Raw genomic sequence first — 60,948 nt, 5'->3', positions numbered from 1 at the left:
TATGCTTTAAAGTATGTCTATATACATCCGTATGTAGTCTAATAGCGAAACCTTTAAAAAGACTTATATTTAGAAAGGGAGTAGGTACTTATGATATTTTCGTTATAACCAGCCTAACATTGCCGCTCTCAAAAGTTTTCATGCATACTATCCATGTCACTTCAATGTCTATACGAATTCATTTACCTGTTTTGTCGGCCCGTAGCGTTTGTTGGGCAAGGTAGGTCGAGTTAAGAACTTGCGCGTAGGTAAAACGCGCACACACAGGAGACAACCAGACTCACCAGTTCACCTGTTCCCATGCGCACTGCACTTCCCTGCAGGGTCCACGCTGAAACTAGTCAATATGAACTCGCCAAGTCGCGTCGCCGTGTGGCTAGGCTAGCTACAATGGCGACATCGCCTTCCGGACAAGAAGGATCACGTATGTACCGCCCACAGAAACGTCAAGGCGCTTTCCAAAAAACAAAGAACGTCGCCCGAGGGTAATAATGTGCATCGGCGCACCGTGAACTTGATCGATGGACCTGTCACGTTCTGCCGTCCTCGTCCTCGCCGTCGCCGTCGCCGTCTTCCTCCTGTGCGCGTCCGCCGAGGACCAGCTGGCCGTGGGGGATAAGCTCCTGGCTGGGCAGTCCCTCGTGTCCGCAGGCGGCGCCTTCGCTTTCGGCTTCTTCTCCCCTGACGACGCCGCCGGCACGGCCACACGGTGGTACCTCGGCATATGGTACAACGGCATCCCCGGGCCTCGCACCGTCATCTGGGTGGCCAACCGGGACGCCCCGGCCGCCGGCGCCCCGACGCTCACGCTGGCCAACGACTCCCGCCTCGTCATGTCCGACGCCGACGGTCGCGTGCTCTGGAACACGACCGTCGCGAGCAGTTCGTCGTCGCAGACGCCCACGGCGGCCGTGCTGACGAACGGGGGCAACCTGGTCGTCCAGGGAGCGAACGACGCCGCGTTGTGGCAGAGCTTCGACCACCCAACGGACACGTTCGTCCCGGGCATGAAGATGCGGCTGAGCCACCGGACGGGCAAGGGCGACCGCATCGTGGCTTGGAAATCCCCCGGCGACCCGGCGCCGGGGCGCTTTTCCTACGGCCTGGACCCCAGCACCTCGCTGCAGCTGATCATGTGGAACGGGACGCGCCCCTACTGGCGCACTCCCATCTGGCAGGGGTACGCCGTCGCCGCCATGTACGTCAGCGCCGGCACGGTCATCTACACCGCGATCCTCGACACGGACTTGGAGATCTCCATGGCCATCACCGTCTCCGACGGCGCGGCGCCGACGCGGTATGTGGTGACAAGCTCCGGCAGGTTCCAGCTGCTCAGCTGGAACGGAACCCTGTCGGCGTGGGCCACGCTCCAGTCGTGGCCATCGAGCGGGTGCGGCGCATATAGTCGCTGCGGCGCATACGGGTACTGCGACGTCACATCGGCGCCCGCGGCGTGCAGGTGCCTGGACGGCTTCGAGCCGGCGAGCGCGGCGGACTGGAGCGCCGGCAGGTTGGAGCAGGGGTGCCGGCGAAAGCAGGCGCTGCCGCCATGCGGCGGCGTCGGGGTAGGTTTCGTGGCGATGCGGAGCATGAAGGTGCCGGACAAGTTCTCGATCGACTCCAGCAACCGGACCGCGGGGGAGTGCGCGGCCAGGTGCGCCGCAACCTGCTCGTGCGTGGCGTACGCGTACGCCAACGTGCAGATCAACAGCGCCAAGGACGAACTGATCCGGTGCGTGGTGTGGTCAGAGGAGCTCGTCGACGCGCAGATGATCGACGCGCGCTGGGGCGGCGAAACGCTCTACCTCCGCGTGGCCGAAATTGATGATGCCTCCACAGGTAGAGGTAGTAGAGCAGAAACACACTTGTTTCTTTTGCCCAACTTCATCTGTTGAATCTTTAGTCTCTACCGAAATCAACCCAAACAAATTTGCCAGTGCCGGTGTTAGCCCTGCCCAACACAGGTAGAAAGTCCAGCAGAAATGCGGTGAAGATAGCCCTGCCGGTGTTAGCATCCCTCCTGCTGCTCACATGCACTTTCTTTGTATCGTTCTGGAGATTCAGAGGTACAGTTGTATTTTTCTTCCTTTTTTTTTCTTTATTAACTCTGAACATGGCGTGCTCGACCATTCTTTCATACACACACACACACACAAAAAAAAAGCTCACAAGCACCAATGTCGCAGTCAAGGGAAGAAAAACCGAGAGCCAAAATAAGAACAAGTCGGGCAAAATCGGAGGAGATCACACAGAAGACCTTGAGTTCCCGTCCATACGGTTCGCCGACATTGTCATCGCCACGGACAACTTCTCCAAAACACTCATGATCGGACGCGGAGGGTTCGGGAAGGTCTACAAGGTACTACTTCTACTCAGATTTGCTAAATTTCAGTCACCTGAAATTTTCTGTTCTGTTAGCTTAGCAGTTTTTTTTTAAATCAGGGGCCTCGCCCGGCTCCATTTTCATTATCAAAGAGAGGCAAATTTTTCCATTAGTGGTTGTTAGACTGTGTATTTGTATAGCTTTCGTATATACCCCTGTATGTATACCCCTTATAGATATAAGATAGCTACACCCGTATTGGATGTCGAGCAGTTTTCATCAAACATTGTTTTACATGGTATCAGATTAGGTTAGATCGTTTTTCCACTTTCACAGTTCCACTGTCGCCGCCGCCTCACGGCTTCTCCACCGGGCGCCGCCACGATCTCCGCTCGCCCGACCGCTACACCTGCCGCCTGCCCAGCCCCTGTCGCTCAGGCCGCCCCGTCATCTCCATTTTTTGGCCTCCTGATCGCTGGCCTCTCTGTCCGGTGTCTTCATGGCCGCCCCGACGCCGCCTCTGGGTCGCTTTGACGTCGTCCCACCACCGGCATCCTATGGTGCCTCCCACCCGACGGCGCCCTACAACCCTGCTCCTGCCCCGCAGGCGTTTGGGGGTCATGCCCCGCCCGCGGCTGCACCCTAGTGGGTGTATCAGCACCCGTCGGCGGGCCACTCGCCCAAGGGTCCTCCACACCCGATGCCGCTGGGGGGTGGTTCCTACGGTGTTGCTCCTGCCACCCCATGGCCGAGTACGCCCTACGTACCCCCGACTACGTCGGCCTCTGCCTACCTGCATGTCTCAGGTGCCGCGCCTCCTTACGGTCCGACCGCCTTGTACGCGAGGCCATATGGAGGTCCATCGACCGACCTGGTTGCGTCACCTTCGTGCGGCTATGCCCCGCTACCACCATCGGATCAGGGTGTCCCTGCTTCGCTGTTCTACTTCGCGCACCTCATCCCGGTGAAGTTGACAACGGAGAACTACCTGTCGTGGGGTGCTCAGGTCTTGCCACTTCTCCGTAGTCTCTACTTGGAGGGGTTTGTTGATGGCACTCTGTCGTGTGCCCCGCCTTATCACCCGGGGCATCATGCGTGGGTGGCTCAAGATCGAGCCATCCTTTCAGCTATCCAGTCCTCTCTTATGGAGGGGGTCTCGTCACTTTCAGGCGGCCCTTCGGGTTCCTCATTGGCGCAAGGCCATCGAGCAGGAGTTTCAGGCACTACAGAGGAACGATACTTGGCGCTTGGTTCCTCCTGTGTCGGGTGTCAACATAATTGATTTCAAGTGGGTCTTAAAGGTAAAAAAGCATGTCGGTGGTTCCATTGAGCGCTTCAAGGCACGGTTGTTGGCCAAAGATTGTACACAACGGTATGGTCTTGATTATGAGGATACTTTCAGCCCAGTTGTTAAACCTACCACTATGTGTCTGCTTCTCTCCTTGGCTGTTGCCAAAGGGTAGTCTATGCGCCAGCTTGATGTTCAGAATGCTTATCTCCATGGGGTCTTGGAGGAAGAAGTTTACATGCGGCAACCTCCCGGTTTTGTTGATCCAGCTCGTCCACATCATTTAAGTCGTCTTGTTAAGGAGCTTTATGGACTCAAGGAGGCTCCTCGTGCATGGCATGCCCGGCTGGGCTCGGTTCTTCGACAGCTTGTGTTTACTCCGCCCACTGCTGACACGTCATTGTTCCTGTTTCATCGTCTTGAGGTGACTATATGTACCTGCTGGTTTATGTTGATGACATTATTCTTATAAGCTCGTCCGTCTGCTACTAATCGTCTGCTATCTGCTCTCAGTGGTCACTTTGCTGTCCAGGATCTGGGGGCTCTCTATTACTTTCTTGGCTTGGAGGTTTCACAGTCTTCTGCTGGCCCGACTCTCACTCAGCCGAAGTACTCTTTTGACCTGCTACGCCGTGGAGGTATGTTGCGCTGCAAGCATGCTACCACCCCTATGTCTGCGACAGGTCGGTTATCAGCCTTGGATGGTGACTTACTCCGTCCAGATGATGCTACTGAGTATCACAGTGTTGTTGGAGCTTTGCAGTACTTGACTATTACACGGCCTAACATTTCCTATGCGGTTAACCTTGTGTGACAGTTTCTTCATGCTCCTCGAACTTCACACTGGTCAGCTGTGAAGCGTGTCTTGCGTTATCTCTCACACTGTCTCATATGGCTTGCATCTTCGGTCTACCTCTTCGTCTGCCCTCTCGGCCTTCTCCGATGCTGATTGGGCTGGGAGCCGTGATGACCGACGATCAACGGGGGGCTATGCTGTCTTTTATGGGGATAACTTGATCGTTTAGAGTGCACGCAAGCAGGCCACAATATCTTGGAGTAGCATTGAAGCAGAGTACAAGGCGGTTGCCAATGCCACGACTGAGCTCATTTGGGTAAAGTCTTTGTTGAGAGAGTTAGGTATCTCTCAACAACAACCACCCGTTCTTTGGTGTGATAATATTGGTGCGACATATCTTTCATCTGATCCAGTTTTTTATGTTCGTACCAAGCACATCGAAGTTGACTATCACTTTGTAAGGGAACGCATTGCACGGAAGCTTCTTTATATCAAGTTCATCTCTTCAAAGGATCAATTTGCTGACATCTTCACAAAGCAACTTTCACAACCTCAGTTTGAGGGATGCAGGTGCAATCTTAACTTGCTTTGTACTTCAGGACATAGTTAAGATTGAGGAAGGATCTTAGACTATGTATTTGTATAACTTTCGTATATAGCGCTATACTCTATATACCCCTTATATATATGAGTTAGCCACATCCGTATTGGGTGTCGGGCAGTTTCCACCAAACATTGTTTTACAACTGCGTCCTCATGAGCAGTGTTTGTGTGTGCATGGAGAGAGAGAAGTCTGTGTGGAGGGGAGCATGTGGATGGGCAAGAAATGCAGGAGAGAGGAGAGAGAGACGCTGGCAGAGCGCCTGCATGCCGGCGAAATTAGCCCCCCCCCCCCCCCCCCCCTCCCCATGTGCCCAGCTTCCTGGATTTGCCTTTGGGGCCGCTAACGCATTTTTGATCAAATACAGCGAAAATTGAGAAGGTGGAGGCGCGACTCGACGATTTTATCAACGTCGAGGGTTAAAAAGTGTTTTGAGGAGGACTGTTAAGGGTGCGGCTGGAGATGCTCTAAACAAGTAGTTCCTGACACATTATTACAAAGCAAGCTAAAAAGCTCAATCCCACACACGGGAGTCTGAAACAAAACAAACAACTAGCAATAACTGCACAAAACTATCACTTAGCAACAGATTCAAAGTTAGTAACTAAAATATCAAATAGGCTCTCTACCTCTTTCAAGATTAACCTAACTACTATACACTCGTAAAACAAGTGATACACTGACTCTATCTCAGTACAATGAACACATTCAAGCTGCTTAGCCAGTTCTCTTTTCCTCTGATTGTCATAGACACTCACAGGTCATTATTTTGTTCTGAGAAAATAACCAGAGAAATCCCTCAACCCTGGGTGGTACATTGATCTTCCACACAACAGGCAAGAAGATAGGTTGGACCCCACTAAATTCACTATTGCATACAAAGATTTACTGGAATAAACACCTTTAGACTCATATTGCCAGATCAAAGAGTCATCCTCATGACAGAACTTAGTGAGTTTGATGATATTAACCAAATCAAACCACTGAATCATTAGTTCATTACAAAAAATTATCCTAAATGTACATTTAAGTTCTTGTCCGTCCCGAAGCTTTGAAATAGTTATATTTTTCTCATTGATCAAATAGTATATGTCCCAAAATTGGATGGCGAGAGGTGCATTAGAGCATCTCTAGCACACCCCATATTTTTCCGACCCGCATAAGTCGTTTACAGTTCGACGAAGCGGGATTTTGCGGGGCGAAATAGTGCGCTGTAGAATAGACCCCGTATATGAAACTGTATAATTTGAAAAAAACTTTCACGGAAGAAATTACAACCACACTGATCTTTTATAGTTCATCACATACTACATGATCATACATGCTACATTCTACTACTACTACTATAGGGGGTTGGGGATCTCGCCGGAGCTAACTATCCTACCGCACTAAGAAAAATAGAGCTTACCAGAGCTCGTGTTGTAGTTGTCCAGCAACAGCGCGGGCAAAAGGTTGTCCGCCTCCATCGGGGGAAGGAAGTCCTCCGGCCCGACGACGCCCCCGGCACGTCGCTCCGGCCCCGTCCATCTTCACCAAGGGGAGCTCCTCTAGCTCCCTCTTCACCGGGGTGAGGGAGGAGTGCGAGCTCGACGCCTTGAAGGAGTTGCTGCTGCCGGAGAAGAGGCGGCCTCGCACACGGTCGTACTCCTCTGTCTCGCGGCGGAGGAGCGACGGTGGTGGCGACCGGCCCCAGCGCGTGTATCGTAGGGCGGTGCGCTTCCGCGCCGCGTCGTATTTGACGCAACGCACCCTCTCGGGGTCATCGTTGCCATGGCGACTGAATTTGGTCATCTCGAGCGATGGATTGAAGGGGCGAGGCGACAGATTGGAGGTGCGGGCGGCGGATCTAAGGCGTCGACGGTGAGGGGTGGGGAGTTTTCGCGGTGGCGGTGGGATAGGGTTCGGACCCGTATCCAGCAGTCGAACCCGCACATATAGCGGTCGGGGGTCTCGTTTCCGAGCCACTGTAAAAAATGATCCAAACACATATAATCGCCCAAATTTTAAAGTTTCGGCAATTATACAGCTCTACTAGAGATGCTTTTACCATACCAAATGTCTCCACAAAACCGAATAAGTCTACCATTGCCCACTGCGCATTTTCTACCGCACTCTCACTGTCTGGCAGTGCCCACATGAATGTCTTCCAGAATTGAGAAGAGTTATTATCATGACAACATAGGATATTAGGCCACTTTCAATGCATTGGGTGCTAAGATGAGGTACTAAACACATTAAATTATTTAGTAACTATAGTCTTCAATGCATAGTTGCTTAGCTTATTGTAGCTAAGCTTCCTTATTTAATGCTTTCGCAACTAAAGTTGTGTATGCATTGGTGCATTTCTTTCATTTAATTCTTTGACCTAGGTTCACGCACTTAGCATTGTTTCTTCCTGGGTCACCACACTTATCTCTCTCCTATTAGTTAGCTTGGCACATTAAAAAAATTATCTACGTGACAGCCTTAGCACCTGTATAAGATGAAGCATTGGGAGTAGCCTTAGGGCTTTTGCTATTATACTTACTATCTATCAGCGTCCTCGAGAAAGAACCTTCCCCAGCTATGTATCTTTTCACTCTAGAACATATCAAACAAATGTCCTAAAATTTACAACCCCCATACCTCCAAACTCCTTCTTCATACATATAAAAGGTGAGTTAACTAAGTGTTTATTATTTTGTCCTTCGCTATCACTTCATTGACACAAGAGCCCACTTGGGAAATTTAACAAAGGACAGAAAATATTTTTTCAGATAGGGGCTCTCTATTACTTAAAAGATTTAAGCACTATACCCCACCCATGTATAGCCAAGATGCACACAACCAAACAATGTCTTCTCATACAAACGAGAATAAAAGGCGAAATACAAAGAAACATGCATAGTCCGTATAATGCATAAAGCGAAAGGGGGGTGGATCATGCTGCCACCCATTTTTGGATAAAACTACCCCTCGTCATAGCCTGTAATCATGTACACACCTTCGTAAATAGCTGTCGATTCTCCAGACGGTGTAGAGAGAACAATAAACAAAGAACCCTGATACATCTCTAGATAACCTCCATGAAAAAAGTAATTTTATTGTTAAAAAATTTATCGTTTCTACATAGTCAAACCGACCAAGTAATAGCCATAGCAACCAAGTAACTTTGACCCTAAGAAGTGTTTTAAACCTATGATCAGTCGAATGTAGCCAGTTGCAAATACATTAGTAACACTACATGAAGGATACAACTTAGATGACTGACCATATAAAATGAGCCAAATTGCATTGAAAGAATAAATGTTCTGTTGTGTCACTATGGTGACAAAAGATAAATTGCAGACTATCTTGACAATTCCTCTTAATAAGGTAATCTTTAGTAAGAATGACTCCGCGACAAAGATACCATGCAAAGATATTATTCTTAAGTGTTATCTTCATCTTTTAGATCTTCTTGTCATTATCAACTATCACATAGGTTTAGCAGAAATTTGATGTTCTGTTCAGTCATGATCTCACTAACTCCACTTGTTTATGTTTACCATTGGGAAGGGAACGTTGGAAGGCGGTCATGTGGTTGCTGTGAAAAGGCTGAGCGAGGACTCAGACCAGGGAGCAGAGGAGTTCAAGAACGAGGCAATTCTGATTGCCAAGCTGCAGCACCGGAACCTAGTCCGCCTTCTTGGCTGCTGCACCGAGGGGGCCGAGAAGCTGCTCCTACGAGTACCTTCCCAACAAGGGCCTCAATGCCATCCTCTTCGGTACATATAATGTTTAAGTCATCACAACCGAAATTACTGCATTGTTTTAGCTTAAGTTTCATATGACATGTTTGCTGCAGACAGTGTGAAGAAAGCGGTGCTGGACTGGCCGACGCGGCTGGGCATCATCAAGGGGGTGGCAAGGGGGCTGCTCTACCTGCACCAGGACTCGAGGCTGACGGTGATACACAGGGATCTCAAGGCAAGCAACGTGCTGCTGGACGCCGAGATGCGGCCCAAGATCGCCGACTTTGGCATGGCCAAGATCTTCGGTGACAACCAGGTGAAAGCCAGCACCCGGAATGTCGTCGGAACATAGTGAGTTATCTTAACACCTGTAAAGAAAAAGAAATTCTTCTTGTTTCGAATTTATTTGTTCAAGTCCTTTTTTTTTTTTTGGTTTTAAGTTGGTACGCCATTTAAGAAAATGGTGGAACCTCTTATGACGAGAAAGTAATGTGTGGACAGTGGCTACATTGCTCCTGAGTACTCGACGGGGGGCGTCTTCTCCGTCAAATCCGACGTGTACAGCTTCGGCGTACTGCTGCTTGAGATCGTGAGCGGCACCAGGATAAGCGCAATCGACGGCATTATGGAGTGTCCTAGCCTGACAGTCTATGTAAGCACCTGAACAAAAACTGATAGTGTCAAACCAAATATATACTTGCAGTTAGTTTCCTTTTGCAGTACACCCCATATCATGATCAAATCCATATTCATCTTTTTAAAAGGCATACACAGATGGTTGATTTGATTGCTTCATGTAGGCATGGAGCCTGTGGAGGGAAGGGAGGATAGGTAAGCTGGTGGATCCATCCATGGCAGAGAGCTGTTCAGAGGATGAGGCCATGCTCTGCATCCACGTCGGGCTCCTGTGCGTGGAGGACGACCCGAGCAGGAGGCCGCTCATGTCGTCTGTCGTGTCCATCTTGGAAAATGGAAGCGCGCCAGTGGTGGCATCGGCGTCTCTTCCAGCGCCGAACCAGCCAGGGTACTTTAAAATGATAGGAGAGAAGAGCCAGAGAAGCGATCTCGAGAACACCAGGAACGCCATGACCATGACAGCTCTTCATGGACGGTAGTATAGCAGTTACTGCAGCTTTCATCAGAAGGGAAGTTGCGCTAGTCCTAGTGTTCCGTTTCTTTCTTTTTTTTACCGGGGAAGACCCCTGGTTCATAGAGCATTTGTCACTGATGGAAATGAAAGGTTTATTTATAGGAGTGTCGAGTTTATCAGCCTTGAAATGAACTCTGTTGCTGAATTGAAATCTTTACCATGTTAGACTGAAAATTATTCAAGCAGGTCGCCTCAAATCTATAGCTGACGACCAAAAGTGCGTTTTACAGAGGTAAGCACTAGCTGGCATATCCCCTGAAACCAAACTCTACTAAAAAAAGTTAGTTACATTCCTAATAACCAACCCCGGATGACTATATTTGCTCCAGTCGCGGCCTTTGGACTAAAGATAAGAGCATCTCCAGCGTTCGGCCCCCTAAGGCCGTGAAATAGCGCCGCCTGAGGACGCGGCGGCGGAAAAAACAGCGTGGGAGGGGGGGGGGGGGGGCTCGGGTTCCCAGCCATCGATTTTGGTCCATTTTCGGCGTAAATTGACCCATTTTCGGTGCAAATTGGCCCACTTTCGGTGGTCTATAAAACTTAGCTCGATTACATGATCTATCTCATCTAATCCCACCATCATTCAGCAAATCTACAAAGGAATTACTCACTCCCAGTGATGAGCATCATAGCGGTGTTGATGAAGAAGGGTTGGTGATGACGACGGCGACGAATCCACCTCTCCGAACCGCTAAACGGACTCCAGATTAGCCCTCCGGGGAAAGAACAAGAGGTGGCGGCGGTTCCGTCTCGTGAAACGCGATGAAAACTTCTTTCTAATTTTTTTCTCCGAAGATGTGATTTTATAGGACTGGAATTAGGGTCGGAGGAGACACATGGGCCCCACAAGGTTTCTGGGTGCGACCTGGGGGTGGCGTGGAGGGGGGGGGACGCCCTGTTGTCTTGTGCCCCCTGGCACACCTCCTCCGGTAGGTCTTTGCTCCATAATTCCTTATAAATACCAGAAATAATTCATAAAAAATTTCGTCCGATTCCGAGAACTTCTATTTCTACACAAAAATAACATCAAGGTAGTTCTGCTGAAAACAACGTTAGTCCGGGTTAGTTTCATTTAAATCATGTAAATTAGAGGTCAAAACTAGAGCAAAAGTGTTTGTAAAAGTAGATACGTTGAAGATGTATCATCGGTCAACCGCAGACTCATCCGGCAGAGGCAGGCGAAGGCCGACACCCGCTTCGACGAGCTCGGCGCGGATATAGCGGCGAAGGAGGCCGCATCGGAGCAGTCCGAGGGGGGGGGGAGCTGTGGCTACACCCCATGTATCCGCCAATGGACACGTAGATCGTTGAAATCTTCGATGAGGAGTGGTAGTTAGTTTTCTACGTAGTAGTACGTAGGTTTCTTTGGTTGGCGAGATGTCTGGGCGCGTCCGGTCACTCCCTGCGGTTTATTTGAGACGTGCCCGATCACTCCGTGTGGACGCACCCAAACGCGGACGCAGGTGTTTGAGGGATCATTTTTTGCTATCCTTGGTTGTAGATGCTCTTATGTTGCAGATATACACGGAAGTGATACAACCGGACCAGGGTGTGGTACGATGGTGCTGGCATTGGACGCCGACATTGTTTGTGGACGTCGTGGCCGAAGTGGCCAGCCTACGAGGCTCTTTTTTTACCAAGTGTTACTTAGTACTCCCTGTGTCCCGAAATTTTTGTCTTAGATTTGTCTAGAAATAGATGTATCTGAATACTAAAACGCGGCTAGATACATTCATATTTAGACAAATGTAAGATAAGAATTTTAAGACGGAGGAGTACTTAGTACTTAGTTTACAAGGAATTAAGCCAATTACCGGTGTTTTTTACATTCGGCCTACTCCCTTTGTTTTTCTTAATCTGCATATAAAATTTAATTAAAGTCAAACAATAAAAAGTTTAACCAAATTTATATCAAAAGATATCAACATCTGCAATACTAAAACTATATGGTACGAAACTTAATATCATGATGCACCTAGTAATCTTCATTTCATATTATGAATGTTAATATCTTTTTCCTACTAGTATAAAGTTGGTCAAAGTTTATGAAGTTTAATATTATCTTCGTCCGAAAATATTTGTCTTAGAAATGAGTAAATGGATGTTTGTATAATCAAAATAAATCTAGATACATTTATCTTTAAAATAATTATTTCCGGACGAAAAGAGTATTAATCAAATCTTATATACATACTTAAAAAAAACGGAGAGAGTACGTGTCAAGCCACACGAAGACTTATGATTATCTGACTCAAGGTAGCTGCATGCGCCATGAGCCAACCCCCTCCAATCCCCCTTCTTGCTCGTCTCCCTCTTGTCTTGCTCCAGGGCGCGCTAGTAGAGTGCACTGTAGCGGCACGCCACCCCAGCTTGTGGTGGAGAGAGGTCTGTGCGTTACTTCCGTAATAATTTCCCGTAGACGACCCCTCTGGCTCAACTGTCGTTGTAGAACTAAGACGGCGCGTACGTATGACGCGCACACACCGGAGACCGGACCAGTTCACCATGGGTGCAATGCATGCCGAAGAGCACTAGTCAGTCGTATGACTTCACAAAGTCGCGCCATCGTGTGGTGTGGCTACGTCGCCTTGCATTGCAGCCAAGAGCAACAAGGTTCATGCACTGCCCTCACGAAGTGCCTGCACGCACCTTGAATTTGCTCAATGGACCTGCCGCCACGTTCCGCTGCCGTCCTCGTCCTCGCCGTCGTCGCCGCCTGCCTCCCGTGCATGTCGGCCGAGGACCAGCTGGCCGTCGGGGACAAGCTCCTCGCCCGGGATACCATCGTGTCCGACAGCGGCGACTTCGCCCTCGGCTTCTTCTCCCCGGACGACTCACCCGCCGCTCCCGCGAGACGGTGGTACCTCGGCATATGGTACCACAGCATCCCCGGGCCTCAAACCGTCGTCTGGGTGGCCAACCGGGACGCCCCAGCCGCCGGAGAGCCTACGCTCGCGCTGGCCAACGACTCCAGCCTCGTCCTGTCCGACGCCGACGGCAGCGTGCTCTGGACCACGCCCGGCGTGGGCACATCGTCCTCGCAGCCGGCGCCAGCCGAGCTCGGGAACGACGGCAACCTGCTCATCCTGCTGCCGAACGGCACGGTGGTGTGGCAGAGCTTCGACCACCCGACGGACACGTTCATGCCGGGGATGAAGGCCCGGCTGAGCCGCCGGACGGAGAGGCGTGACTGGATCGTGTCCTGGACATCCCCCCGCGACCCGGCGCCGGGCCCCTTCTCCTGCGGCCTGGACCCCGTCACGTCGCTGCAGCTGCTCATGTGGAACCGCACGCGGCTCTATTCGCGCACCCCCGTCTGGACGGGGTACGCCGCGTCCGGGACCATCGTCAGCGCCGGCATGGTCATCAACACGGCGATAGTGGTCGTGGGCACCGAGGAGGAGATCTCCATCACCTTCACAGTGTCCGGCAGCCCGACGCCCACGCGGTACGTGGTGACCAGCTCCGGCACGTTCCAGCTCCTCAGATGGAACGGCACCGCGTCGGCCTGGGACACGCTCCAGTCGTGGCCGTCCAGCGGGTGCACCACCTATGGCCGCTGCGGCGCGTACGGGTACTGCGACGCCACGGCGGCCCCGCCGTCGTGCAAGTGCCTCGATGGGTTCGAGCCGGCGATACCGGCGGACTGGAGCGCCGGCAGGTTCGAGCAGGGCTGCCGGAGAACGCAGGCGCTCCCGCCGTGCGGCGGCGGCGGGCATGGTTTCCTGGAGATGCGGAGCATGAAGGTGCCGGACAACTTCTCGCTCGACGCCGGCAACCGGAGCCCGGAGGAGTGCGCGGCGAGGTGCGCCGGCAGCTGCTCGTGCGTGGCCTACGCGTACGTCGACCTGCACAGCAGCAGCGCGCGGCAGCTGCGGTGCCTGGTGTGGGCAGGGGAACTCGTCGACGCACAGATGATCGGCGCGCCCGGCCAGACGCTCTACCTCCGCGTGCCCGTTGCTGCAACGTCCACAGGTACGGCTGAAAGAAAAAGAACATATGCTTTGTTGTCCGAAACTTTGTCAAAGTTATGATGAATGTTTACTGAATTGAAAACAAAAAAGTGGGACATGGATATCCAGTGAACGTTCAATTTTCAATGCTCGGCAAATCAAACGTTTTTCATCGCAAGTTGTGTTTCTTGAGGGTTAAAAGTTTAATTTACGAGCATGAAAAGTCCGTCTCAGTTTATTTTTATTAGAAAATTATTACAATTGCAAGCTATTTTTTTACAAGAAAGCCTTCGGGATATAGCTTTATTCAACTTCAGATAGTACTTACATAATCTGTTAAAAACTTCAAAATGAAATCAGGGGTGCGAGGCAGGAGGATTAACACGTCTCTACTTAGGCCCTGTTTGAAACCATAATAGATTATGATAATCTAGATTATGAAAATAAATTATATAATCTGGTTTATAAAAAAAATCTAGGTGGACATGTTTGCAGACCAGATTATATAAACTGTAATCTAGGTTTTACATTGCATAATAATGACCCGTCTACCCTCTGTTTTTTAAAAAGAGGTGGATGGCGGTGGTAGGAATGTAATTATGTTTAACTTTGCAAGGATAATGGGTCATTAGCAATTCATAATCCGATTTTACCTGGTGTAGAGTAGATTATAAGTTTTTAATAATCTATCCATCTAGTTTTTATAATCTACACCATAATTTGTCCTGTTTGGAGACATAATAGATTATAAAAACTAGATTGTATAATCTGGATGGTTCCAAACAAGGCCTTAGCTACCTCGTGAGCAACTATGTTTAACTCCCTAACGGTGGTGGAGCTACAACCACATCTTTGGGCGAGCTAAAACGGATCAACTTAAAAAATAATACATTAATACAGTATACATCTGAAGTTTTGCTCTTAGGCCTCTCTCAATGCTTCATTTCGTATAGGTGCTAAGGCTATCATATAGACGAAAAATCTAATGTAGTAAAAGTAATTTAGAGGAGAGAGATGAATGTGGTGACCTGGGAAAAAACAACGTCAAGCACGTAAACCTAGGCAAAACACTTAAATAAAAGAAATCCACCAACACATGAACAACTTTAGTTAATAAATCATTAAATAAGGAGGCTTAGCTACAACAATCTAAGCACCTATGCATTGAAGGCTTTAGTTGCTAAACTATTTAATGTGCTTAGCACCTAATCTTAACATCAATGCATTGAAAGTGGCCTTAGAGCAAGTACAATAGTCCTATTCAGTAGGCTACAAGGGATTCCACCTCACCAAAAATCTGAGCTGGAGGAGGGTAAAGACAGGAGAGAGAAGGGAACGGGCGTTGTCGTGGGTATAAGCCTGACAGTAGATGTGTAGGATACGAAAAGGATGGGCAGAGTCCTAGCTACGGCGAGGATGTATGAGTTCAGGCCCCTCTGCGATGGAGGTAATAGCCCTACGTCTCAGTTCTCAGGGAGCTTTGTTGTCGAGTGGAATCAGGAATACAATGAGTTGCTAACCTCTTTACCAGTGGGGGAGGGTGGCTTATATAGAGTGCGCTGCCCTCCACAACGGTTCCGATACAGGGGTGGAGTAGTGGCGATTGAATGTGTACGTTACAGGTAACCTACGCCCTAAATGCCAATAAATGCACCTGGAAACGTACGACCGTTTCCCTCCAGGGGGTTACGATGTACCGAGTGGTATACAGTCGGTTAGCCTGATATGCTCCGAATGCTAGTCTCCGACTGGACGATCGAGAGTAAATTACCGACTGGATGACAGGGATTCCTTAATTCAGTCGGAGCTGACTAGGGGTCTAGTCCTTTGCGAGGGGTGGTCCTTGGATAAGACCTACAGGGCAGGCCTATGACCCTACCCTAGTACTATAACCCCATCAGGCGCTTCACTAGTCGCCCGGCTGCAGCACAAGACCCGAGAAAGTTTAGCCCACTTGGAGCTCGAAGCCGGCGACAGGGCCACTGCTCCCAATCCCCTGCGTCTCACCATCCAATCAACTGCTTTTTTCCTTTCTTACCATGCATGCGAACATTGATTGCCCTGGCCTCAACAGCTCATATAAAGCCAACCTTATTACACCAGACTTCTTCTACGAAGGCTATTGTTGACATGGCACCGATATACAGCCGGTAGCCGGCGTTTCTATTAACCATGCTCTTAGGGTCCAAATTCAGCACCAGTCTTCATTAAATTTTCATTAAGCTGGGTGGGCCATGTCTGGTTTTGCCCAGCCATAGCTCCGCCATTGCTCCCTAATTAATACAATGCTCGTAGTAACCTTACCATGATCACGAAAACAATTTCGAAAATCCTGACAACGCTGCCGTCATCATAGAATGCTCGTCATTTGAATTTAAAGCTTGTACCACAATGGGGTTACTTAAACTCACCATTAGATTGTTACATCCACTGATGTGTGCAAGTTTGAAACCTTCTAGAAACGTCGCGGCCTCGGTTGAGACTACACCCGCTACATGTTCAAGTTTTGCGGTAGAAGCTGAGATTCCGAATGATATATAGCTCTACATGAACCAGAATAATTTTTCGTGCTTGCATACTAATTTTACATCATCAAAGAATTAGCCATGGACGGGGTGCGTGGAAGCTTGCTATTCATGTGCCAGAACCATGAGTTGGTCGCGAGATCTTATGGGTTTCACCTCTAGCCTATTTCAACGTGTTTGGGACTAAAGACTTTGTCGTCGTCGTTGTTGTTGTTGCTGCATACTAACTTTGCATCCCGGCGCCAATATAAATTGTCATAAAAATTGTTTAATTTGCCATGTTTAAAATTTGACGTAAGATTCTTAGTCTTATCGCCCTTTCATGTGCAGGTGGAAATGCAGTGAAAATAGCAGTGCCGGTGGCAGCATGTGTGCTGGTGCTCACATGCATTTTCTTTGCATGGTTCTGGAGATTCAGAGGTATAGTTATACTTTTAGCTCTAAACATGTCATACTAAATCATTCTTAGACAAAATGCTCACAGCATCAATTTTACAGGCAATTTTACAGACAAGAGGAGGAAAACCGAGAGCCAGAAGAAGCTAATGACTGGCAGCGCGAACACCCCGAGCGAAGTCGGCGAAGGAGATCACACTGGTGACCTTGAGTTCCCCTCCTTACGGTTCGCCGACATCGTCGCTGCCACGGGCAATTTCTCCAAGACATTCATGATCGGGCGCGGAGGCTTCGGCAATGTTTACAAGGTATACTAACTTTTACCTCTCTTTCAGTCCTTCGGCAAGGTTTTCAAGGTATCCTGTTTTGTGAGTTTAACACAAAATTCACTTTTTTGTTTTACAATTCGGAAGGGAACATTAGACGGTGGACATGTGGTCGCCGTGAAGAGGCTGAGCAAGGATTCAGATCAGGGAGCAGAGGAGTTCAAGAACGAGGCGATCCTCATCGCCAAGCTGCAGCACCGGAACCTGGTGCGCCTCCTCGGCTGCTGCACCGAGGGGGCGGAGAAGCTGCTCATCTACGAGTACCTGCCCAACAAGGGCCTCGACGCCATCCTCTTCGGTACATACCATATGTTCATTACAACTGAAAGTACATAATCTTTTTTACGAGTGAAATACACCGTTAGTCCATTGACTCAAAGAGTTCGTACAGTTTATTAGGTAAGAACAGGCAAAAACTCAGGAAATCATCAATTTACTCATTAATTTAACTAGTTTAAGTAATCAGATTAAGGACAAAAACGATTCACCTTGTTTAAAGAAATTCGATTCACCCCCGAAAAACCACACACGTGGCTGCCATATCATTGTACATGTGTTCTAAATAAGTTTAATAACTAAATTAATCACTTCGTGAGTTTTTGGCCTAAACGGTACAATTACAAACAATTTAACTTAGAGCATCTCCAACAGGCGCCCAAAAAAGCTTCACGCGTTAAAAGTTTATTTTTTGGGCGCCGAACAGTTCCAACAGATGCTGTAATATACTGCACGCGTTAAAAAGATTTGGGCACGCGCTGAAAAACGCTATCGCGCACAGCATATTTAGACGCCGGATTGTGCGCCCTTTATAATTTGCACTGCGTGTTTTTTTTGTGCGTGTTTTTGCGCGTCTGCTAAAGCAATGTTAGTCCTGACGCATTAAAAGTGATACAGCGCTATAACTTTTATTAGACGCGAAATTTTTGTGCGGGTGTTGAAGATGTTCTTAATGGACGCAATTCATCTCTACTGATTTTCATTATAGAAAACCAATGGCTTAACTACTAAAAGAAGAAAAGAAAGAAGGACCACCAGACCCAAATCCTTCACAGAGTGGGAGGGGCAGCATCCCAAACTAAACCTGGGCATATCCCGGGCCAGGCTTTAGAAAACCCAAACTGAAAATCTCAAGCCCGAGCCCGGTCCGATCCGGTCAAAAAAACCAATTTTCAGCCACCGAGCACGGCCCAAATGGATTAAAAAGATGAATTCCGGGTCGCGCCTGGACGGGTCGGGTCTCCGTGTAAAATGATGATTTTCCAAAGCCCGAGCCCATCCCAAACTATTGCCCGAGCCTAGTTTCCAAGCTTGAACCCTTCCCAAACATAAAGCCCGCTCCGGCCCGGCCCGGGTTTTTCGGGTCGGGTCACCGGGCAATGATCGGGCTGCCCATGCCCAAGTTTATCCCAAATCATGCATAACTTCTTTTCTTCACCACCTCAACTTTGAATAGCCCCCTCAACAATCTTAATGAAGCTCCGTTACTGCCCACCGGGACCAAATTTTTGTCATGCTTGGGGAAGGTTTTAATCCATCTAGAGAAACAATCATTTAAATACACAGAATAAAACAAACATCAAATGCACATTTTAGTAAATTCCACACCAATTTAGCATTAGAGTAGTTGAAAAACATATGAGCAATGGTTTCCCCTGGCCATTGAAGGCGCATCCTTTCTCTCTTTTCCATCTTCTTTTTAACATGTTATCTTCGGCCGGTATACTTTTTCTGTTTACTAAGCAAACGTAAACTTGATTTTACGAACAATTTTAATTTTCCACAAAAAATTTCGTGGAAATCCACATCAGTCAACACCCACTTAATTTGACCCTTCCGTCCATACATTTGGATCTCCTCACATCTGGCTTCCAAACTTTCCCAAAGAGTTAGGCTCTCTCTCGAGTCCCCGCAGAGTTCTTCAAAAGGAGATATCATCACACCCCTTCTCAATAGCATCAGCTACCGAGATATCATGGTTAAAGCTGACCAAGTATAATCTTGGATAGGCTTCTTCTAGGCCTTGTTCGGTTGCCGTGGTTAGATTCCACGAGTGATTTCTAACCTCCTAGGGATTAGGTGATCTCCTACTTGTCACCCAATCACCGCTATTCCTCATCCACATGAATCCTTCTGACCAAAACATGTTCAGTTACTCCCTTTTCTAATCCATCCATATGAATCATTGCCCCTGTCAACGTCAGGTCAGAATCGGTAGAGGAGAACGGGAAGAAGAGGAGAGGACAAGAAGGAGACGAGGCTTACCTGATAGGAGAGCAAGGAGGGGTGGGGAAGTATGTCGCCATCATCGCCTCCGGATGGCCGCGCCGTCGCCGCCAAATCGCGGGAGAGAGAGAGAGAGAGCCCGGGGAGACATGGCTCGATTTTTTTTCTTCCGACATACAGATTCGCCCATCGGGAGGGATTGGTTCCACGAGTAGAGATGCGAGGATTTTATCCCAGACAGTTCCACGTGGTTTGAGAGGGATTGGGCGGGGGTGTAGCCCCGACCGGGTTTAATCCAACAAGCTCGTAAGCAGGCTGGGGTCGGATCCCGGCCGGGCCGAAACCACGGGGTTCGGCGGGGATTGGACACCAATCCCGGCGGGGGAGGGGCTAACCGAACAAGGCCTTAGGGGTTTATCATCCATCCATCAATCTTCCCAAAACCTAGTATTTTTTTCATCACCTAATTTTTTCTTTACATTGCTGATAAAAGCAATATTTCAATTCCAAAATACTGGACCAGAAGTGAGAGTCACCCACTTCAGGTTTTATACCAGATAGACAATTATCTTTCACATATTTGTTAATGAGGACTTCCCAGTTCCCACCATAATCCATTTTCAGTTTCCAGTCTCCAAAACCACTTGGCTAGTAGGGATTTGTTCATTAATTCTAGATTTATACTTGCTGCAGATAGTGCGAGGAAATCGGTGCTGGATTGGTCGACACGGCTGGGGATCATCAAGGGCGTGGCAAGGGGGCTGCTCTACCTGCATCAGGACTCAAGGCTGACGGTGATACACAGGGACCTCAAGGCCAGCAACGTGCTGCTGGACGCCGAGATGAGGCCCAAGATCGCCGACTTCGGCATGGCCAAGATCTTCGGCGACAACCAGGTGAAAGCCAACAGCAAGCGCGTCGTCGGCACATAGTGAGTAATTTGAACACTTTACTGAATTTACAGAGAGAAAAGGAATTTTTTTGTGTTAAGTTGGTACATAGCATTTGACGAAAATAAAGTGTGACAGCTCTTCTAACAAAAAATGTGTGTGCCGACAGTGGCTACATTGCTCCCGAGTACTCGACGGAGGGCGTCTTCTCCGTCAAATCCGACGTGTACAGCTTCGGCGTGCTGCTGCTGGAGATCGTTAGCGGCGTTAGGATAAGCACAACCAGTGGCATCATGGAGTTTCCTAGCCTGATAGTCTATGTAAGCACCTGCATTTACAATTTTCTTCAGTACAGTCCTCTTTCTTGTGATCGAATCCGTATTTGTAATAGCAAGAAAAGGAACAATTCATGGTTGGTTTGATTGTTTCATGTAGGCATGGCACCTGTGGAGGGAAGGGAAGGCAGGCAAGCTGGTGGATCCGTCCATGGCAGAGAGCTGTCTACAGGACGAGGCATTGCTCTGCATCCACGTCGGGCTCCTCTGCGTGGAGGACGACCCGAGCAGGAGGCCGCTCATGTCGTCCGTCGTGTCCATCTTGGAGAACGGAAGCGCGTCGGTGGTGCTGGCATCGGCGTCTCTTCCGGAGCCGAACAAGCCAGGGTACGTCGGAATGATGGAAGAGAAGACCCAGAGAAGCGATCTCGAGAACAGCAGGAACACCATTGCCATGACCGTTCTGCAAGGCCGGTAGCACAGTAGGGACTGCAACTTTCTTCTTCAGAAGGAAAGGTGCACTTAGTTCTAGCGTTTCATTTTCTTTTCTTTTTTACCGTGGGAAAAAACGGATTTGTAGAGCATTTTTTACTGGTACAAATGAAATATGTATTTACAGGAGCGTTGAGTTGATTTGATGTGTCTTGAAATGGATGGTATTGGTATGAATGTCTTGCTGGATTTGAATACTTTAGCTACTTGGATGGACTTCCAGAAAAAATTTCAGAGAGCTTCTGTATTTGACATTCAGAGGTTGAGAGAAACAAGTAATTAAGCGGAAGAAGAAAGATGCCTTGATTAATCTGAAAAATAACCAGATATTACACAAACACCATCTTTTTAGTGTACACACACCAACTCATCATCTCGACTCGCCCTCACATGCAAAATCTATCAGTCCGGAAAGACATGCAGCACAGCAGCATCCATCAGCAATGAAGTTGTCGGCCAAGCGCGCGCGCGCGCGCTAGAGGTTGAGCTGACTGAGCTCACTTGCCGGGAACGAAGTTGGTGGCGAAAGCCCAGGCGTTGTTGTTGACGGGGTCGGCGAGGTGGTCGGCGAGGTTCTCGAGGGGGCCCTTGCCGGTGACGATGGCCTGGACGAAGAAGCCGAACATGGAGAACATGGCGAGGCGGCCGTTCTTGATCTCCTTCACCTTGAGCTCGGCGAAGGCCTCGGGGTCCTCGGCGAGGCCCAGGGGGTCGAAGCTGCCGCCGGGGTAGAGCGGGTCGACTATCTCGCCGAGCGGGCCGCCGGCGACGCGGTAGCCCTCGACGGCGCCCATGAGCACCACCTGGCAGGCCCAGATGGCGAGGATGCTCTGGGCGTGGACGAGGCTGGGGTTGCCGAGGTAGTCGAGGCCGCCCTCGCTGAAGATCTGGGAGCCGGCCTTGAACCACACGGCCTCGCCGAACTTGACGCCGTTGCGGGCGAGCAGCTCGGGGAAGACGCAGCCGAGCGCGCCGAGCATGGCCCAGCGGCAGTGGATGACCTCCAGCTCACGGTTCTTGGCGAAGGTCTCGGGGTCAGCGGACAGCCCCGCGGTGTCCCAGCCGTAGTCGCCGGGGAACTCGCCGGTGAGGTAGCTCGGGGGGTCGCCGGAGAGCGGGCCGAGGTAGAGCACGCGGTCGGAGCCGTACCACGGGCTGCTGGACGCCGCCACCTTGGGCTTGCCCGCCGTCTTGCGCATGGTGATGCGGCCCTCGCCGAAGGGCGCCGCCCTGGAGGCCTTCACCGGGGTGCCGGCCATCGCCGGGGAGGAGAGCGCCATGGTCGCCGCGGCCGCCATCGCTCGCTGCGTGCTAGCTAGCTAGCCTTGCTTCGAGTGAGCTGAGGCTGGCAGTGACAGTAGGAGGCGCTGGTGGTCGTTGGTGGTGAGGAGTGAAGCGGGAGCGCGCCGGGTTTAAATAGGAGGAGGGAGCGATCGGGTCCTTATCCCGGGGAATCTTATGCCGAGTCGCCATTGGCGCGCGGGGCGCGAGGCGGGCGGATGGGGCGGCTGAGGTGGCCGCGCGGTGGCCACGGGAGCGGCGGAGGTCGGGATTTTTTGCGGGGTTGTGGTGGATTTGGCGCGGTGGAGATGAGCCGCGAGGGCGACGGTGGGTCGCGGCCGCAGCCCACATGGCCGCGTGTGGGGCGGCTCGCCGATGTGGCCGCGCGCTGGCCAGGGGATCTCCTGCTCACCGCGCCGGGCGGAAGGGGACGGAGGGCGATGAGTTTGGCCGTTGCGCGCGGTGCATTCTGAGGCGTGCCGCTGGCCGGAGGACCCCGGGAAAGAGATATCTGCCGTTGGCAGGTTGTGCCGGCGACCTACGTGGCCGACATCTACTGGTTTCACGACTTCACGAGGTGCCCAATCGGAACGGGTTCAGGACTAGCTCGGAACTGCCGTTTTATTTTTCGATTTGCACATGCATCATGTAAAGATCCTCTGCAATGGTTGAAGTTTAAAAACTTTTATCTTTAAAACCGTTAATTCAATCGATGATCTCTTTTCATCGTTGACTTTGTCACGACAAGATCTTCGAAACTAGATCTCATGTTGACATGTTTCGACAAACTTTTTTTTTCTTCCATAATTGCTACATTTTTCCACTCACTTGCTATATTATTAACCACTTACTTGCTCAATAAAAATAACTTAATTGCCATATTTTTTTATGTCGTTTCGTGCAAAGATTATCGATGCTTATAAATGCAGTCCCCAAAATGTTTTGATGTGTTTGTCATTTTTATTCTACTAAGTTGTCATGTGGTCTCATAAAAGCTTGTAGGTGCTTATAAAATCACAGTTTCTACATATATTTTTTGTGCTTGTCATTTTAATCCTACCTCGTTATCATATTGTCCCAAACAACTTGTGAGTCATTGTAAAAAAAATAGTTGTTACGGTGTTTGCTGTATTTATCTTTTGAATTCTATGCTCAATTGTTATGTTTTGTGGTAATAAAAGGACATTTGATTGTTTTAAAACGTAGTTGTGCTAGTGTTGTGTTGTGTCGGTCAGTTAAATTCTATTAAAATGATATGCTTTTATATCATGTATAATAAAATATGTTACAAGGCTTTTGTACGAAATAATATTAAAAAGTGACAATCAAGTTATTTTTTTAGGCAAGTAAGTGGTTACTAATATGGCAAGTGGGTCAAAAAATATGGCAAGTATGAACAGAAAAAAAAAGTTGACGAAACATATCGATATGGGATCTAGTTTTGAAGAACTCGTCGCGAGAAAGCCAATGATGAAAACGGATCATCGATTGAATTAACGGTTTTGGAGATAAAACTTTTTGAATTTCAAACATAAAAAAGAATCGCGGGTTGTCCTCCCGCCGCACGGCAAAGCAGCGCTGCGCATGCTATCAATTAGATTTTTCCTTTATTTTTTATTTCTTACCGGCAAAACGATCCGTATGTTGAAACGGAAAAAAAATCATAATCTTTAATGAACATGAACATATTTTCCTGCATCATCAAGATAAAAAAATATCACTCTCATTTTCATGAAATCGTGGATAGTTTTTAAAAATACAGAACATATTAAACTCATGAACATATTTGCAATCGGGAATATGTTTCAAATTCACAGACGTTTTTACAGATTTTTGAACATTTTCAAAGATCATGAACATGTTATACTATTTTCACACATTTTTTAAAATATAGGAAAAATATTAAACATTTTTCCTGAATTGGCGAACATTTTTCTAGAACCGAAGATCACTTTTTTGGAAATTTGTCGGCCAATTTCTGAAATTCACCAACATTTTTTTGATTTTAAAATTATTTTTTGAGTTCCATGATCATTTTTTGAATCAGCGAACATTTTATGAATCATAAACTATTGTGTAATTCACGATCAGTTTTTGAATTTTCTCGATATTTTTCAATTTAAGAACATTTTTTGAATTGTATTTTTTTCAATTGATTATTTTGTTAACATATGAACGTTGATAACAAATCATGATTTTTTTTTGGATTTTCCGAACCTTTGCTACCAAAATTATGAAATTTTTATGAATAGGTGTTATTTAAAATTGCAAATATATTTTTTAATCCACAGACGTTTAGAATTATTAAACATTCTATTACTAAAAATGTATTTAAAAAATTCGGAATTTGTTTGAAGTCCTGAATTATTTAAACTAGAAAGAACAAAGACGGAAAAGGAAAACAAAATTTAGAAAATAGGACACCCAGATATGGATCAGCCCAAACAAGTGCGACGTGTTTTCTTCCAGCACACAGAGCACAGTGTAAGAGGTTCCTACTTGATGGGCCAGCCCAAACGGGGATTCCCTTTGTGAAATGTTTGTTATCACTTGTGGCAACGCTAGGTAATATTTTACAACTTTAAAGGTAATTTATGTGATGCACCTTAAGAAGCACTAATGCCTTTATTAATATAGGTATATATATATATATATATATATATATATATATATATATATATATATATATATATATATATATATATATATATATATATATATATATAGGCCCAAGACTTGCAAAACTTGATTGCACGTGTAAACAGTCTGTTGCAGTTACTTTGGTTGTAGCCTAGAGATGTGAAATGTTATTTCAACCAACCAGAAGAGAGTGCTTGATACTTGTGATCTGCATTGAGTTTTTTATAAAGAGGAATGGATGATGCATCACAGTATAAATGGTAAATTGTAATGCGTGCTCAAGTTCCGCAACACACCCAATACAATGACAAATTGCATAGGCGAACTAGTTCGGCGAAGAGATGTGATACAAGTGTAGTATGGATAGTATAAATATATTTTTATAATCCGAATAAGTAAAAAGAGCGAGGCAACAAGTAGTAAACAACGAGAAAAACGGTATATTAATGTTGGAATTATGCCCTAGAGGCAATAATAAATATAGTTATTATTATAATTCCTGTATCAAGATAATAGTTTATTATCCATGCTATAATTGTATTGAATGAAGACTCATTTACATGTGTGGATACATAGACAAAACACCGTCCCTAGCATGCCTCTAGTTGGCTAGCCAGTTGATCGATGATAGTCAGTGTCTTCTGATTATGAACAAGGTGTTGTTGCTTGATAACTGGATCACGTCATTGGGAGAATCACGTGATGGACTAGACCCAAACTAATAGACGTAGCATGTTGATCGTGTCATTTTGTTGCTACTGTTTTCTGCGTGTCAAGTATTCATTCCTATGACCGTGAGATCATATAACTCACTGACACCGGAGGAATGCTTTGTGTGTACCAAACGTCGCAACGTAACTGGGTGACTATAAAGATGCTCTACAGGTATCTCCGAAGGTGTTAGTTGAGTTAGTATGGATCAAGACTGGGATTTGTCACTCCGTGTGACGGAGAGGTATCTCGGGGCCCACTCGGTAATACAACATCACACACAAGCCTTGCAAGCAATGTAACTTAGTGTAAGTTGCGGGATCTTGTATTACGGAACGAGTAAAGAGACTTGCCGGTAAACGAGATTGAAATAGGTATGCGGATGCTGACGATCGAATCTCGGGCAAGTAACATACCGAAGGACAAAGGGAATGACATACGGGATTATACGAATCCTTGCCACTGAGGTTCAAACGATAAGATCTTCGTAGAATATGTAGGATCCAATATGGGCATCCAGGTCCCGCTATTGGATATTGACCGAGGAGTCTCTCGGGTCATGTCTACATAGTTCTCGAACCCGCAGGGTCTGCACACTTAAGGTTCGACGTTGTTTTATGCGTATTTGAGTTATATGGTTGGTTACCGGATGTTGTTCGGAGTCCCGGATGAGATCACGGACGTCACGAGGGTTTCCGAAATGGTCCGGAAACGAAGATTGATATATAGGATGACCTCATTTGATTACCGGAAGGTTTTCGGAGTTACCGGGAATGTACCGGGAATGACGAATGGGTTCCGGGAGTTCACCGGGGGGGGGGGGGGCAACCCACCCCGGGGAAGCCCATAGGCCTTTGGGGAGAAACACCAGCCCTTAGTGGGCTGGTGGGACAGCCCACAAGTGCCCTATGCGCCAAGGAGAAGAAAATCAAGAGAGAAAGAAAAAAAAGGAGGAGGTGGGAAGGAAGGGGGACTCCCTCCCACCAAACCTAGTCCAACTCGGTTTGGGGAGGGAGAGTCCTCCCCCTTGGACTCGGCCGACCCCCTTGGTGCTCCTTGAGCCCCAAGGCAAGGCCCCCTCCCTCCCACCTACATATACGGAGGTTTTAGGGCTGATTTGAGACGACTTTTTCACGGCAGCCCGACCACATACCTCCACGGTTTTTCCTCTAGATCGCGTTTCTGCGGAGCTCGGGCGGAGCCCTGCTGAGACAAGGTCATCACCAACCTCCGGAGCGCCGTCATGCTGCCGGAGAACTCTTCTACCTCTCCGTCTCTCTTGCTGGATCAAGAAGGCCGAGATCATCGTCGAGCTGTACGTGTGCTGAACGCGGAGGTGCCGTCCGTTCGGTACTAGATCGTGGGACTCATCGCGGGATTGTTCACGGGGCGGATCGAGGGACGTGAGGACGTTCCACTACATCAACCGTGTTCTCTAACGCTTCTGCTGTACGGTCTACAAGGGTACGTAGATCACTCATCCCCTCTCGTAGATGGGCATCACCATGATAGGTCTTCGTGCGCGTAGGAAATTTTTTGTTTCCCATGCGACGTTCCCCAACAGTGGCATCATGAGCTAGGTTCATGCGTAGATGTCTTCTCGAGTAGAACACAAAAGTTTTTGTGGGCGGTGATGTGCGTTTTGCTGCCCTCCTTAGTCTTTTCTTGATTCCGCGGTATTGTTGGATTGAAGCGGCTTGGACCGACATCACTCGTACGCTTACGAGAGACTGGTTTCATCGTTACGAGTAACCCCCATTGCTCAAAGATGACCGGCAAGTGTCGGTTTCTCCAACTTTAGTTGAATCGGATTTGACCGAGGAGGTCCTTGGATGAGGTTAAATAGCAACTCATATATCTCCGTTGTGGTTTTTGCGTAAGTAAGATGCGATCCTACTAGATACCCTTGGTCACCACGTAAAACATGCAACAACAAAATTAGAGGACGTCTAACTTGTTTTTGCAGGGTATGATTGTGATGTGATATGGCCAACGATGTGATGTGATATATTGGATGTATGAGATGATCATGTTGTAATAGAAATATCGACTTGCACGTCGATGGTACGGCAACCGGCAGGAGCCATAGGGTTGTCTTTATACTAACGTTTGTGCTTGCAGATGCGTTTACTATTTTGCTAGGATGTAGCTTTGGTAGTAATAGCATGAGTAGCACGACAACCCCGATGGCAACACGTTGATGGATGATCATGGTGTGGCTCCGGTGACAAGAAGATCGTGCCGGTGCTTTGGTGATGGAGATCAAGAAGCACGTGATGATGGCCATATCATGTCACTTATGAATTGCATGTGATGTTAATCCTTTTATGCACCTTATTTTTCTTAGAACGACGGTAGCATTATGAGGTGATCTCTCACTAAAATTTGAAGACGAAATTGTGTTCTCCCCGACTGTGCACCGTTGCTACAGTTCGTCGTTTCGAGACACCACGTGATGATCGGGTGTGATAGACTCAACGTTCACATACAACGGGTGCAAAACAGTTGCGCACGCGGAACACTCGGGTTAAGCTTGACGAGCCTAGCATGTGCACACATGGCCTCGGAACACATGAGACCGAAAGGTCGATCATGAATCATATAGTTGATATGATTAGCATAGGGATGCTTACCACTGAAACTATACTCAACTCACGTGATGATCGGACTTGGGATAGTGTAAGTGGATCATGAACCACTCAAATGACCAGAGAGATGTACTTTTTGAGTGGGGGTTTAGCATATAATTTGATTAAGTTGAACTCTAATTATCTTGAACATAGTCTAAAGTCCACTTTGAATATATTTGTGTTGTAGATCATGGCTCACGCGACAGTCATCCTGAATTTTAATACGTTCCTAGAGAAAGCTAAGTTGAAAGATGATGGAAGCAACTTTCTAGACTGGGCTCGTAATCTTAAGCTAATCTTACAAGCTGGGAAGAAGGATTATGTCCTTAATGCTGCGCTAGGAGATGAACCACCCGCTACGGCTGATCAGGATGTTAAGAACGCTTGGTTAGCACGTAAGGAGGACTACTCAATAGTTCAATGTGCAGTCTTGTATGGCTTAGAACCGGGACTTCAACGTCGCTTTGAGCGTCATGGAGCATTTGAGATGTTCCAGGAGTTGGAGTTTATCTTTCAGAAGAACGCCCGGATCGAGAGGTATGAGACCTCCGATAAATTCTATGCTTGCAAGATGGAGGAAAACTCGTCTGTCAGTGAACATGTGCTCAAAATGTCTGGGTACTCAAACCGTCTAGCTGAACTGGGGATTGAACTCCCGCAAGAAGCTATCACTGACAGAATCCTTCAATCACTGCCGCCAAGCTACAAAGGCTTTGTGTTGAACTACAACATGCAAGGGATGAACAAGTCTCCCGGCGAGTTGTTTGCGATGTTGAAGGTCGCAGAGTCTGAACTCCGTAAAGAGCATCAAGTGTTGATGGTAAATAAGACCACTAGTTTCAAGAGAAACGGCAAAGGCAAGAAGGGCAATTCGAAGAAGAGCGGCAAGCCTGTTGCCAATCCGCCGAAGAAACCCAAAGCTGGACCTAAGCCTGAAACAGAGTGTTTCTATTGCAAGGGTATGGGTCACTGGAAGCGCAATTGCCCCAAGTATCTGGCAGATAAGAAGGCGGGCAAAGAAAAATCAGGTATATTTGATATACATGTTATTGATGTGTACTTAACCGGCTCTCGTAGTAGTGCCTGGGTATTCGATACCGGTTCTGTTGCTCATATTTGCAACTCGAAGCAGGAACTGCGGAATAGACGAAGGCTGGCGAAAGACGAAGTGACGATGTAGTAGGAAATGGTTCCAAGGTTGATGCAATCGCCGTCGGCACAGTGTCACTTCAGCTACCATCGGGATTAGTGATGAACTTAAATCATTGTTATTTAGTGCCTGCGTTGAGCATGAACATTATATCTGGATCTTGTTTATTGCGAGACGGTTACTCTTTTAAGTCTGAGAATAATGGTTGTTCTATTTCTATGAGTAACATCTTTTATGGTCATGCACCGAATGTGAGAGGATTGTTCATATTGAATCTTGATAGCGATACGCATATACATAACATTGAGACCAAAAGAGTTAGAGTAAACAATGATAGCGCCATATTTTTTGGCACTGCCGCTTGGGTCATATTGGTGTAAAGTGCATGAAGAAACTCCATGCTGACGGACTTTTGGAGTCACTTGACTTTGATTCACTTGACACGTGCGAACCATGCCTCATGGGCAAGATGACTAAGACTCCGTTCTCAGGAACAATGGAGCGTGCAAGTGACTTGTTGGAAATCATACATACCGATGTGTGTGGTCCGATGAGCGTGGAGGCACGCGGCGGATATCGTTATTTTCTCACCTTCACTGACGATTTAAGTAGATATGGTTATGTATACTTGATGAAGCACAAGTCTGAAACATTTGAAAAGTTCAAGCAATTTCAGAGTGAAGTGGAAAATCATCGTAACAAGAAGATCAAGTTCCTACGGTCTGATCGTGGGGGTGAATATCTGAGTTTCGAGTTTGGTGCTCACTTAAGACAATGTGGAATTGTTTCACAGTTAACACCGCCTGGAACACCACAGCGTAATGGTGTGTCCGAACGTCGTAATCGTACTCTATTAGAGATGGTGCGATCTATGATGTCTCTTACTGATTTGCCGTTATCATTTTGGGGCTATGCATTAGAAACAGCTGCATTCACTTTAAATAGGGCACCATCAAAATCCGTTGAGACGACACCATACTAACTGTGGTATGGCAAAAGGCCAAAGTTGTCGTTTCTGAAAGTTTGGGTATGTGATGCTTATGTCAAAAAGCTTCAGCCTGAAAAGCTGGAATCCAAAGCGGAAAAGTGCGTCTTCATAGGTTACCCAAAAGAGACAGTTGGGTACACCTTCTATCTCAAATCCGAGGGCAAAGTGTTTGTTGCTAAAAACAGAGCTTTTCTTGAGAAGGAGTTTCTCTCGAGAGAATTGAGTGGGAGGAAGATAGAACTTGACGAGGTTGTCGAACCTCTCATCCCTCTGGATGGTGGCGCAGGGCAAGGGGAAACCTCTATCGTTGCGACGCCGGTTGAGGAGGAAGTTAATGATGATGATCATGAAACTCCAGTTCAAGTTTCTGTTGAACCATGCAGGTCGACGAGATCACGCGCTGCTCCAGAGTGGTACGGTAATCCCGTCTTATCAATCATGTTTTTGGACAACAATGAACCTGCAAATTATGAAGAAGCAATGGTGGGCCCAGATTCCAACAAATGGCTAGAAGCCATGAAGTCCGAGATAGGATCCATGTATGAGAACAAAGTGTGGATTTTGGAGATACTACCTGAGGGCCGCAAGGCTATTCAGAACAAATGGATCTTTAAGAAGAAGACGGACGCTGACGGTAATGTGACCGTTTATAAAGCTCGACTTGTGGCAAAGGGTTTTTCACAAGTTCCAGGAGTTGACTACGATGAGACTTTCTCACCCGTAGTGATGCTTAAGTCCGTCAGAATCATGTTAGCAATAGCTGCATTTTTCGATTATGAAATCTGGCAGATGAATGTCAAAACGGCGTTCCTTAACGGTTTCCTTAAGGAAGAGTTGTATATGATGCAACCCGAAGGTTTTGTCGATCCTAAGAATGCTAACAAGGTGTGCAAGCTCCAGCGATCCATTTATGGACTGGTGCAAGCATCTCGGAGTTGGAACAAACGCTTTGATGAGGTGATCAAAGCATTTGGGTTTATACAAGTGGTTGGAGAATCTTGTATTTACAAGAAAGTGAGTGGGAGCTCTGTGGCGTTTCTAATATTATATGTGGATGACATATTACTGATTGGAAACAACGTAGAGCTTTTAGAGAGCATAAAAGGTTACTTGAATAAAAGTTTCTCTATGAAGGACCTAGGAGAAGCTGCTTACATTCTAGGCATTAAGATCTATAGGGATAGATCAAAACGCCTGATAGGACTTTCACAAAGCACATACCTTGATAAAGTTTTGAAAAGGTTCAAAATGGAACAGTCCAAGAAAGGGTTCTTGCTAGTTTTACAAGGTACGAGATTGAGTAAGACTCAGTGCCCAGCAACTGATGAAGATAGAGAGCATATGCACTCCGTCCCCTATGCTTCAGCCATAGGTTCTATCATGTATGCGATGTTGTGCACTAGACCGGATGTTAGCCTGGCCATAAGTATGGCAGGTAGGTTCCAGAGTAATCTAGGAGTGGATCACTGGACAGCGGTCAAGAATATCCTGAAGTACCTGAAAAGGACTAAGGAGATGTTTCTCGTGTATGGAGGTGACGAAGAGCTCGCCGTAAAAGGTTACGTCGATGCAAGCTTTGACACAGATCCGGATGACTCTAAGTCGCAAACGGGATACGTATTTATTCTTAATGGGGGTGCAGTAAGCTGGTGCAGTTCCAAGCAAAGCGTCGTAGCAGATTCTACATGTGAAGCGGAGTACATGGCTGCCTCGGAGGCGGCTAAGGAGGGTGTCTGGATGAAGCAGTTCATGGCGGATCTTGGAGTGGTGCCAAGTGCACTGGATCCAATAACCTTGTTCTGTGACAACACTGGTGCCATTGCCTTAGCAAAGGAACCAAGGTTTCACAAGAAGACCAGACACATCAAACGACGCTTCAACCTCATCCGCGACTACGTCGAGGAGGAGGACGTAAATATATGCAAAGTGCACACGGATCTGAATGTAGCAGACCCGCTGACTAAACCTCTTCCAGGGCCAAAACATGATCGACACCAGAACTGTATGGGTGTTAGATTTATTACAATGTAATTCACATGGTGATGTGAGGGCTAGATTATTGACTCTAGTGCAAGTGGGAGACTGTTGGAATTATGCCCTAGAGGCAATAATAAATATAGTTATTATTATAATTCCTGTATCAAGATAATAGTTTATTATCCATGCTATAATTGTATTGAATGAAGACTCATTTACATGTGTGGATACATAGACAAAACACCGTCCCTAGCATGCCTCTAGTTGGCTAGCCAGTTGATCGATGATAGTCAGTGTCTTCTGATTATGAACAAGGTGTTGTTGCTTGATAACTGGATCACGTCATTGGGAGAATCACGTGATGGACTAGACCCAAACTAATAGACGTAGCATGTTGATCGTGTCATTTTGTTGCTACTGTTTTCTGCGTGTCAAGTATTCATTCCTATGACCGTGAGATCATATAACTCACTGACACCGGAGGAATGCTTTGTGTGTATCAAACGTCGCAACGTAACTGGGTGACTATAAAGATGCTCTACAGGTATCTCCGAAGGTGTTAGTTGAGTTAGTATGGATCAAGACTGGGATTTGTCACTCCGTGTGACGGAGAGGTATCTCGGGGCCCACTCGGTAATACAACATCACACACAAGCCTTGCAAGCAATGTAACTTAGTGTAAGTTGCGGGATCTTGTATTACGGAACGAGTAAAGAGACTTGCCGGTAAACGAGATTGAAATAGGTATGCGGATGCTGACGATCGAATCTCGGGCAAGTAACATACCGAAGGACAAAGGGAATGACATACGGGATTATACGAATCCTTGACACTGAGGTTCAAACGATAAGATCTTCGTAGAATATGTAGGATCCAATATGGGCATCCAGGTCCCGCTATTGGATATTGACCGAGGAGTCTCTCGGGTCATGTGACAGCCCGAGACCGACGTTCCAGAAGATTCCCCTCTCTTTCCGTTTTCGTCGTGTGTCTATTTTTATTTGTCGCGTCATCATCGCATCATTCGCATCATCTGCATTGCATCGGCATCTCCGTTGCCGCCAGTTTTCAAACTTGCATTCGTTAGTAGTTGCCGGTTCTCGTCGTCGTCCGTTCTGAGCCCGACCGCACTCGCACGCGCCCGCGGCACCGTCGAAACCCTGTTTTTAAAGTGCGTGTAAAACTTCCTCTGATCGAGGTGAAACTTGGCACGCGGTCGCGATTAGGTGTAGCTAGGCCGCCTGTCGAATTTCGTCGCGATCGGAGACCGTCTGGTACCCGAACGGTCGCCCGTAGCGGTACCGTCTTCGGTATATCGTCGGACGTCTCTCGGTGTTTTAAAAACCCTCCCGCGCCGCCCGTTTCCCCCTCGTCTCCGGTAAACCCCTCTACACGGCCACGTACCCTTACCCGCGTTCGGAATCGTCCAAATCCGACCCCGCGGTTGGATCCGGATCCCGATTCCGGTTAACCGAGCCCCCCGTTTGTCTATATATAGGCCCTCTTATTATTTTTGGGACAACTTCCTCTCTCCTCCTCGTTTTCCGCGCAGCCTAAACCTAACCCTAGCCGAGCTGCCCCACCTCTCTCTCCCGTGCCGGCGCCGCCGGGCCCGCGAAGCCCATCGCAGGCCCGCCCGAGCCCGAGCCGCCGCCGCCATGGCCCGAGCTCCTGCCCGAGCACGACCGGAGCCTCCTACGCTCGCGAGCCCGGCCGCTTCCTGCCGCCGCACGCCGCCCCGATCCAGAGCAGCAGCCGCCGGCCTCCTGCTCCCGTGCCCCGCCGCCGCCATCGCCCTGCGTCGCCTCCCGCCGCCGCCTGTGACCGGCACCGCCGCCCTCTGCCATATTCGCGCCGGCCGCCGTCCTCCGCCCGGAGCTCGCCGCCGCCGCCGGGACTGGGGCTCCCATGCCCGGATCCCTCCAGATTCGGCCGGCCCCCACCATTTCCCCTCTTCTACCCCGCCGGGCCGTCCCGCCTGGAGCCGCCGCCGGCCGCCGCCGTGGCTCACGCGCTCGGCCAGGAGGACGACCTCGCCCGAGCCACCCCGCCAGTGCCTGGGCCCCGAGCCGGCCCAGCTCGGCCCAGCTCCCCTCCACGCGGCCCAGGCCTCCTCTGCCTCCTCAACCGGGCCAGCCCGAGGTGAGAATCACCCCTATTCTTCGCCCATGCGTTGTAATTTGCGCACCAGATTCGGCCCGTTAGAGATGTAGGTTTTCTTTTTCTTTTGCGGTTTAGTTATTTACAGGTTTAGCTAATTATTTTAAACGCCCGTAACTTTTGTTCCGTTAGTCGGATCGAGGTGATCTTTATATCGTTTTGGGGTAGCTTCGCGAGTAGAACACGTTTATCGAACATGCCTATTTATTTAACGCTGTTTAGAGTGCCTAATGTCTCGTTTTACGTGCTGTTTAACTAGGATCCATTCCGTAGTTAATTTTCGTGTGTATCCGGATTGCCCGTATGCCATAGATTTAATGTCCATGTTTTAGGGACCATATTTGTACGTATTTTAGAGCGGTCACTCGTATTTTTCCGTGTAGGGTTTTGCCGGTAGTTGTTTTTCCCGTATATAGGTTATCCTTCCGCATTATTGTGTGCAGGGCCGGCCCACAAACCGGGGCAACGGGGCGCCCGCCCTGGGCCCCTGGGAGGTAGGGGCCCCGGCCCAGCACCGCGGCACCTAGCGACTAGCGAGCCTGTTAGCACTCTCGTCGCCTCGCCTCCTGCGGTCGCCTCGGCACCGCGGCACCTAGCGACTAGCGAACAACGCCGTGGCTCCCGCAGTCCCGCGCCTGATTCGAGGCGACGAGGCCGTCGATCACGTGCCGCCATTAATGGAGACCAATGGTGATTTCCCATCCCCAATCTTCTCCCTCCTTTCCCAATCCCGCAGTCCTGCAGATTTGATGTTAAATAGCTGAGAGACTCCTCCTTCAGATTCGGAATTTCAGAGCAGGGGGAACTGAGGAAGGACATCACCTTCTCTACTCGCCGGTGCATGGCCTGTGGCGGTGGAGAGCCCCTTCTCTACTCGTCGGTGGAGAGCCCCTCCTCCAGAGTCCAGATTCAAAGCAGGGTCTCTGGAGGGTGGAGCAAGCAGGTTGCCATTTCTCATTTTCTCTGCTACTTGGTCCTCTACTCCTCTATAAAAACTGATTTATCCTTGATACAGAGAAAGTGTAGGGAGCACAGGGAAGATTTCACATCGACAATTTCACATCGAGCCCATATCCAGGTGCTTTTGTTCCCTGTATTGACTCTCTTTTTTGCAAATTGATTGGTGACATGTCTTTTAGAAAATGTTTATCTGGTAGTGAGAAAAGGAAGAGAAAAAAACAGAAAGATAAACTAATAGAATCTGATAAATTTCATGTGACGTGCGTTTCATTGTCCCTGTTCAAAGACCATTGATCTATACTATGTACTGATTACTGAATTGCTGTTGAAATACAATAAATTTTAAATTTTTATCTGTCTACAAGAGTTCAATTTTGTTGTCTCGCCCCAGGGCCTCTCAAATGTATGGACCGGCCCTGATTGTGTGGCAAGATTTTGTGTCGCAAACCCCACATTATATATATGTTTCCGGGGTAGAAAAATCCCGTGGATTTTTCTGTGCAATTAGTTTTAGCTTTTGACGAAGTTAGTTCGCGAGATATTTTACCGTGATGCCCTTTGGTTTAATTCGTAGGATTTATTCCGTGTCTCGTTTGGATTAGTTGTCAACTAGAGAGTTGATCTTGGATGTTTTGTTTAGCCCCTGGTATTTTTAGTTGCAATAGAAATGCATGTTTAGGTGTTGTTTGACTGCCCTCAAGTTGCTTGAATAGTTCTGTTTCAGAGGAGCTGAAATATTTCTAAGTCTGGATTCTGTTATTATTTTGTTGCTGTCTTGTCTAGCTTGCATCTTTAGATCTGTAGCTCTTTTGAGGTTGGTCCAATGGAGTTAGTTGTACCCCTTATGTTTCTCTAGCATGCTGTTAAGTTTCATGTCATTTGGATACATGTAGCTTAGGGTTTTGCTGCTGTCAATATAGCTTCAGGCTGAAAACTGCACTTTCAAGAGGTGTAATTTTCACTAAGTCTGAAATAGTGAATGGGATGCCTTTTGTGACTTCTTTCCCTAGTGATCGATGATGCCATGCTAGTTGTTGTTAGTTGTTCGTAGCAGTGCTTCTTGCCCTCTTCCGTGCCATGCCTTGCTTGAGCAAATCGGAGATGTGAAGCCGAAGTTGTGAGACGTAGAAGTTGCTATGTAGCTGTTTTGGGCAGTTTGTAGTGATTTCTTGTTTTGCTCGTAGATGTTGAACCGTAGCTCCGATTTGATCATGTCCTACATGAAACTTGCTTAGAATCTCATGTAGTTTCATTTCCTCTTGCTGTTTGGTTGTGTTGAAGTGCTCGTAGCCGCCGTTGCACACATTTTGCATTCATGCCATCATATCTTGCGGTGCTTGTATCTGTTGAACCGTAGCTCCGTTGGAGATGTTCCTTATGTGTAGATTGCTTGCCTCACGTGAACCTATTTGTTTTGCTGTTTAACAACCAATTAAATGCATTAGTTCAGATTTGGACAGAATTGTAAATTAACATGTGAGGTCGTCTCGGAGGTGCTATATGACATTTCCGACCTCATTTAAAATGCCTAGATAAGTAGTTTAATTTCCGCTTCACCTCTTGCCTGTTTGACAACATTAATATTGCCGTGTAGATAACCGGGAGTGAACTAAATAATTAACGTGGAGTCTCGTCAATATGCAACTCGTGCATATTGAACTTCACTTAAGGTGTAGTGTGTGATTGTGTGATTTGTCATGCCGTGACTTGCATGTATTCAGTAGCTCATGCATCATATGTGTTGTGCATCGTGTGGTGAATATCGTGTGTTGATGCTTGTTTCCGGTTTCCCCGTCTCGTTAGAGTTCCGCAGCGTGCCGGATTGTGAGGACCCGTTCGACTACGTCGGTTCGTCTGCTTCACGGAGGCATTCTTCTTCCAAGCGGGATCTCAGGCAAGATGATCATTTCCCCAGATACCATTACTATCATTGCCATGCTAGTTTTACCGCTTCTATCGTTATGTCTCGTTGCCTACCACCTGTTAAATTCAGCCTCTCAACAATGCCATGAAAACATTCCACCTGTTCAACCTAGCAAACCACTGATTGGCTATGTTACCGCTTGCTTAACCCTGTAGATAGCGTTGCTAGTTGCAGGTGCAGTTGCTTCCATGTGAAAACATGGGTCCCTTGTCATATCACCATATTAATACTATTTAATTTAATGCACCTATATATCTGGTAAAAGGTGGAAGGCTCGGCCTTTCTAGCCTGGTGTTTTGTTCCACCTTTGCCCCCTTAGTTTCGGTTACCGGTGTTATGTTCCATAATTGAGCGCTCCTAACACGATCGGGGTTGTTATGGGGACCCCCTTGATAATTCGTTTTAGGTTAAAGTTGTTCTGGCAAGGCCCAACATTGGTACTACATTTGCCTAATCACCTAATAAAATTGCATAGGGACTTTCCGGACCCCGAGGATAATTTAATCAACCCCCGGGCCAGTGCTCCTCATGAGTGTTGGTCCAAATTGGCAGACTACGGGGCCACCGCGGGGCAACCCGAGGTTTGGTACTCCTAGCGTGACCCATCCGTTGTGTCCTGAGAACGAGGTACGCGACTCCTATCGGGATCGTCGACACGTCGGGCGGCCTTGCTGGATTAGTTTTACCTTTGACGAGATATCTTGTGCATAGGGATTCCGGTGATGCTTTGGGTAATCTCAGAGTTGAGGTTTTCCACTAGGGAATCCGACGAGATCGCGAGCTTCGTGATTGAGGGTTTCTATGCGGCTTGTGGTAATTTGTGATGGACTAGTTGGAGCACCCCTACAGGGTTAAATTTTTCGGAAAGTCGTGCCCGCGGTTATGTGGCAACGTGGAAACTTTGTTTAACACTGGTTCTAGATAACTTGAAGTTAATTAATTAAAACATGCCTACTGTGTGCGTAACCGTGACTGTCTCGTTCGTGAGTTCTTTCTCCGATCGAGGACACGGTGGGGTTATGACTGACGTAGGTAGGTGTTCAGGATCATTCATTTGGTCATCTGTAGTTCACGTCCGCCATGCGTAGTTCTTCCCCCTCTTTATTCTGGTACTCGTAAGTTAGCCACCTCATATATGCTTAGCCGCTGCTGCAACCTCACCACTTAACCATACCTCACCCATTAAGCTTTGCTAGTCGTGATACCTTTGGAAATGAGATTGCTGAGTCCCCTGTGGCTCACAGATTACTACGACCCCAGTTGCAGGTACAGGTAAAGGTTACTTGACGCGAGCGCGTTGATTGTTCATTTGGAGTTGCTTCTTCTTCTTCTTCTTCATCGATCTAGGATGGGTTCCAGGCCGGCAGCCTGGGATAGCAAGGATGGACGTCGTTCTTCTTTTGTCGTTTGTTTTCGTCCATAGTCGGACCCTGCTCTTACTCTTGTTGTTTACGTAATGTACTGATGTGACTCTGATGTAGCTTGTGGCGAGTGTAAGCCAACCCTTTATATATCTCATCTTTTCAGTACATGTACTTGTAACGATATCCATTCTTGCGACACGACGAGATGCGCTTCTATCCCTGACGAGGCCTTCATGCCAAATTGAGGATAGGATCGCATCTTGGGCGTGACAAGTTGGTATCAGAGCCGTACCGACCTAGGAGCCCCCTTGATTGATCGAACATGGCCGAGTCGAGTCTAGTGAAATACTACTTTGAGTCTAGTTATATATCGGAGAGTAGGATTCTTTTTTCTCCTCTTCTATGCTCTGGTGAGGAATCTTGACGTAATAATTTATTCTACTCCTCTTCTCACTGAAAATCTTTTTTAGGATCACGCGGATATTTTTGGAATCTATATGATGCCGATGTGACGGAGTTCTGTCTTGGTGCCTCCTGTCTGACTTGATCTTCTTCCGGGGAGTTGAGCTCCAGGGGATTCTTGAGCACATCGTTATCATTCAGATTTCTTAGTATCTCAGAACGAAGGATGTTCGTAATTGCTTCAATACTAGTAGTGGCGAGATAACCCCGATGTCCCCAGTACTGGTGCAGATTGTTCGGGAGTACTGCCATACTTTGTATCGTTGCGATCACGAGGGTCTGTTGTAGATGAAGGTCCGAGATTCTGGTCGTGTGTTGACGGATGTGATACAAGTGACGGTTTAGTATAGGAGTTGTGTGATATTAATCCTTGTATCCGTGTACCAGATTGCATGACCAGATATTTCGGGAAGTCATAGGTGGGAATTCAAGTAATTGCTTATAGGACAATCTTCCAACAAATGCATGATGTTAGGTTGGGGTTCGACATCTAGTGGATTCGCTTGTTCACGGTCGACTTACAGCGGTACACGTTGTGTCTTAAAGAGTCCTTGTAGCTTGCTACGACTCGGGGACGCTTCGTATGTCAGGTGCACTGCCTTGCACTTGATGGCTTCTGTAAATCGTGCCCGTGCGACCCTGTCCACGAAAATATCGAACATAAATCTTTCTCATGAGTTTGTTCTGGCTTGTTTCGTAAGCCGCATCCTTTGTTTTGTTGAAATATGGTAATTCAGTTGCTTCGATGTCAAGTGGTGATTTCAGATCTTTTTTAAGAGGTGTTCTCATATTTTTATGTGAGAATGCAAATCCTTTTGCTTAGTCAGTTGTCTTATCAATTCCTTTCAACCGGAGTCATCGTATCAAGTCCTTCCAACCGGTGTGCTTCTCTTCAGTGAATTCTATCCTCTCCAGTTTCGTAAGATCATTCTCTCATTCTTACCGGAGTTGTCTCATCCGTCTCAAGTTGACTTTGTTTTTCCCCGCCCTCCCGCCCTTTTTCTTCAGTGATTGGATTTCATCCAACTGCATTTCATACCAGTGATGCTTCCGCTATCTCTTCTTTCTTTCGTAACTGGTGATTCATCGTGAAGATTCTCAGGAGCTTCGTGTCATATTTGTTCAATTTTGTCATCCTTACCGGCGAATTTAATTCAGCTATCCGTGTTCATCATATCCTTTTCGTGCTTGTAATTCTTTCCTATGTTGGAGATTCATTTCAGCCTATCTTGTTTATTCAGTTATCGCTATTCTATCCGGAGTGCTGAAGATATCTCTGAGTGTCGAGTTTTCAATTCTTTTATTATTTTGAGTTCTTAACCTCATCTAGTCCTCTGCATACCGGTGCAATATCAATCTTTCGAGCAATCTTTTCTAACGGTGGTTTCTTTGAGTGGGCCCATAACCCACAGGTTCTTTCCCAGGATCTTACCTGACTCTTTAATCTTTTCCGGAGATCCTTAATTCTTTTCAACTATGACGTAAGTATGGATTTCATCAGTCATATTCTTTCTTCAAGATCCATTTAATTAGTTCTCAAATTTGTCTCAACCTTGCATTCTTCTTATTCCGGAGTGTCTCATTAATTCTTGGTGGTGTTCTTCTCATCATTCTCTTCTGTCAAGACCGAAGGAGTGTTCTCTCGAATCTTGGTCCATTCTCTTGCAGATTCGTCATTCCAGCTTCGCGTTATCATCTTGTATTTGTTTTTCAATCATGAGTGATTCATTTCTTGATATCCGGTGTTTTTCTGAGTTGTTTTTTTTCCAGTCTCGTTCCTTCGAAGGCCATCATTTCAGAAGATTTCTTCGTTCTCAGCTTTCAGCTTTCATCCTCAATTCTTCTCAATTGTTGTCTCTGCATTCGTCTCTCGGTTATTCCGGTGCTTTGTTAAAGTTTTTTCTTTCAGGTGGATCATGATCTCTGCGTTCTCATGTTTCTCCAGTGATTCTTGGTTTTCATTCAACTGTGAATTCTAACCGGTGCTTCCTTCAATTATGCGTCATGTGGTGCTTATCTCTCTATCTCTTCAAGATTCTTGCAAGAGGAATAAGTGGTATGCTAGATCCGTTGATTCTCATCAGTTTAACTTGATGAAGGAGGAGCATAACATAATTCTTATTCTTGTTCTTCCTTCTTCCAAGAGATTTCAATTCTTCTTCCGGAGTGGCTCATGGTTTCAATTCCTTCCTCGTGTGCTTATATTTCTTTTCTAGAGTTCCAAGTTCTCTTAAGTATCTCTTTACGAGGCTTCATCTAAATCTTGGTAAGGTCATAATCTTATTCTTGTCTACCTTCATTTCGTTGCATCGTTCATTGGTATATGAAGGTCCATCATGGTGGTTCATCAAGGTTTCAATTCATTCTCATGTGTTCTTCAAGATTCTTGTTGGAGTACCTCAAGCATTCTTTCCTTGCATTTCGGTGCATTTGTTCTTCCTTTATCCTTTGAGGTGGTATTATGGCTTCTTGTAGTGTAGGAGACTCAGAGAGTTTTCCTTTCAAGAATGAGATAATTAAATTCACCAATCATTTGATCATGAGATATTTTTTTCAACCCATGATTTCTTCATTGAGCTATCTTGGGTTGGATTTCACCTAAAGCTTTTCCTATGGATTGTTGCTATTATGGTGCTTGTCATTAATCCAAGTTCTCAATGTATCCTTTTGGTGTAAGAAATTGTTCATATCTTGTTTTTCCCAATCAATCCTTGTTTCTGTTAGTGGCGGGTTGTCACTTCATTAGTTTGAAAAGCTTTCCATAAGCCCACTACCGTCTTGTTCTTTTCTTCATTGTTACTTGCAACAACTCCGTTCAATTCTTCTTGCAAGGATGCTTGTCAAGTTCATTGGAGTTAGTAATTGTCATTCTCTTTTCATTCTCTTCTTCCGTATGAGCTAGTTTCTATTCTCTTGTTCCGGAGGCATTGTGTTGTTGCTCTTTTGGGTCAATCTTGTTGTTCTATCAAGATCATGGTGTTCCCTTGCTCTATTTAGTTGTTTGTTATGAATATTGTCTATTTCTTCCACCTTTCCGAATTTTTGTCCCATTTTCCTACCGAAGTGCTGCCGAAATTTTCCGTGAATTCTGGCTTCTTTATCGTGTCATTCTTCATCTCCTTGCAACCTTCAAGGATCGTTGGTTTCACTCGTTTGTCAAAGAAGCGACTAAGTTTTTACCTCTTGTTCTTTCTCATCCTCTTCCCCTTTCATTCTTGGATCTCGGGGCGAGATCCTCTTGTAGTGTAGGAGAGTTGTGACAGCCCGAGACCGACGTTCCAGAAGATTCCCCTCTCTTTCCGTTTTCGTCGTGTGTCTATTTTTATTTGTCGCGTCATCATCGCATCATTCGCATCATCTGCATTGCATCGGCATCTCCGTTGCTGCCAGTTTTCAAACTTGCATTCGTTAGTAGTTGCCGGTTCTCGTCGTCGTCCGTTCTGAGCCCGACCGCACTCGCACGCGCCCGCGGCACCGTCGAAACCCTGTTTTTAAAGTGCGTGTAAAACTTCCTCTGATCGAGGTGAAACTTGGCACGCGGTCGCGATTAGGTGTAGCTAGGCCGCCTGTCGAATTTCGTCGCGATCGGAGACCGTCTGGTACCCGAACGGTCGCCCGTAGCGGTACCGTCTTCGGTATATCGTCGAACGTCTCTCGGTGTTTTAAAAACCCTGCCGCGCCGCCCGTTTCCCCCTCGTCTCCGGTAAACCCCTCTACACGGCCACGTACCCTTACCCGCGTTCGGAATCGTCCGAATCCGACCCCGCGGTTGGATCCGGATCGCGATTCCGGTTAACCGAGCCCCCCGTTTGTCTATATATAGGCCCTCTTATTATTTTTGGGACAACTTCCTCTCTCCTCCTCGTTTTCCGCGCAGCCTAAACCTAACCCTAGACGAGCCGCCCCACCTCTCTCTCCCCTGCCGGCGCCGCCGGGCCCGCGAAGCCCATCGCAGGCCCGCCCGAGCCCGAGCCGCCGCCGCCATGGCCCGAGCTCCTACCCGAGCACGTCCGGAGCCTCCTGCGCTCGCGAGCCCGGCCGCTTCCTGCCGCCGCACGCCGCCCCGATCCAGAGCAGCAGCCGCCGGCCTCCTGCTCCCGTGCCCTGCCGCCGCCATCGCCCTGCGTCGCCTCCCGCCGCCGCCTGTGACCGGCACCGCCGCCCTCTGCCATATTCGCGCCGGCCGCCGTCCTCCGCCCGGAGCTCGCCGCCGCCGCCGGGACTGGGGCTCCCGTGCCCGGATCCCTCCAGATTCGGCCGGCCCCCACCATTTCCCCTCTTCTACCCCGCCGGGCCGTCCCGCCTGGAGCCGCCGCCGGCCGCCGCCGTGGCTCACGCGCTCGGCTAGGAGGACGACCTCGCCCGAGCCACCCCGCCAGCGCCTGGGCCCCGAGCCGGCCCAGCTCGGCCCAGCTCCCCTCCACGCGGCCCAGGCCTCCTCTGCCTCCTCAACCGGGCCAGCCCGAGGTGAGAATCACCCCTATTCTTCGCCCATGCGTTGTAATTTGCGCACCAGATTCGGCCCGTTAGAGATGTAGGTTTTCTTTTTCTTTTGCGGTTTAGTTATTTACAGGTTTAGCTAATTATTTTAAACGCCCGTAACTTTTGTTCCGTTAGTCGGATCGAGGTGATCTTTATATCGTTTTGGGGTAGCTTCGCGAGTAGAACACGTTTATCGAACATGCCTATTTATTTAACGCTGTTTAGAGTGCCTAATGTCTCGTTTTACGTGCTGTTTAACTAGGATCCATTCCGTAGTTAATTTTTGTGTGTATCCGGATTGCCCGTATGCCATAGATTTAATGTCCATGTTTTAGGGACCATATTTGTACGTATTTTAGAGCGGTCACTCGTATTTTTCCGTGTAGGGTTTTGCCGGTAGTTGTTTTTCCCGTATATAGGTTATCCTCCCGCATTATTGTGTGGCAAGATTTTGTGTTGCAAACCCCACATTATATATATTTTTCCGGGGTAGAAAAATCCCGTGGATTTTTCTGTGCAATTAGTTTTAGCTTTTGACGAAGTTAGTTCACGAGATATTTTACCGTGATGCCCTTTGGTTTAATTCGTAGGATTTATTCCGTGTCTCGTTAGGATTAGTTGTCAACTAAAGAGTTGATCTTGGATGTTTTGTTTAGCCCCTGGTATTTTTAGTTGCAATAGAAATGCATGTTTAGGTGTTGTTTGACTGCCCTCAAGTTGCTTGAATAGTGCTGTTTCAGAGGAGCTGAAATATTTCTAAGTCTGGATTCTGTTATTATTTTGTTGCTATCTTGTCTAGCTTGCATATTTAGATCTGTAGCTCTTTTGAGGTTGGTCCAATGGAGTTAGTTGTACCCCTTATGTTTCTCTAGCATGCTGTTAAGTTTCATGTCATTTGGATACATGTAGCTTAGGGTTTTGCTGCTGTCAATATAGCTTTAGGCTGAAAACTGCACTTTCAAGAGGTGTAATTTTCACTAAGTCTGAAATAGTGAATGAGATGCCTTTTGTGACTTCTTTCCCTAGTGATCGATGATGCCATGCTAGTTGTTGTTAGTTGTTCGTAGCAGTGCTTCTTGCCCTCTTCCGTGCCATGCCTTGCTTGAGCAAATCGGAGATGTGAAGCCGAAATTGTGAGGCGTAGAAGTTGCTATGTAGCTGTTTTGGGCAGTTTGTAGTGATTTCTTGTTTTGCTCGTAGATGTTGAACCGTAGCTCCGATTTGATCATGTCCTACATGAAACTTGCTTAGAATCTCATGTAGTTTCATTTCCTCTTGCTGTTTGGTTGTGTTGAAGTGCTCGTAGCCGCCGTTGCACACATTTTGCATTCATGCCATCATATCTTGCGGTGCTTGTATCTGTTGAACCGTAGCTCCGTTGGAGATATTCCTTATGTGTAGATTGCTTGCCTCACGTGAACCTATTTGTTTTGCTGTTTAACAACCAATTAAATTCATTAGTTCAGATTTGGACAGAATTGTAAATTAACATGTGAGGTCGTCTCGGAGGTGCTATATGACATTTCCGACCTCATTTAAAATGCCTAGATAAGTAGTTTAATTTCCGCTTCACCTCTTGCCTGTTTGACAACATTAATATTGCCGTGTAGATAACCGGGAGTGAACTAAATAATTAACGTGGAGTCTCGTCAATATGCAACTCGTGCATATTGAACTTCACTTAAGGTGTAGTGTGTGATTGTGTGATTTGTCATGCCGTGACTTGCATGTATTCAGTAGCTCATGCATCATATGTGTTGTGCATCGTGTGGTGAATATCGTGTGTTGATGCTTGTTTCCGGTTTCCCCGTCTCGTTAGAGTTCCGCAGCGTGCCGGATTGTGAGGACCCGTTCGACTACGTCGGTTCGTCTGCTTCACGGAGGCATTCTTCTTCCAAGCGGGATCTCAGGCAAGATGATCATTTCCCCAGATACCATTACTATCATTGCCATGCTAGTTTTACCGCTTCTATCGTTATGTCTCGTTGCCTACCACCTGTTAAATTCAGCCTCTCAACAATGCCATGAAAACATTCCACCTGTTCAACCTAGCAAACCACTGATTGGCTATGTTACCGCTTGCTTAACCCTGTAGATAGCGTTGCTAGTTGCAGGTGCAGTTGCTTCCATGTGAAAACATGGGTCCCTTGTCATATCACCATATTAATACTATTTAATTTAATGCACCTATATATCTGGTAAAAGGTGGAAGGCTCGACCTTTCTAGCCTGGTGTTTTGTTCCACCTTTGCCCCCTTAGTTTCGGTTACCGGTGTTATGTTCCATAATTGAGCGCTCCTAACACGATCGGGGTTGTTATGGGGACCCCCTTGATAATTCGTTTTAGGTTAAAGCTGTTCTGGCAAGGCCCAACATTGGTACTACATTTGCCTAATCACCTAATAAAATTGCATAGGGACTTTCCGGATCCCGAGGATAATTTAATCAACCCCCGGGCCAGTGCTCCTCATGAGTGTTGGTCCAAATTGGCAGACTACGGGGCCACCGCGGGGCAACCCGAGGTTTGGTACTCCTAGCGTGACCCATCCGTCGTGTCCTGAGAACGAGGTACGCGACTCCTATCGGGATCGTCGACACGTTGGGCAGGCCTTGCTGGATTAGTTTCACCTTTGACGAGATATCTTGTGCATCGGGATTCCGGTGATGCTTTGGGTAATCTCAGAGTTGAGGTTTTCCACTAGGGAATCCGACGAGATCGCGAGCTTCGTGATTGAGGGTTTCTATGCGGCTTGTGGTAATTTGTGATGGACTAGTTGGAGCACCCCTGCAGGGTTAAATTTTTCGGAAAGCCGTGCCCGCGGTTATGTGGCAACGTGGAAACTTTGTTTAACACTGGTTCTAGATAACTTGAAGTTAATTAATTAAAACATGCCTACTGTGTGCGTAACCGTGACTGTCTCGTTCGTGAGTTCTTTCTCCGATCGAGGACACGGTGGGGTTATGACTGACGTAGGTAGGTGTTCAGGATCATTCATTTGGTCATCTGTAGTTCACGTCCGCTATGCGTAGTTCTTCCCCCTCTTTATTCTAGTACTCGTAAGTTAGCCACCTCATATATGCTTAGCCGCTGCTGCAACCTCACCACTTAACCATACCTCACCCATTAAGCTTTGCTAGTCGTGATACCTTTGGAAATGAGATTGCTGAGTCCCCTATGGCTCACAGATTACTACGACCCCAGTTGCAGGTACAGGTAAAGTTTACTTGACGCGAGCGCGTTGATTGTTCATTTGGAGTTGCTTCTTCTTCTTCTTCTTCATCGATCTAGGATGGGTTCCAGGCCGGCAGCCTGGGATAGCAAGGATGGACGTCGTTCTTCTTTTGTCGTTTGTTTTCGTCCGTAGTCGGACCCTGCTCTTACTCTTGTTGTTTACGTAATGTACTGATGTGACTCTGATGTAGCTTGTGGCGAGTGTAAGCCAACCCTTTATATATCTCATCTTTTCAGTACATGTACTTGTAACGATATCCATTCTTGCGACACGACGAGATGCGCTTCTATCCCTGACGAGGCCTTCGTGCCAAATTGAGGATAGGGTCGCATCTTGGGCGTGACAGGTCATGTCTACATAGTTCTCGAACCCGCAGGGTCTGCACACTTAAGGTTCGACGTTGTTTTATGCGTATTTGAGTTATATGGTTGGTTACCGAATGTTGTTCGGAGTCCCGGATGAGATCACGGACGTCACGAGGGTTTCCGGAATGGTCCGGAAACGAAGATTGATATATAGGATGACCTCATTTGATTACCTGAAGGTTTTCGGAGTTACCGGGAATGTACCGGGAATGACGAATGGGTTCCGGGAGTTCACCGGGGGGGGGGGGGCAACCCACCCCGGGGAAGCCCATAGGCCTTTGGGGAGACACACCAGCCCTTAGTGGGCTGGTGGGACAGCCCACAAGTGCCCTATGCGCCAAGGAGAAGAAAATCAAGAGAGAAAGAAAAAAAAGGAGGAGGTGGGAAGGAAGGGGGACTCCCTCCCACCAAACCTAGTCCAACTCGGTTTGGGGAGGGAGAGTCCTCCCCCTTGGACTCGGACGACCCCCTTGGGGCTCCTTGAGCCCCAAGGCAAGGCCCCCTCCCTCCCACCTATATATACGGAGGTTTTAGGGCTGTTTTGAGATGACTTTTTCACGGCAGCCCGACCACATACCTCCACGGTTTTTCCTCTAGATCGCGTTTCTGCGGAGCTCGGGCGGAGCCCTGCTGAGACAAGGTCATCACCTACCTCCGGAGCACCGTCACGCTGCCGGAGAACTCTTCTACCTCTCCGTCTCTCTTGCTGGATCAAGAAGGCCGAGATCATCGTCGAGCTGTACGTGTGCTGAACGCGGAGGTGCCGTCCGTTCGGTACTAGATCGTGGGACTGATCGCGGGATTGTTTGCGGGGCGGATCGAGGGACGTGAGGACGTTCCACTACATCAACCGCGTTCTCTAACGCTTCTGCTGTACGGTCTACAAGAGTACGTAGGTCACTCATCCCCTCTCGTAGATGGGCATCACCATGATAGGTCTTCGTGCGCGTAGGAATTTTTTTGTTTCCCATGCGACGTTCCCCAACAATTAATGCTTAGAAACAAGGCCTAGGGTTCATACTTTCACTAGTGCAATCTCACAACAATGCTAAGACAGTAGAATCATATGGTCATTGACCAACATGAAACAAAGAAATCACTCAAAAATTCCTATTAGGGGAGAACATAATAAGGAGTTGTTGTAGGCCACGAACCACCTCAAAGTTACTCTTTCCGATCAATCTTTTGGCTATTACTGTAGGTGTCACAAACATCCCCAGAGTTTGTACTAGAATAACACCTATGATACATATCAATCAGCCCTAATGTCACCTCAAGTATCCATGGGTTAATTATTCACCATGCATTAAACAATTTCATATTCATCATACTCGATCAAATAAAAAAGAACTTCAAACAGTACCCCCAAGATTTCTATCGGAGAAAGTCGGATGAAAACATGCAACCAACCCCTATGCATATACCCCCAAGGTCACCGGGACCCGCAAGTTGACGCCATAACATATATCAAGTGAATCAATAGAATAACCCATTGTCACCACGGGTATCCACATGCAAGACATACATCAAGTGTTTTCATATCCAAAATATTCAATCCAACATAACTAGATCTCAAAGGGAAAGATTCAATTCATCACATCAAGACAGCAAGGGATGAGCACCATATGATCCAAGTATTTTAACAAAGCTCGTGATACATCAAGATCGTGACATCTCAAGAACACGAGAGAGAGAGAGAGAGAGGGAGAGAGAGAGATCAAACACATAGCTACTGGTACATACCCTCAGCCCCGAGGGTGAACTACTCCCTCCTCATTGTGGCCTCCACCGGGATGATGAAGATGGCCACCCGAGATTATTTATCCCTCGGACAGGGTATTGAAAAGGTTCCAGATGAGTTTTTCTTCGACACGGAGAGTTGCGGCGACGGAGTGGAAATTCTAGGTTAAGTTTCGGGGTTTCTACGATTTATAGGATTTTTCAATATTAAAATCATATCAGCAGGAGCCATGTGGGCCCCACAAGCTATCATGGCACGCCATGTTGCCTTGTGGTCCATAGGTGGCTCTCCTCCGATGGGCTTTCGCTCCGGTGCAACCATATCCGCTGTCTAAAAAGCGTAGTGACACTAATATATCACGATTATGTGTGGACAACCCATATATCTTTTTTTATTTCGTGTTTATGTGAAGTAAAGCGCACTCTAAGTTTTCAGAAAAAAAATGTGTTAAGACTTAATTAATATGTTTTAATTAAGGAATAAATCTCCACTTACCAAACCATCATACAAAGAGATGCAACTCTTGTAACCGTTGTGTCCCTTCGGATGCGTCCTTTCGGGGACTATAAATATGTAACTTGTGATCATCAATAGACAGATTTTTATCTCAAACACGTTATCAGCACGCTCTCTCGCGGAGCAATTTCAAGGCCACACTTGCGGCAGCCAGAGCGTATGGCGCAGCATGGCGATGCCCTTCGGCCCTGCTATGCCCAACGCTCCAGCGCTCGCAAAGGCAGCGCATGGCACAACGGGACGGCAACTGCGGCCTCAGCCCAGTCCTCCTGCACTAGCCAAGGCCCTGGCCACGATGCTTTCCTCTTGGCGCCTGACGTGGAAACTGCTTCCCTGGATTCACGCGGCAGACAAGGCTTGATGCCACATCGTTGGTAGAGGCGACAATTCTTTCCATCCCCGCTGGCGTATCCCCTCCGTTGACCTCGACGGCTGCCTGCGCGGTGTCGGTGGTTTTCTGGTGCGTGCTCATCTTCCCGGAAAGTAACGATGCTCTTGGATAACTGCCTGCGCGGCGACCTCTATCTCACGGTCGGCCGCGAGGCAGCAACCCTCAATGGCTCGGCCCGCAGGTCGTGGCACTGCGATGCCCTATAGCGACACGGCTCTGGCGGCCATCGGGCCCGAATCGCAGCTTCTCGCAAATGACATAAGCGAAGGCGTTGGCCAACAACCAACTACGCTTTGCTCGTGGCGGCGCCTGTCCCATCTCCACACGCCACGGCCGCTCATAGCGCAGCGGTTGGTGCCCCTCCGCGCGGCTGATTCCCGGTGCATGGTCCGTCCTGGTGTTGAAGCGAGGCTGCGACGTCAGGCAAGATCCCCAGGCCCTCCAATGTGCGTGCGCGCGACCGACTGCCGGAGCCCCCACATAGGACAACAGAGGCCGGACCGAGCCTTTAACTGCTGCTTGCACAAGGTGCAGTGGCCAACGGCGCCCTCCGCGGTTGCCAGGTCCGAGCGCGACGCGCAGAAAACAACCCCGAATGGGCCAGCCTCGATCTCATGCCGCAAGGCACATGAGTGTTCTCTGGCATGGTTGCTCGCTGTCATGGCTTCTCCCTCAGCGGATTTGACGGCGTGGATGCTAGAGAAAAGCTAGACGAATCGATTGATTCATATGCAAGGCCACACCCACATGAAGCGATAGAGAACCTTATCTCTTTCCCCTTTTGCATTTCAGGCCTCATATTCTACGTATTTATGGATTGCACTCTGTTATTTGCTATCTAGTCCTTGGACTTTGTTCAGTATGCAGAATGTCATTTGACTTATTTGTATTTTGCATTTAAGTCTCCATAAATTACAGATTAGCCCACGGTTTTTCTTTGCAATGCAAGTATGAAAATAGGACATGTTCAATGTATTTGCTCTCTAGCAATTCCTACAACATGTTTCGTATTGCGATTGAGATTAAGTTTTCTCGCACAACAATATTGATTTGCGATTGGGAATTTTCTTTTCTCGCAAAACAATCTCATTGCGATTGAGATTAATTTTCTCTCGCAAAATAATAATTCACTTTGCTGAATTATCTTGCAACTTGATACAAGACCATCTTATTTAATTTAAGGTCTATACAATTCAAGTTTTTCACTTGAAAATCAAGTTTGCAACATCATTACTATTCAATATAATAGTAGTGTATTTCTGTTGAGTACGATGTATTCCGGAATGTATGTATCTCCATGTTCGTTACATGTCGAGATTAATACGTTTATTTGCAATTGAGAATTTTAATTTTTTGCAAATAAAAATCAATTCATCTTAATTGAGCCTTTGGCTTGATACAAGCAAGAATTGATATGCAAAATTCTAAGTGTTGTTTTTAAATTGATGTTTTGGGATCACAAGGTAATGTGGAGATCTACTGCTTTGCAGATTATCACCACTATTGATATAGCTTACATTTTGTCATTTTTGACATTATGATTGCTTTACAAAGTGCTCTCCCACACATTTTACTAAGTCATGACATAAGGCATTACGAGTGAGTATCTACCCAGTTCATCAGTTATACTCCGTAGTGCTGAGAGATCTACTCCATTTTGGAGATTATCTTCAAGGTGTCATATTTAGCAATTTGAGATTCACACTAATGGTTTCAAGATAACTTCTTGAAATACCCATTGATTTTGCTAAGTTCATTACAACATCAACCATGATGGTTTTTAATTTACTAGTTGTAAATTAATTATCTCTGGTTTACCCATGGAGGTAACATATGGCTATATAATTTGAGGCATTCGCCCTCAATGGCCACCATTGTCCTATCTGGGGCGTGGACATCATGATCGCTCTTGTGTCTTGTGGGATAATGTGTGCAATCCTAGATTCACCTCTGGTCAGGATCACGCTACTAACAGAAAAATATTGTCTTATATATCATAAGGCATTTGATTCAGATCTCAGCACCTGACTATTTTGTATCAGCAATTCCTGGGATACAATGACCTCAAGGGCAAAGGTTTGAAGCTGACTTCAACCTTCAACCCAACATCACCAGTGGTGACGGGTGTTGGAATTATGCCCTAGAGGCAATAATACATGTATAGTTATTATTATAATTCCTGTATCAAGATAATAGTTTATTATCCATGCTATAATTGTATTGAATGAAGACTCATTTACATGTGTGGATACATAGACAAAACACCGTCCCTAGCATGCCTCTAGTTGGCTAGCCAGTTGATCGATGATAGTCAGTGTCTTCTGATTATGAACAAGGTGTTGTTGCTTGATAACTGGATCACGTCATTCGGAGAATCACGTGATGGACTAGACCCAAACTAATAGACGTAGCATGTTGATCGTGTCATTTTGTTGCTACTGTTTTCTGCGTGTCAAGTATTTATTCCTATGACCATGATATCATATAACTCACTGACACCGGAGGAATGCCTTGTGTGTATCAAACGTCGCAACGTAACTGGGTGACTATAAAGATGCTCTACAGGTATCTCCGAAGGTGTTAGTTGAGTTAGTATGGATCAAGACTGGGATTTGTCACTCCGTATGACGGAGAGGTATCTCGGGGCCCACTCGGTAATACAACATCACACACAAGCCTTGCAAGCAATGTAACTTAGTGTAAGTTGCGGGATCTTGTATTACGGAAAGAGTAAAGAGACTTGCCGGTAAACGAGATTGAAATAGGTATGCGGATACTGACGATCGAATCTCGGGCCAGTAACATACCGAAGGACAAAGGGAATGACATACGGGATTATACGAATCCTTGGCACTGAGGTTCAAACGATAAGATCTTCGTAGAATATGTAAGATCCAATATGGGCATCCAGGTCCCGCTATTGGATATTGACCGAGGAGTCTCTCGGGTCATGCCTACATAGTTCTCGAACCCGCAGGGTCTGCACACTTAAGGTTCGACGTTGTTTTATGCGTATTTGAGTTATATGGTTGGTTACCGAATGTTGTTCGGAGTCCCGGATGAGATCACGGACGTCACGAGGGTTTCCGGAATGGTCCGGAAACGAAGATTGATATATAGGATGACCTCATTTGATTACCGGAAGGTTTTCGGAGTTACCGGGAATGTACCGGGAATGACGAATGGGTTCCGGGAGTTCACCGGGGGGGGGGGGGGGGGGCAACCCACCCCGGGGAAGCCCATAGGCTTTTGGGGAGCCACACCAGCCCTTAGTGGGCTGGTGTGACAGCCCACAAGTCCCCTATGCGCCAAGGATAAAAATCAAAGGAGAAAAAAAGGGGGAAGTGGGAAAGGGGAAGGACTCCCTCCCACCAAACCTAGTCCAACTCGGTTTGGGGGGGGGGAGAGTCCTCCCCCCTGGCTCGGCCGACCCCTTGGGGATCCCTTGGACCCCAAGGCAAGGTCCCCCTCCCTCCTCCTATATATATGGGGCTTTTAGGGCAGATTTGAGACGACTTTCTCACGGCTGCCCGACCACATACCTCCATAGTTTTTCCTCTAGATCGCGTTTCTGCGGAGCTCGGGCGGAGCCCTGCTGAGACGAGATCATCACCAACCTCCGGAGCGCCGTCACGCTGCCGGAGAACTCTTCTACCTCTTCGTCTCTCTTGCTGGATCAAGAAGGCCGAGATCATCGTCGAGCTGTACGTGTGCTGAACGCGGAGGTGCCGTCCGTTCGGTACTAGATCGTGGGACTGATCGCGGGATTGTTCGCGGGGCGGATCGAGGGACGTGAGGACGTTCCACTACATCAACCGCGTTCTCTAACGCTTCTGCTGTACGATCTACAAGGGTACGTAGATCACTCATCCCCTCTCGTAGATGGACATCACCATGATAGGTCTTCGTGCGTGTAGGAAAATTTTTGTTTCCCATGCGACGTTCCCTAACAGTGGCATCATGAGCTAGGTTCATGCGTAGATGTCTTCTTGAGTAGAACACAAAAGGTTTTGTGGGCGGTGATGTGCGTTTTGCTGCCCTCCTTAGTCTTTTCTTGATTCCGCGGTATTGTTGGATTGAAGCGGCTTGGACCGACATTACTCGTACGCTTACGAGAGACTGGTTTCATCGTTACGAGTAACCCCCTTTGCTCAAAGATGACTCGCAAGTGTCGGTTTCTCCAACTTTAGTTGAATCGGATTTGACCGAGGAGGTCCTTGGATGAGGTTAAATAGCAACTCATATATCTTCGTTGTGGTGTTTGCGTAAGTAAGATGCGATCCTACTAGATACCCTTGGTCACCACGTAAAACATGCAACAACAAAATTAGAGGACGTCTAACTTGTTTTTGCAGGGTATGATTGTGATGTGATATGGCCAACGATGTGATGTGATATATTGGATGTATGAGATGATCATGTTGTAATAGAAATATCGACTTGCACGTCGATGGTACGGCAACCGGCAGGAGCCATAGGGTTGTCTTTATACTAACATATGTGCTTGCAGATGCGTTTACTATTTTGCTAGGATGTAGCTTTAGTAGTGATAGCATAAGTAGCACGACAACCACGATGGCAACACGTTGATGGATGATCATGGTGTGGCGCCGGTGACAAGAAGATCGTGCCGGTGCTTTGGTGATGGAGATCAAGAAGCACGTGATGATGGCCATATCATGTCACTTATGAATTGCATGTGATGTTAATCCTTTTTGCACCTTATTTTGCTTAGAACGACGGTAGAATTATGAGGTGATCTCTCACTAAAATTTCAAGACGAAATTGTGTTCTCCCCGACTGTGCACCGTTGCTACAGTTCGTCGTTTCGAGACACCACGTGATGATCGGGTGTGATAGACTCAACGTTCACATACAACGGGTGCAAAACAGTTGCGCACGCGGAACACTCGGGTTAAGCTTGACGAGCCTAGCATGTGCAGACATGGCCTCAGAACACATGAGACCGAAAGGTCGATCATGAATCATATAGTTGATATGATTAGCATAGGGATGCTTACCACTAAAACTATTCTCAACTCACGTGATGATCGGACTTGGGATAGTGTAAGTGGATCATGAACCACTCAAATGACTAGAGAGATGTACTTTTTGAATGGGAGTTTAGCATATAATTTGATTAAGTTGAACTCTAATTATCTTGAACATAGTCTAAGTCCACTTTGAATATATTTGTGTTGTAGATCATGGCTCACGCAAGTGTCATCCTCAATTTTAATACGTTCCTAGAGAAAGCTAAGTTGAAAGATGATGGAAGCAACTTTGTAGACTGGGCTCGTAATCTTAAGCTAATCTTACAAGCTGGAAAGAAGGATTATGTCCTTAATGCTGCGCTAGGAGATGAACCACCCGCTACGGCTGATCAGGATGTTAAGAACGCTTGGTTAGCACGTAAGGAGGACTACTCGATAGTTCAATGTGCAGTCTTGTATGGCTTAGAACCGGGACTTCAACGTCGCTTTGAGCGTCATGGAGCATTTGAGATGTTCCAGGAGTTGAAGTTTATCTTTCAGAAGAACGCCCGGATCGAGAGGTATGAGACCTCCGATAAATTCTATGCTTGCAAGATGGAGGAAAACTCGTCTGTCAGTGAACATGTGCTCAAAATGTCTGGGTACTCAAACCGTCTAGCTGAACTGGGGATTGAACTCCCGCAAGAAGCTATCACTGACAGAATCCTTCAATCACTGCCGCCAAGCTACAAAGGCTTTGTGTTGAACTACAACATGCAAGGGATGAACAAGTCTCCCGGCGAGTTGTTTGCGATGTTGAAGGTCGCAGAGTCTGAACTCCGTAAAGAGCATCAAGTGTTGATGGTAAATAAGACCACTAGTTTCAAGAGAAACGACAAAGGCAAGAAGGGCAATTCGAAGAAGAGCGGCAAGCCTGTTGCCAATCCGCCGAAGAAACCCAAAGCTGGACCTAAGCCTGAAACGGAGTGTTTCTATTGCAAGGGTATGGGTCACTGGAAGCGCAATTGCCCCAAGTATCTGGCAGATAAGAAGGCGGGCAAAGAAAAATCAGGTATATTTGATATACATGTTATTGATGTGTACTTAACCGGCTCTCGTAGTAGTGCCTGGGTATTCGATACCGGTTCTGTTGCTCATATTTGCAACTCGAAGCAGGAACTGCGGAATAGACGAAGGCTGGCGAAAGACGAAGTGACGATGTAGTAGGAAATGGTTCCAAGGTTGATGCAATCGCCGTCGGCACAGTGTCACTTCAGCTACCATCGGGATTAGTGATGAACTTAAATCATTGTTATTTAGTGCCTGCGTTGAGCATGAACATTATATCTGGATCTTGTTTATTGCGAGACGGTTACTCTTTTAAGTCTGAGAATAATGGTTGTTCTATTTCTATGAGTAACATCTTTTATGGTCATGCACCGAATGTGAGAGGATTGTTCATATTGAATCTTGATAGCGATACGCATATACATAACATTGAGACCAAAAGAGTTAGAGTAAACAATGATAGCGCCACATTTTTGTGGCACTGCCGCTTGGGTCATATTGGTGTAAAGTGCATGAAGAAACTCCATGCTGATGGACTTTTGGAGTCACTTGACTTTGATTCACTTGACACGTGCGAACCATGCCTCATGGGCAAGATGACTAAGACTCCGTTCTCCGGAACAATGGAGCGTGCAAGTGACTTGTTGGAAATCATACATACTGATGTGTGTGGTCCAATGAGCGTGGAGGCACGCGGCGGATATCGTTATTTTCTCACCTTCACTAACGATTTAAGTAGATATGGTTATGTCTACTTAATGAAGCACAAGTCTGAAACATTTGAAAAGTTCAAGCAATTTCAGAGTGAAGTGGAAAATCATCGTAACAAGAAGATCAAGTTCCTACGGTCTGATCGTGGGGTGAATATCTGAGTTTCGAGTTTGGTACTCACTTAAGACAATGTGGAATTGTTTCATAGTTAACACCGCCTGGAACACCACAGCGTAATGGTGTGTCCGAACGTCGTAATCGTACTTTGTTAGAGATGGTGCGATCTATGATGTCTCTTATTGATTTGCCGTTATCTTTTTTGGGGTTATGCATTAGAAACAGCTGCATTCACTTTAAATAGGGCACCATCGAAATCCGTTGAGACGACACCATACGAGCTGTGGTATGGCAAAAGGCCAAAGTTGTCGTTTCTTAAAGTTTGGGGATGTGATGCTTATGTCAAAAAGCTTCAGCCTGAAAAGCTGGAACCCAAAGCGGAAAAGTGTGTCTTCATAGGTTACCCAAAAGAGACGGTTGGGTACACCTTCTATCTCAAATCCGAGGGCAAAGTGTTTGTTGCTAAGAACGGAACTTTTCTCGAGAAGGAGTTTCTCTCGAGAGAATTGAGTGGGAGGCAGATAGAACTTGACGAGGTTGTCAAACCTATCATCCCTCTGGATGGTGGCGCAGGGCAAGGGGAGACCTCTGTCGTTGCGACGCCGGTTGAGGAGGAAGTTAATGATGATGATCATGAAACTCCAGTTCAAGTTTCTGTTGAACCACGCAGGTCGACGAGATCACGTGCTGCTCCAGAGTGGTACGGTAATCCCGTCTTATCGATCATGTTGTTAGACAACAATGAACCTGCGAATTATGAAGAGGCAATGGTGGGCCCAGATTCCAACAAATGGCTAGAAGCCATGAAATCCGAGATAGGATCCATGTATGAGAACAAAGTGTGGACTTTGGAGATACTATCAGAGGGCCGCAAGGCTATTCAGAACAAATGGATTTTTAAGAAGAAGACGGACGCTGACGGTAATGTGACCGTTTATAAAGCTCGACTTGTGGCAAAGGGTTTTTCACAAGTTCCAGGAGTTGACTACGATGAGACCTTCTCACCCGTAGCGATGCTTAAGTCCGTCAGAATCATGTTAGCAATAGCTGCATTTTTCGATTATGAAATCTGGCAGATGGATGTCAAAACGGCGTTCCTTAACGGTTTCCTTAAGGAAGAGTTGTATATGATGCAACCCGAAGGTTTTGTCGATCCTAAAAATGCTGACAAAGTGTGCAAGCTCCAGCGATCCATTTATGGACTGGTGCAAGCATCTCGGAGTTGGAATAAACGCTTTGATGAGGTGATCAAAGCATTTGGGTTTATACAAGTGGTTGGAGAATCTTGTATTTACAAGAAAGTGAGTGGGAGCTCTGTGGCGTTTCTAATATTATATGTGGATGACATATTACTGATTGGAAACAATGTAGAGCTTTTGGAGAGCATAAAAGGTTACTTGAATAAAAGTTTCTCTATGAAGGACCTAGGAGAAGCTGCTTACATACTAGGCATTAAGATCTATAGGGATAGATCAAAACGCCTGATAGGACTTTCACAAAGCACGTACCTTGATAAAGTTTTGAAGAGGTTCAAAATGGAACAGTCCAAGAAAGGGTTCTTGCCAGTGTTACAAGGTACGAGATTGAGTAAGACTCAGTGCCCAACAACTGATGAAGATAGAGAGCATATGCGCTCTGTCCCTTATGCTTCAGCCATAGGCTCTATCATGTATGCAATGCTGTGCACTCGACCGGATGTTAGCCTGGCCATAAGTATGGAAGGTAGGTTCCAGAGTAATCCAGGAGTGGATCACTGGACGGCGGTCAAGAATATCCTGAAGTACCTGAAAAGGACTAAGGAGATGTTTCTCGTGTATGGAGGTGACGAAGAGCTCGCCGTAAAAGGTTACGTCGATGCAAGCTTTGACACAGATCCGGATGACTCTAAGTCGCAAACCGGATACGTATTTATTCTTAATGGGGGTGCAGTAAGCTGGTGCAGTTCCAAGCAAAGCGTCGTAGCAGATTCTACATGTGAAGCGGAGTACATGGCTGCCTCGGAGGCGGCTAAGGAGGGTGTCTGGATGAAGCAGTTCATGGCGGATCTTGGAGTGGTGCCAAGTGCACTGGATCCAATAACCTTGTTCTGTGACAACACTGGTGCCATTGCCTTAGCAAAGGAACCAAGGTTTCACAAGAAGACCAGACACATCAAACGACGCTTCAACCTCATCCGCGACTACGTCGAGGAGGAGGACGTAAATATATGCAAAGTGCACACGGATCTGAATGTAGCAGACCCGCTGACTAAACCTCTTCCAGGGCCAAAACATGATCGACACCAGAACTGTATGGGTGTTAGATTTATTACAATGTAATTCACATGGTGATGTGAGGGCTAGATTATTGACTCTAGTGCAAGTGGGAGACTGTTGGAATTATGCCCTAGAGGAAATAATACATGTATAGTTATTATTATAATTCCTGTATCAAGATAATAGTTTATTATCCATGCTATAATTGTATTGAATGAAGACTCATTTACATGTGTGGATACATAGACAAAACACCGTCCCTAGCATGCCTCTAGTTGGCTAGCCAGTTGATCGATGATAGTCAATGTCTTCTGATTATGAACAAGGTGTTGTTGCTTGATAACTGGATCACGTCATTGGGAGAATCACGTGATGGACTAGACCCAAACTAATAGACGTAGCATGTTGATCGTGTCATTTTGTTGCTACTGTTTTCTGCGTGTCAAGTATTTATTCCTATGACCATGAGATCGTATAACTCACTGACACCGGAGGAATGCTTTGTGTGTATCAAACGTCGCAACGTAACTGGGTGACTATAAAGATGCTCTACAGGTATCTCCGAAGGTGTTAGTTGATTTAGTATGGATCAAGACTGGGATTTGTCACTCCGTGTGACGGAGAGGTATCTCGGGGCCCACTCGGTAATACAACATCACACACAAGCCTTGCAAGCAATGTAACTTAGTGTAAGTTGCGGGATCTTGTATTACGGAAAGAGTAAAGAGACTTGCCGGTAAACGAGATTGAAATAGGTATGCGGATACTGACGATCGAATCTCGGGCAAGTAACATACCAAAGGACAAAGGGAATGACATACGGGATTATACGAATCCTTGGCACTGAGGTTCAAACGATAAGATCTTCGTAGAATATGTAGGATCCAATATGGGCATTCAGGTCCCGCTATTGGATATTGACCGAGGAGTCTCTCGGGTCATGTCTACATAGTTCTTGAACCCGCAGGGTCTGCACACTTAAGGTTCGACGTTGTTTTATGCGTATTTGAGTTATATGGTTGGTTACCGAATGTTGTTCGGAGTCCCGGATGAGATCACGGACGTCACGAGGGTTTCCGGAATGGTCCGGAAACGAAGATTGATATATAGGATGACCTCATTTGATTACCGGAAGGTTTTCGGAGTTACCGGGAATGTACCGGGAATGACGAATGGGTTCCGGGAGTTCACCGGGGGGGGGGGGGCAACCCACCCCGGGGAAGCCCATAGGCTTTTGGGGAGCCACACCAGCCCTTAGTGGGCTGGTGTGACAGCCCACAAGTCCCCTATGCGCCAAGGATAAAAATCAAAGGAGAAAAAAAAGGGGGAAGTGGGAAAGGGGAAGGACTCCCTCCCACCAAACCTAGTCCAACTCGGTTTGGGGGGGGGGGAGAGTCCTCCCCCCTGGCTCGGCCGACCCCTTGGGGATCCCTTGGACCCCAAGGCAAGGTCCCCCTCCCTCCTCCTATATATATGGGGCTTTTAGGGCAGATTTGAGACGACTTTCTCACGGTTGCCCGACCACATACCTCCATAGTTTTTCCTCTAGATCGCGTTTCTGTGGAGCTCGGGCGTAGCCCTGCTGAGACGAGATCATCACCAACCTCCGGAGCGCCGTCACGCTGCCGGAGAACTCTTCTACCTCTTCGTCTCTCTTGCTGGATCAAGAAGGCCGAGATCATCGTCGAGCTGTATGTGTGCTGAACGCGGAGGTGCCGTCCGTTCGGTACTAGATCGTGGGACTGATCGCGGGATTGTTCGCGGGGCGGATCGAGGGACGTGAGGACGTTCCACTACATCAACCGCGTTCTCTAACGCTTCTGCTGTACGATCTACAAGGGTACGTAGATCACTCATCCCCTCTCGTAGATGGACATCACCATGATAGGTCTTCGTGCG

At 47.2% G+C, this 60,948-nt stretch overlaps 2 protein-coding genes and 1 pseudogene across 2 annotated transcripts; 2 read left to right on the top strand and 1 right to left on the bottom strand.

Moving 5' to 3' along the window:
* The first annotated feature begins 268 nt into the window (after positions 1–268).
* On the top strand, positions 269–10,045 carry LOC123451886 (annotated as a pseudogene).
* A 2,348-nt stretch (positions 10,046–12,393) lies between these two features.
* LOC123451887 (G-type lectin S-receptor-like serine/threonine-protein kinase B120) lies at positions 12,394–21,128 on the top strand. Its single transcript, XM_045128433.1, has 7 exons — positions 12,394–13,846; positions 16,680–16,769; positions 16,848–17,053; positions 17,159–17,369; positions 19,988–20,225; positions 20,354–20,504; positions 20,620–21,128. The coding sequence occupies exons 1-7, from the start codon at positions 12,535–12,537 to the stop codon at positions 20,935–20,937; spliced, it is 2,526 nt and encodes an 841-aa protein (XP_044984368.1). The 5' UTR covers positions 12,394–12,534; the 3' UTR covers positions 20,938–21,128.
* A 102-nt stretch (positions 21,129–21,230) lies between these two features.
* LOC123451888 (chlorophyll a-b binding protein of LHCII type 1-like) lies at positions 21,231–22,334 on the bottom strand. The gene has a single exon (XM_045128434.1). The coding sequence runs from the start codon at positions 22,247–22,249 to the stop codon at positions 21,449–21,451; it is 801 nt and encodes a 266-aa protein (XP_044984369.1). The 5' UTR covers positions 22,250–22,334; the 3' UTR covers positions 21,231–21,448.
* Positions 22,335–60,948: the final 38,614 nt, after the last annotated feature.

The sequence above is a fragment of the Hordeum vulgare genome, chromosome 5H, assembly GCF_904849725.1.
Source record: "Hordeum vulgare subsp. vulgare chromosome 5H, MorexV3_pseudomolecules_assembly, whole genome shotgun sequence".
Lineage (NCBI taxonomy): Eukaryota > Viridiplantae > Streptophyta > Magnoliopsida > Poales > Poaceae > Hordeum > Hordeum vulgare.
This window is presented reverse-complemented; position numbering and strand designations above follow the sequence as displayed.

Coding starts and splice junctions, on each gene's coding strand:
- LOC123451887 (XM_045128433.1), top strand. CDS start 12,535: ATGGACCTGCCGCCACGTTCCGCTGCCGTCCTCGTCCTCGCCGTCGTC. Junction 17,054..17,158: donor GCTTCGGCAATGTTTACAAG/GTATACTAACTT, acceptor ACAATTCGGAAG/GGAACATTAGACGGTGGACA. Junction 17,370..19,987: donor CCTCGACGCCATCCTCTTCG/GTACATACCATA, acceptor TACTTGCTGCAG/ATAGTGCGAGGAAATCGGTG.
- LOC123451888 (XM_045128434.1), bottom strand. CDS start 22,249: ATGGCGGCCGCGGCGACCATGGCGCTCTCCTCCCCGGCGATGGCCGGC.